Source organism: Taudactylus pleione, unplaced genomic scaffold, assembly GCF_031769625.1.
Source record: "Taudactylus pleione unplaced genomic scaffold, aTauple2 ptg000138l, whole genome shotgun sequence".
Taxonomy (NCBI): Eukaryota; Metazoa; Chordata; class Amphibia; order Anura; family Myobatrachidae; genus Taudactylus; species Taudactylus pleione.
Genome location: NW_028284540.1, coordinates 3,992,772 through 4,064,860, shown reverse-complemented (window position 1 = coordinate 4,064,860; position 72,089 = coordinate 3,992,772).

Sequence of the window (72,089 nt, the reverse complement as noted above, 5' to 3'; positions counted from 1 at the left end):
GCCTGTCACTAACTCCGCCCACTGCGCCATGGGCATTTAACGATGCTGCCACCACCAAACTCTACCAACGGCGTTTGGAACCGCTTATTAGGTACACTCAGGCTCCTGCCTCGGAACCTGGAACCGCTTCAGCTGCGTATGCGTTTGACTAACTGCGGACACACCTCCTGTTTGGTGTTGACTGTTCCCACCTGATCCCTCGCAATGGACCAGGTCTGCACGGTAGCTTGGCAGAGGGCTTGAACTTGGAGACATGGAGCTCTTACCCAGAACAGCAGGAGAACGGAATAGCGTTATGACGCAATTCTGTTGGTCGCAGGATTGAGTCAATTGAAATAACGGCAAACGGTGTTTATTTGCTCAATGTCTTAAAGAAGACCTTCCCTTCCGTCTGAAGGGGAATATCACACAGAAATCAAACAGCAATTCTCCACAAAGGATTTTCAAAGATGTACCACATACAGGAATCTTATCAGCAGGTCTCCTCCACACAGAAGTTACAGGGTTGTACCACATACAGGGCTCACAGTCCCTCTTTTTATGTCATTCTAACACACACTTCCACAGGGGGTAAGTCTGCCCTGTGGTTTCCAACCAATCACCTTAAGTGCATGACCTGTGCATGTGCTAGCCACATGCACATTTAGCATTGTCCCCTATGGACAGTGGGTAGTGGTCACTCCCCTGAGCCTGAGACTTCCTGGTGTTTTGGTCACCACCCAGGAGTCAGCTCGTCTAGGGCCGGGGGAGGTTTTGCTAAAAAACCTTACTTCCAGGAATCTGCTAAGGGACCAGCCCAGCCACCTTTGCCTGAATCTGAGCTCCAGAGGTGGGGAAGCAGGATCCCCGGGCACACTTTCCTGGCCACGGAAGGGAAGCTATTTTGAAAATCCCAGAAATGGTTAGCTGGCTGCCTTAGCCAGCTCCCTATGCACCCCCTCATACCACTTCCAGGCATGAGGCTGCATAGGGGAACATTTTATTTCCTCTGGAAGGGGCTGGGGGTTCCAGCAGCCCACGGAGGACTCTGGATCCCCTGGCTGTCCAGAGCATCACAGTTAAGTGCACTTTACTTAAATTATACATGTAAACACTTTAAATACATTCAATGTTTGTGCCTGTGCCCAGCATCAGCCCAGGACCTCCTGTTCTGGCTCAGTGCTGCACATACATTTTAAATACATTTTGTGTTATAACCACATGTACATTTGCGCTTTTTATACTGTGCCCAGCACTCAGCGCTGGGCTCCCTTATTCCTGCAGTCCTGGACTGCTGGGGGTCCACCAGGGGTTAATCCTCCTGAGCGCCGCAGCACAGAACTCTGGCTACAAGCGCTCCATACTGCCCTCTCTCAGCACTGCGCACCAAGGGTTAAACCTGCCATCGCCGCTCGGCCGGAGCTCAACTCCGGCAGCATGCAGTGCTTCAGACAGTCCCCCCACACAACCGGCGCCTAGCGCCGGTAATACATTTTAACATGGTGCCTGGCGTCCCTTTGTCCATTTAAAAATGGCTGCGCAGCACAGGGGTTAACCCCTTCAGTGTCGCGGCAGCCATTACCCCTGTGTGGCTGGCCTCCGGCCACACTTCTCCCACCCCCCTCAAGTGGGTTACCAGAAGGCCATGTCCCAACGATTTGGCTCCTGGTACCGCAGTCTCTTGGGGGGTTCAGGGAAGCTACCTGGGGGGCTTCGGCTCCGGCCTTGACAGTTCATCCATATTGCAGTGGGCCTTTCCTTGTCTGTGCACAATGTCCAAATAGTCACACTGAAGTCCAAGGCTCCACCACAACAGTCTGTCAGTTTCCCTTTTGGGGGGCCGGTCGCACACATAGTGCTGAAGGTGGTCCAATGCCTAAACAATTGCCAACCACTGTGTTCCAATTGTGGCATACCCCACCTCCCACCGTAGCAGTATATGGCTCAAGCAAGCCAAAGGGTGCTCCTGCCCATATGGCCCCTCCTGGCTCCGTACTGCTCCCAGTCTGTGCAATGATGCATTAGTTTGTACCACAATGTCCTGGTCCTGAAATTGCGCCATCTGCACTGGAGCTGGTATCAGAGCCTCCTTCAATGACTGGAATGCCAACTCACGAGCGGGTATCCAGTTCACTGACTTGGGAAGTCCCTCCCTGGTCAACTCTGTAAGGGGGGTCACTACAGTACTACAATCAGGGACAACTCGTTCGTAGGGCCTTACAGTTTCTGAGGTCAGTATCTGTCTTGGGGTTGTGGGCCAGGGACAGTTTCTGGTTGCCTCCACCCCCACTGGTCTGGGCCTACCACTGTCTCCCCCCACTCTATACCCTGGGCACTGCACCTCTGTCATCTCCACCGGGCATCTGTCTGCGCTACCTGTCAGACCTGCCCTACCATCCTCCTCCAACGACCTATGACTAGGGGGACCTACCCTGTCACCTAGGCCTTTTCTCACCACCTCATCCGCTACCTGTTCCATAGTGATGGCGGACAGATCACCAGCCTCTGAACTCCGTGTGACATCCACCACGGGTAGGCTGCGTGTCTTCCCTGATCTACTTGGCACAAGCAGGGGACCTTGCTCCCTAACTGGCCTATCCCCTTCTACCTTCCTGGCTACCCTGTACCTTAACCCTTCCCACCAGGTCACACTCCCTGCCGCTATCCCTGAAAGGCCGCTGCCAGCTTGGCATGATATGCCTTCCAGATATGGATCAGCAAGCTGGGCTTCCCTGACCTCCTGTTTGTGGCCCTCACGTCCTTCTAAGTAGGGACAGTCTACAGGGGGATATGAGTTGGGATTGCTAGGGTCAGTCTGGTTGAGGTCAGTGAAAGGGAAGTCAGTGTGGTCACTCATACTCACCGCTGGAGTTGGCAAACCACTAGGGACAGGAGCATCACTGGGCACCCTCACAGGATCCAACGAGCCGGAACCAACATGCTCTACATTGCTAGGGGACGTAGGCATACCAGAGGCAAAAGGCATGCTGGGTAGATGTGCTGATCTAGCCGTGGTAATCTTTTCCTCTGGGCTGGTTGATGCTGTGGTAAGCTGCGCTGGCAGTTGTCTAGCCACTGTAGTCTTTTCCTCTGGGCTGGGCTGTTCTGGTGCAGTTGATGTAGACTGTGATCCGGAAACTTGACTCCGGGCGATGGCGTCAGCAAATGTGGTAACGATTCCATCACCAAGGTCATTCCCCAGGACCACATCAGTTGGAAGGCCATCCATGACAGCAACATCCCTCAACTCTGGGCCAGCTCCCCAGTCCAGGTAGACTCTCGCCACAGGTACCTCTCGCTCCATTCCGCCTGCTACGGTCACTTTGGCAATGCGACCTGGCAGTACTGCAGCAGGATCAATTAGGCAGGGGCTTACAACAGTTATTGAGTCCCCAGAGTCTCTTAATCCTTGTCCCTGCAGGGGCCCCACTTGGACCGTCTGCAGGTGCTGCCACATATTTTGGGGTGGCCCCTTGGCCATGCAGGTGACTCTCTCCATAGAGTCCACCTGATTCTCCCCACACTCCATTGGACTGACTGGAGTAGGAACAGTCTCTTTGGGCTCACCTCCCTGTGTCAGACAAGCAAGCCGGGCTCCAGCACTCGAATTTGGGGCACGAGTCTCGGGTGCTTGCGTTGTGGGACAGTTCATCCTCAGATGTCTGATTTTCCCTCAATCATAACACTTCTTGTCCAGTCGGGGCCCCGGTGGTCTCTGATGATTTGCAGGGACAGGGCAGGGCGATTGCTGGCCAAGAGCACCCTGGTTGGAGGATGCCTGCTTTGGGGGGTGATGAGCAGAAGAGGGGTGTTCCCCATTGGGGTCAGCTGCTAGTTGGGCGCTTCTTCCCTTGTGGCTGAATTGACACATACTTGTCCGCTAACTGGGCCGCCATCTTCAAGCTTGGTGGCTCCCGGTCTAGCACCCACTCCTTCACCTCTGGGGCTTACCTACGGTAGAACTGCTCTTGGCATAGCAGATCAATCAGTGCGTCCCAGGTAGTGGCACCAGATCCCTTCACCCACTTCACCACGTACTGCCTCAGCTGGGTGGCGAACTGCTCATGGGTGCTGGTAGGGTTCTTGGGCAAGTTCCGGAACTTTTTCCTGTAGGACTCAGGAGTGACAAAGTATCGCTGTAGGAGGGCCCTTATGACTTCGTCATAGTCACCGCAGTCCTTGGTGGCCACTCCTCGATAGGCCTCCAGGGCCTCTCCGTGCAGTGTGGGCACCAGGTGTCTGACCCACTCCTGCTTGGGTAAATTGTGTAGTTTACAAATCCTTTCAAATACTTGCAAATGTCCATCAATGTCCCTGTTGCTGTCTGCAAATTTGGCAAACTGTATACGATCTGATCCTGGTACAGCAGTCTGCAATGGTGCTTGGGGTACCACGGCCCGTGGTGCCCGCTCGTCATGCCACATCCAAATGATTAGCATACGTTCTTGTTCCTTTGCCTTTTCTCCCAATTCCACTAGTCGCTCCACTAGGGTATCCATTCATTGGGATCCCTGCCATGCTGGGGACTGCTGAGAAACATAACTGCTGTGAGAGGGGGCGGGACTTTTTGCTCTCACCACGTTCTGAGGGACGTCCATTGTTACGCTGGCCGTACTTTCCACCTCCGTCTGATGCAACTCAATTCCGCTGTTATCAGTCATCCTGCACGTTCTCCTGAACTGCAGTTACTCCTCTCCTGAGTAACTTGGCTTCTCTCGTCGGGTGACCGAAAAGCCGCCTGGGATTATCCCACCGCTATGCCACCAGATGTAACCGGACGCCTTTCACCTAGGCAGTCCCTGGTCACGGGTTAGCGCTTTAGGACTCCCACTCACCATCAGTGACCGCCTGTCACTGACTCCGCCCACTGCGCCGTGGGTGTTTAATGATGCTGCCACCACCAAACTCTACCATTGGCGTTTGGAACCGCTTACTAGGTACACTCAGGCTCCTGCCTCGGAACATGGAACCGCTTCTGCTGCGCATGCATTTGACTAACTGCGGACACACCTCCTGTTTGGTGTTGACTGTTCCCACCTGATCCCTCGCAATGGACCAAGTCTGCATGGTAGCTTGGCAGAGGGCTTGAACTTGGAGACACGGAGCTCTTACCCAGAACAGCTGGAAAACGGAATAGCGTTTTGGCGCAATTCTGTTGGTCGCAGGATTGAGTCAATTGAAGTAACGGCAAACGGTGTTTATTTGCTCAATGTCTTAAAGAAGACCTTACCTTCCGTCTGAAGGGGAATATCACACAGAAATCAAACAGCAATTCTCCACAAAGGATTTTCAAAGATGTACCACATACAGGAATCTTATCAGCAGGTCTTCTCCACACAGAAGTTACAGGGTTGTACCACATACAGGGCTCACAGTCCCTCTTTTTATGTCATTCTAACACACACTTCCACAGGGGGTAAGTCTGCCCTGTGGTTTCCAACCAATCACCTTAAGTGCATGACCTTTGCATGTGCTAGCCACATGCACATTTAGCATTGTCCCCTATGGACAGTGGGTAGTGGTCACTCCCCTGAGCCTGAGACTACCTGGTGTTTTGGTCACCACCCAGGAGTCAGCTAGTCTAGGGCCAGGGGAGGTTTTGCTAAAAAAACCATACTTCCAGGAATCTGCTAAGGGACCAGCCCAGCCACCTTTGCCTGAATCTGAGCTCCAGAGGTGGGGAAGCAGGATCCCCGGGCACACTTTCCTGGCCACGGAAGGGAAGCTATTTTGAAACTCCCTGAAATGGTTATCTGGCTGCCTTAGCCAGCTCCCTATGCACCCCCTCATACTACTTCGAGGCATGAGGCTGCATAGGGGAACATTTTATTTCCTCTGGAAGGGGCTGGGGGTTCCAGCAGCCCAGGGAGGACTCTGGATCCCCTGGCTGTCCAGAGCATCACAGTTAAGTGCACTTTACTTAAATTATAAATGTAAACACTTTAAATACATTCACCATTTGTGCCTGTGCCCAGCATCAGCCCAGGACCTCCTGTTCTGGCTCAGTGCTGCACATACATTTTAAATACATTTTGTGTTATAACCACATGTACATCTGTGCTTTTTATACTGTGCCCAGCGCTCAGCGCTGGGCTCCCTTATTCCTGCAGTCCTGGACTGCTGGGGCTCTACCAGGGGTTAATCCTCCTGAGCGCCGCAGCACAGAACTCTGGCTGCGAGCGCTCCATACTGCCCTCTCTCAGCACTGCGCACCAGGGGTTAAACCTGCCTTCGTCGCTTGGCCAGAGCTCAACTCCGGCAGCATGCAGTGCTTCAGACAGTCCCCCGACGCAACCGGCGCCTAGCGCCGGTAATACATTTTAACATGGCGCCTGGCATCCCTTTGTCCACTTAAAAATGGCGCTGCAGCACAGGGGTTAACCCCCTTTCAGTGTCGCGGCAGCCATTACCCCTGTGTGGCTGGCCTCCGGCCACACTTACTAAAACTTTTTTTAAATAGAATAACTGTGGGTGACAGCCGTAATTCACAACAAATGTGTCAGGATTCAGCCTGGGATTGGCTATTACTCACCGCGGTGCTGGCTTCCCCTGACTAGCTGCTCAGTCAGACACCAGGTGCGGCGGTTGGTGAAACGCCGAGTATTATTTCAGGGGCCCTGTTAACTTCTACACAATCCTTCATATTGGAGTTCCTGTGGAAGTGATCATGGATGCAGCCATATTGTGTCTCACCTGATCAGAACCTCCACCAATGGTAGCCTTGTCATCTCTGAGCTGACTCTCTTGTTCAATGGATGGCTACCTAAGGGTATAAAGAAGGAATCAAGGAAACAGGAAGTTTCCTGAACAACTTTTCTTCTCCAGAGATGCCAGCTTCAGATCACTGTTCCAGGGTCCACACTTTTGTATACTCTGTGTGCTTCACCAGTCTCTGTGATATTCTCCAGTGTTATTCAGCATCAGCCACTGCCAATATTCACCATCAGTCACTACCAATATTCTCCAGCGATATTCAACATCGGTCACTACTGATACTCTTCATTGATATTCTACATACAGTAGGTCACTGCCAATATTCTCCAGTGATAGTCATCATCAGGTACTTACTGATATCCAAACACTCAGTTGTCTTCCTTACCTACTTGTCAGTTGCTAATTCCTGGGACCCTGACCAAGGGGCTGCAACCTGCTCATTGAGTGCAGCTAAGCCCATATCCCATTTGGAGGGGTCACTGGTAAAAAGCACCAATGAGTTAGACTCTCTGCCTCTGGTCAGGTCTTTTCAACACCCCGAATTAACTGATGAGGAAGCCATATTTACTTCCTCTTCTTCTACTGCTGCCTAACCCACCTAGTCATCATGACTCCCGGTCCTCTGACTGGAAACCTCAAGGGCCAGGTTGTGGCAAAATGAAGTCAGTAACATGGATGCATGTTGACTTTTGTATGCAAATTCCAACAAAGACAAACAAAGGTCTTAGAGAGAGCCTACCAGAATCAATAAGTGAATTGTGGTCCTCTGCCTGAGACAATAGTCAGAAGTCTATACATTTTTTAAAGAACATAGGGAAGATATACTTTATCTAGCACAGTCTATAAATTGACAGAAGCTGATTGGTTGCTTTGGACAACTTCTCCACTTTATCTCTAAAAAGCAGTTGGAAACTTAAGCTGGGTACACATACACACTGACAGATATATTGGCTGATCAATTGATCGGCCAATATATCTGTTGCCCATCAGCCAGTGTGTAGCAGTGATACAATGGCATTCACAGACATATTGAATCGGCTGTGCTGCACATTCTTTTATATAACGATGAATTATTTCAGCAAACTGGGGCCACCAATACTATATAGACAATGTCTAGACAATAGGTAGCTAGAACATATACTGTAGGTTGGACTGTCTTGGAGAAACCTTAATGAAGCTTCGATAATAATTTGAGAATCCAAGAAATCACTAAATTGATTTTGCTTTTGGCTCTAGACAATCTTGAATTGCCCTCATTTTTACTTTATCCATCTGTATTCCTTTATGTACTCTTTCAAATAAAGTGACAGAAATTCAATGCTATTTGTTTCAAAAGTACACTTTTCCATACAATCCATAAGTTCTCAGGGCCTGATTCAGAGCCGCAAGCGGCCAAATGTCTAGCATACGTGCATGCACACGCTTCATTCTGCGCATGTGCAAACTACACTCTGTGTTCGCAACCATCTCACTCGCTCAGCAAAGGTAGCCCAGGGTAATGACTGACAGGAGAGGCCATTTGTGGGTGGTAACAGGAGCAGGACACTAATAACGGGGGGTTGGAGATGCGAACGCAGGCGTGCCTGAGTGTTTCAACGCCGGTTTCAGAGGCGTGCATAATTAACAGGCAGCGTCATAGTACACGTCACTTGCCATTTTTTTACCCTGATTTCCTTGCAATACTTGCGGTAGGGTAAAGCTCACGCAAGCACTGCGTTAGTATACGATGGTGCTCGATGAACCTATGTTTTAATACAATTCCAGGAGATGACGTGTGCTGGTGGGCGGCTCTGCTTTTGCGAGTGGGCTTAGAGGATACATGATTCATATGGTTTTTGCTTTAAGTGTTCTAGAAGCTGCTGGTTTTTGCGTGTCTTGAGAATGACAATACAATAGCTTTAATAAAAACCCTTAACATACTAATTAACAATAGATATAACTATAATAAAATGACACAAACAACATAGATGGAATTAAAAGGTTACAGTTTTAGTTAGTCACATAATTATCTTTAGGTCATTATCTTTAGCTAATTAAGCACTGTGTTCTTAAGGGTTGGTACGGGAAGCTGGCGTTTGGGATCCCGGTGGTCAGAATCCAGTTGCCAGCATCCCGACACGGTTACAATCTTGATAGCTCGAGGGAAGCACACCTAACCTAACCCCTAACAATACCTATAACCCTCCCTCCCCGGTGCCTAAACCTAACCTCCCGCTAGTACCTAAACCTAACCCTTCCTCTCCTGTGCCTAAACCTACCCCTTTCCCCTTTATTCCTAACCCTAACCCTCCCCTAGTGTCTAAACCTAACCCCTAACCCTATCCCTACTACTTACCTTTGGGATTTCGGAATCCGGGTTACTGGCGCCAATAGATTGATAAGTGTTAGGATTCTGGCGTCGGCATTCAGACTGCTGGAATCCCTGCTGACAGGATATAAGTATAATAGTCTTGGGGAAAATAAAGGCTATTGACATTCCCTGAGCTAAGTTGGCCCCACCCCCTCATTTGGCATAGCCCTACAGCACACAGCCTTTGGGAAGAAGCCCAGGTCCCTCCATGTGGACAGAGACAACTTGACTTGTGCACCAAATTGCTACTAATTATGCCCCTAATAGCCCTTTGAGAAGCAATGCTTACCCGCCAAATGATCCACATCATGCCACCCAAGGACCTAAAACTCTGCTCTAAGTGCAACGAGCAGACTTACAAGAAAGAGTTGCATCCAAGACTCATTCAAATAAACAGCATCTTGGTGACGCCTGGAGAATCCATAAATTTGCCAACAACAACAAAAAATAATTAAATTATCTAAAATCATACATTATACATTTATTAGTTATCGATTAACTCACATCTTGAGCCAGGAGAAAAATGAAGCAAGTGACACACAAACCAGAACTCTGAGGAAAGTGCATAGAAATCTGTAATAACAAACAAGAAAACTAGCAGTCAACAATTATTGTAAGCATATCAAACCAGCAACTCCAGGCAACAGGCAAGAGATGGATGACAGGGGGGTAGGATTCAAGGAAGCTTGATGGGAAGTGTGACCTAGGTAAAGGCAAAACCCATAGGAAACAAAAACCCTACTGTTATATTTTTAAGTTTGTTTCACATGAAGTAAAAAAAATTAGGCTATATACCTTTGCTCTCCCACAATGTTCTGGAACAACCCCTATGTCAATAAGCAGCATGTTCTGAGAAGCACATCATGCACACATAGTCTGCGCACCCCGCTGCACATAAAAATCTACCCTTATGCACACACAGCATTTGCACTTCACATCACAAGTGCTTGGCATCTGACTTAGTGGCAAATACACATACTCTGCGCAGAGATCAGTGGGGAAGCACTTTATGTATGATGGAAGATCATAACCAAGTGTGTAGTGTAAATCTGACAGGGTCAGGGAGCTGCCATCTAGCACATACTGTACATAATTAGTGGCTGTGGGTGAGCCTGCCACTATAACTGACATAATTATACATTAGAAAATATACATTTATTTTCCCACCCTCTCTAATTTATGTATGTAGGGGAGGATTGTACAAAGACATTATTAGGACTTTCAGAAGGCTGATTTCCTCAAGGGGTCATCAGAGGGGCAAATGATGTGTGAGTTTTTTTTGGCTTTCTTTTAGACCATAGGGACCCCCCTCTTTTTAAGGGCCTTGGGCCCCACAAAGTTTTGATCCAGCTATGTGCACATACATTGCACTATGGAAGGAGATAGCACCCCACTTACTTCCAGCAACATGGAGGCTCAAAGTTATAAATGGGAAATTTAAACTTGGACATTATGGAACAGTGCTGTCATGTTCTGGGTCAGATAGAGTTGTCTCTTGCGTGTTTTCACGTGTTTAATTCTTTGTATTAAATCCTTAAACTGCCTAGAAAATTCCTGAAGTGCCTTGACGTGAATTACCTGCCATTTTAGAGGGATTTTTAAACATATTGATTGAGAAATTGGGATTGAATAAATAATTGCTTTTCCAACTATTGCAACTTATTCTAACATGCAACTATTTCTTCTTTGATGGTGCAATGTATTTGCAGCATTTCTCAGCCACTGGTGAAGCCACTCTAGTGGGTACACTAACGCATTTATCTCCTATAATGGGAGCTTTATCAAAGAGTGATCTAAGTGAGCTACCAGCTATGTCAAGATCTCTTCGATCTCATCTAACCTTAGATGTCAGGTGTACATTAATTTAGAGCATCAAGGTCATCTGGGGAGTGTACTGTACATAACATTTAAACATAAATATACAATATAACTATATAAATTGCATACATTGTACAAAACATCAGAAAAAGGGGCCTATGTATTAATAATCGCAGTACTGCGGCAATTACTAACAATCCAACTCACCGTGAATATTTTTATTTTTAATGAAAATATCTCGACTATGTGCTACCGGGAACTCGAAGGGACAATGGTTGCAGTAACCACTGTCCCCAAGAGTTATATCCCTGACATTTCGGAGAAGTCTTCCCCGGGGGAAGCTGACAATGTGCATGTGCACAACGTCAGCTTCCTGGACTGGCAGGGGGCTGCGGGGAGAGATCGAAAGATCTCTCTCCTGCACCGGGAGCCCCCATAAGCAAACAGTAGTATGCACCATCTGAAAATGGTGTAAACTACCGGGGATAAAAGGGAGGGGGGTTTAATCCCCTATTGTTCCTAAGCACACTGAATAGTACCTGCAACAATATATGAAAACTATATGGTCATAGAAATCAGAGATATAAGTTGCATGCATTTGCAAATACTTGGGAAGCTGCTAGGCCACGTCACGGCTTCTCTGTCACTAGCAGTCCCTAACACTAAGGGGTTCACATCCGGGGCACAGAGCACCCCGAAAAACATCCAGCCCAGGACCCCCCCAGGGCATCACACGAAAAATGGAAAAAGAGTGACAGTGCAGTGTAAAGTATAGGTGTGTAAGACTAATTAATGAGTGTTGGAAAAAGGGGTTAAAATATATGTGAATTATTACATGAAAAAAATACAAACATAATATGTGATGTAAAAAGCAACTATGTGTATTAAGTGGTGATGCCATGAGGGGGCCCAGTAAGACCAGCCCCGGAGGCCTTACGCCCGAACACTCACCCCAAATGTAAAATATACCAATTATAAGGCCTCATGATAAAGGCACATATAAATGTTTTCAAATGTAAGGCCTCCTAATAAAGGCACATACATAAATGCATCCACATTGAGAGCCAGCTTACCTGGGAGTCACCCCTGGGAACTCCAACTAGCACTACTAGAACCAGCATGCCCTACTAATGCTGGCTCCTTCATGCCACTCATACCAAACAAACAAAAAATGGCAGCTGCTCAATCAATCTAGCAGCACTAATCAGGTGCATGAAAGGGAGGGGTCATACTAAGTAGAAAAAGGAGGGGGGTTTAACCCCCTTTTGTTCCTCAAGACTCTGAATAGAACTTGCAACAATATATGAAAAATACATATTGTCATAGAAATCAGAGATATTAGTTGCATGCATTTGCAAATACATGGGATGCTGCTAGGCCACGTCACGGCTTCTCTGTCACTAGCAGTCCCTAACACTAAGGGGTTCATATCCGGTGCGCAGTGCACCCCGAAAAACGTCCAGCCCAGGACCCCCCCAGGGCATCACTCGGAAAATGGAAAAAGAGTGACAGTGCAGTGTAAAGTATAGGTGTGTAAGACTAATTAATGAGTGTTGGAAAAAGGGGTTAAAATATATGTGAATTATTACATGAAAAAAATACAAACATAATTTGTGATGGAAAAAGTAACTATGGGCCTGATTCAGACCCACTCGCGAGCGGCTGTCCGCTCGCAAGTGGGTCGATGTTATGCACTGAGCATGCGCACGACGGAGGGAGCTCCGTCGTGCGCATGCGCCAGACGCGACGAGCGAAGGAAAGTCCTTCGCTCTTTGTGTCCGATCAAAGGGGGCGTGCTGTCAATGTTGATTGACAGCACGCCCCCTTTGGTGGGCGTGCCGGGGGCGTGCCTCCCTGACGGGGGCGTTCCCATGGGAACGCCTCCCGTCAGAAGCCGGCCCACTGACATCACTAGTGATGTCAGTGGGAGTGATTTTGGCTCTGATAGAGCCAAAATCACTCAGGAGCTTGCGGTTGAAAACCTCAACCGCAGGCTCCGGCTCGCAATTTCGATGCTCGCGATGGTCTCGACCATCGCGGCCATCACAAAGCACGCTCGTATAGCCTGTGGGTGGTAACCCACAGCTATACGAGCGTCCAGGAGGACGCTCCATGAAAATGGAGCCCGGCCCTCATTCAGAGCGTGCGCTCTGCTCAGAGCGTACGGCTCTGAATGAGGGCCTATGTGTCTTAAGTGGTGATGCCATGAGGGGGCCAGCCAGATCAGCCCCGGGGGCCTTACGCCCGAACGCTCACCCCAATTGTAAAACATACCAATTATAAGGCCTCATGATAAAGGCACATATAAATGTTATCAAATGAAAGGCCTCCTGATAAAGGCACATACATAAATGCATCCACATTGAGAGCCAGCTTACCTGGAAATCAACCCTGGGATCTCCAACTAGCACTACTAGAACCAGCATGCCCTACTAATGCTGGCTCCTTCATGCCACTCATACCAAACAAACAAAAAATGGCAGCTGCTCAAACAATCTAGCAGCACTAATCAGGTGCATGAAAGGGAGGGGTCATACTAAGTAGAAAAAGGAGGGCGGTTTAACCCCCTTTTGTTCCTCAGCAGACTGAATAGAACTTGCAACAATATATGAAAACTATATGGTCATAGAAATCAGAGATATTAGTTGCATGAATTTGAAAATACATAGGAAGCTGCTAGGCCACGTCTCGGCTTCTCTGTCACTAGCAGTCCCTAACACTAAGGGGTTCACATCCGCGGCACTGTGCACCCCAAAAAACATCCAGCCCAGGACCCCACCAGAGCATCACACGAAAAATGGAAAAAGAGTAACAGTGCAGTGTAAAGTATAGGTGTGTAAGACTAATTAATGAGTGTGGGAAAAAGGGTTAAAATATATGTGAATTATTACATGAAAACAATACAAACAAAATATGTGATGTAAAAAGCAACTATGTGTATTAAGTGGTGATGCCATGAGGGGGCCCAGCTAGACCTGCCTTGGGGGCCTTACGCCCGAACGCTCACCCCACATGTAAAATACACCAATTATAAGGCCTCATGATAAAGGCACATATAAATGTTATCAAATGTAAGGCCTCCTGATAAAGGCACATGCATAAATGCATCCACATTGAGAGCCAGCTTACCTGGGAGACACCCCTGGGAACTCCAACTAGCACTACTTGAACCAGCATGCCCTACTAATGCTGGCTCCTTCATGCCACCCATACCAAACAAACAAAAAATGGCAGCTGCTCAATCAATCTAGAAGCACTAATCAGGTGCATGAAAGGGAGGGGTCATACTATGTAGAAAAAGGAGGGGGGTTTAACCCCCTATTGTTCCTCAGCACACTGAATAGTACCTGCAACAATATATGAAATCTATATGGTCATAGAAATCAGAGATATTAGCTGCATACATTTGCAAATACATGGGAAGCTGCTAGGCCACATCATGGCTTCTCTGTCACTAGCAGTCCCTAACACTAAGGGGTTCACATCAGGGGTGCAGTGCACCCCAAAAAATGTCCAGCCCAGGACCCCCCCAGGGCATCATACGATAAATGGAAAAAGAGTGACAGTGCAGTGTAAAGTATAGGTGTGTAAGACTAATTAATGAGTGTTGGAAAAAGGGGTTAAAATATATGTGAATTATTACATGAAAAAAATACAAACATAATATGTGATGTAAAAAGCAACTATGTGTATTAAGTGGTGATGCCATGAGGGGGTCCAGCGAGACCAGCCTCGGGGGCCTTACGCCCAAACGCTCATCCCAAATGTAATATATACCAATTATAAGGCCTCATGATAAAGGCACATATAAATGTTATCAAATGTAAGGTCTCCTGATAAATGCACATTCATAAATGCATCTACATTGAGAGCCAGCTTACCTGGGAGTTTCCCCTGGGAACTCCAACTAGCACTACTAGAACCAGCATGCCCTACTAATCCTGGCTCCTTCATGCCACTCATTCCAAACAAACAAAAAATGGCAGCTGCTCAATCAATCTAGCAGCACTAATCAGGTGTATGAAAGGGAGGGGTCATACTAAGTAGAAAAATGAGATGGGTTTAACCCCCAATTGTTCCTCAGCACACTGAAAAGTAACTGCAACAATATATGAAAACTATATGGTCATAGAAATCAGAGATATTAGTTGCATGCATTTGCAAATACATGGGAAGCTGCTAGGCCACGTCACGGCTTCTCTGTCACTAGCAGTCCCTAACACTAAGGGGTTCACATCTGGGGCGCAGTGCACCCCGAAAAACAACCAGCCCAGGACAACCCCAGGGCATCACATGAAAAATGGAAAAAGAGTGACAGTGCAGTGTAAAGAGTAGGTGTGTAAGACTAATTAATGAGTGTTGGAAAAAGGGGTTAAAATATATGTGAATTATTACATGAAAAAAATACAAACATAATATGTGATGTAAAAAGCAACTATGTGTATTAAGTGGTGATGCCATGAGGGGGTCCAGCCAGACCAGCCTCGGGGGCCTTACGCCCGAACGCTCATCCCAAATGTAATATATACCAATTATAAGGCCTCATGATAAAGGCACATATAAATGTTATCAAATGTAAGGCCTCCTGATAAAGGCACATGCATAAATGCATCCACATTAAGAGCCAGCTTAACTGGGAGTCACCCCTGGGAACTCCAACTTGCACTACTAGAACCAGCATGCCCTTCTAATACTGGCTCCTTCATGCCACTCATACCAAACAAAGAAAAAATGGCAGCTGCTCAAGCAATCTAGCAGCACTAATCAGGTGCATGAAAGGGAGGGGTCATACTAAGTTGAAAAAGAAGGGGGGTTTAACCCCCTATTGTTCCTCAGCACTCTGAATAGTACTTGCAACAATATATGAAAACTATATGGTCATAGAAATCAGAGATATTAGTTGCATGCATTTGCAAATACAAGGGAAGCTGCTAGGCCAAGTCACGGCTTCTCTGTCACTAGCAGTCGCTAACACTAAGGGGTTCACATCCGGGGCGCAGTGCACTCCGAAAAGCGTCCAGCCCAGGACCCCCCCAGGGCATCACACGAAAAATGGAAAAAGAGTGACAGTGCAGTGTAAAGTATAGGTGTGTAAGACTAATTAATGAGTATTGGAAAAAGGGGTTAAAATATATTTGAATTATTACATGAAAAAAATACAAACATATAATGTGATGTAGAAAGCAGCTATGTGTATTAAGTGGTGATGCCAAGAGGGGGCCCAGCCAGACCAGCCCTGGGGGCCTTACGCCCGAACGCTCACCCCAAATGTAAAATATACCAATTATAAGGCCTCACGATATAGGCACATATAAATGTTATCAAATGTAAGGCCTCCTGATAAAGGCACATACATAAATGCATCCACATTGAGAGCCCGCTTACCTGGAAATCAACCCTGGGAACTCCAACTAGCACTACTAGAACCAGCATGCCCTACTAATGCTGGCTCCTTCATACCACTCATACCAAACAAACAAAAAATGGCAGCTGCTCAAACAATCTAGCAGCACTAATCAGGTGCATGAAAGGGAGGTGTCATACTTAGTAGAAAAAGGAAGGGGGTTTAACCCCCTTTTGTTCCTCAGCACACTGAATAGAACTTGCAACAATATATGAAAACTATATGGTCATAGAAATCAGAGATATTAGTTGCATGAATTTGAAAATACATGGTAAGCTGCTAGGCCACGTCTCGGCTTCTCTGTCACTAGCAGTCCCTAACACTAAGGGGTTCACATCCGGGGTGCAGTGCACCCCTAAAAACATCCAGCCCAGGATAACCCCAGGGCATCACATGAAAAATGGAAAATGAGTGACAGTGCAGTGTAAAGTGTAGGTTTGCAAGACTAATTAATGAGTGTTGGATAAAGGGGTTAAAATATATGTGAATTATTACATGAAAAAAATACAAAAATAATATGTGATGTAAAAAGCAACTATGTGTATTAAGTGGTGATGCCATGAGGGGGTCCAGCCAGACCAGCCTCGGGGGCCTTACGCCCAAACGCTCATCCCAAATGTAATATATACCAATTATAAGGCCTCATGATAAAGGCACATATACATTTAATCAAATGTAAGGCCTCCTAATAAAGGCACATTCATAAATGCATCCACATTGAGAGCCAGCTTACCTGGGAGTCTCCCCTGGGAACTCCAACTAGCACTACTAGAACCAACATTCCCTACTAATGCTGGCTACTTCATGCCACTCATACCAAACAAACAAAAAATGGCAGCTGCTCAATCAATCTAGCAGCACAAATCACGTGCATGAAAGGGAGGGGTCATACTAAGTAGAAAAAGGAGAGGGGTTTAACCTCCTATTGTTCCTCAGCAGACAGAATAGCACCTGCAACAATATATGAAAACTATATGGTCATAGAAATCAGAGATATTAGTTGCATGAATTTGAAAATACATGGGAAGCTGCTAGGCCATGTCTCGGCTTCTCTGTCACTAGCAGTCCCTAACACTAAGGGGTTCACATCCGGGGTGCTGTGCACCCCAAAAAACATCCAGCCCAGGACCCCACCAGAGCAGCACACGAAAAATGGAAAAAGAGTGACAGTGCAGTGTAAAGTATAGGTGTGTAAGACTTAGTAATGAGTGTTGGAAAAAGGGTTAAAATGTATGTGAATTGTTACATGAAAAAAATACAAACATATAATGTGATGTAAAAAGCAGCTATGTGTATTAAGTGGTGATGCCAAGAGGGGGCCCAGCCAGACCAGCCCCGGGGGCCTTACGCCCGAACGCTCACCCCAAATGTAAAATATACCAATTATAAGGCCTCAAGATATAGGCACATATAAATTTTATCAAATGTAAGGCCTCCTGATAAAGGCACATACATAAATGCATCCACATTGAAAGCCAGCTTACCTGGGAATCAACCCTTGGAAACTCCAACTAGCACTACTAGAACCAGCATGCCCTACTAATGCTGGCTCCTTCATGACACTCATACCAAACAAACAAAAAATGGCAGCTGCTCAATCAATCTAGCAGCACTAATCAGGTGCATGAAAGGGAGAGGTCATACTAAGTAGAAAAAGGAGGGCGGTTTAACCCCCTATTTTTCCTCAGCACACAGAATAGTACTTGCAACAATATATGAAAACTATATGGTCATAGAAATCAGAGATATTAGTTGCATGCATTTGCAAATACATGGGAAGCTGCTAGGCCACGTCACGGCTTCTCTGTCACTAGCAGTCCCTAACACTAAGGGGTTCACATCCGTGGCGCAGTGCACCCTGAAAAACGTCCAGCCCAGGACCCACCCAGGGCATCACACGAAAAATGGAAAAAGAGTGACAGTGCAGTGTAAAGTATAGGTGTGTAAGACGAATTAATGAGTTTTGGAAAAAGGGGTTAAAATATATCTGAATTATTACATGAAAAAAATACAAACATAATATGTGATGTAAAAATCAACTATGTGTATTAAGTGGTGATGCCATGTGGGGGCCAAGCCCGACCAGCCCCGGGGGCCTTACGCCCGAACGCTCACCCCAAATGTAAAATATACCAATTATAAGGCCTCATGATAAAGGCACATATAAATTTTATCAAATGTAAGGCCTCCTGATAAAGGCACATTCATAAATGCATCTACATTGAGAGCCAGCTTACCTGGGAGTTTCCCCTGGGAACTCCAACTAGCACTACTAGAACCAGCATGCCCTACTAATCCTGGCTCCTTCATGCCACTCATTCCAAAGAAACAAAAAATGGCAGCTGCTCAATCAATCTAGCAGCACTAATCAGGTGCTTGAATGGGAGGGGTCATACTAAGTAGAAAAATGAGAGGGGTTTAACCCCCTATTGTTCCTCAGCACACTGAAAAGTACCTGCAACAATATATGAAAACTATATGGTCATAGAAATCAGAGATATTAGTTGCATGCATTTGCAAATACATGGGAAGCTGCTAGGCCAAGTCACGGACACTCTGTCACTAGCAGTCCCTAACACTAAGGGGTTCACATACGGGGTGCAGTGCACCCCGAAAAACATCCAGCCCAGGACAATCCCAGGGCATCACATGAAAAATGGAAAAAGAGTGACAGTGCAGTGTAAAATGTAGGTGTGTAAGACTAATTAATGAGTGCTGGAAAAAGTGGTTAAAATATATGTGAATTATTACATGAAAAAAATACAAACATAATATGTGATGTAAAAAGCAACTATGTCTATTAAGTGGTGATGCCATGAGGGGGTCCAGCCAGACCAGCCTCGGGGGCCTTATGCCCGAACGCTCATCCCAAATATAATATATACCAATTATAAGGCCTCATGATAAAGGCACATATACATTTAATCAAATGTAAGGCCTCCTAATAAAGGCACATTCATAAATGCATCCACATTGAGAGCCAGCTTACCTGGGAGTCTCCCCTGGGAACTCCAACTAGCACTACTAGAACCAACATGCCCTACTAATGCTGGCTACTTCATGCCACTCATACCAAACAAACAAAAAATGGCAGCTGCTCAATCAATCTAGCAGCACAAATCACGTGCATGAAAGGGAGGGGTCATACTAAGTAGAAAAAGGAGAGGGGTTTAACCTCCTATTGTTCCTCAGCACACTGAATAGCACCTGCAACAATATATGAAAACTATATGGTCATAGAAATCAGAGATATTAGTTGAATGCATTTGCAAATACAAGGGAAGCTGCTAGGCCATGTCACGGCTTCTCTGTCACTAGCAGTCCCTAACACTAAGGGGTTCACACCCGGGGCACAGTACACCCCGGAAAATGTCCAGCCAAGGACCCCCCCAAGGGCATCACACGAAAAATGGAAAAAAATTGAAAGTGCAGTGTAAAGTATAGGTGTGTAAGACTAATTAATGAGTGTTTGAAAAAAGGGTTAAAATATATGTGAATTATTACATGAAAAAAATACAAACATAATATGTGATGTAATAAGCAACTATGTGTATTAAGTGGTGATGCCATGAGGGGGCCCAGCCACACCAGCCCCAGGGGCCATACGCCCGAACGCTCACCCCAAATGTAAAATATACCAATTATAAGGCCTCCTGATAAAGGCACATATAAATTTTATCAAATGTAAGGCCTAATGATAAAGGCACATACATAAATGCATCCACATTGAGAGCCAGCTTACCTGGGAGTCACCACTGGGAACTCCAACTAGCACTACTAGAACCAGCATGCCCTACTAATGCTGGCTCCTTCATGCCACTTATACCAAACAAACAGAAAATGGCAGCTGCTCAATCAATCTAGCAGCACTAATCAGGTGCATGAAAGGGAGGGGTCATACTAAGATGAAAAAGGAGGGTGTTTTAACCTCCTACTGTTCCTCAGCACACTGAATAGTACCTGCAACAATATATGAAAAATATATATTGTCATAGAAATCAGAGATATTAGTTGCATGCATTTGCAAATACATGGGAAGCTGCTAGGCCACGTCACGGCTTCTCTGTCACTAGCAGTCCCTAACACTAAGGGGTTCTCATCCGGGGCGCAGTGCACCCCGAAAAACATCCAGCCCAGGACCCCCCCCAGGGAATCACACGAAAAATGGAAAAAGAGTGACAGTGCAGTGTAACGTATAGGTGTGTAAGACTAATTAATGAGTTTTGGAAAAAGGGGTTAAAATATATCTGAATTATTACATGAAAAAAATACAAACATAATATGTGATGTAAAAAGCAACTATGTGTATTAACTGGTGATGCCATGAGGGGGTCCAGCCAGACCAGCCTCGGGGGCCTTACGCCCGAACGCTCATCCTAAATGTAATATATACCAATTATAAGGCCTCATGATAAAGGCACATATAAATGTTATCAAATGAAAGGCCTCCTGATAAAGGCACATGCATAAATGCATCCACATTGAGAGCCAGCTTAACTGGGAGTCACCCCTGGGAATTCCAACTAGCACTACTAGCACCAGCATGCCCTTCTAATGCTGGCTCCTTCATGCCACTCATACCAAACAAAGAAAAAATGGCAGCTGCTCAAGCAATCTAGCAGCACTAATCAGGTGCATGAAAGGGAGGGGTCATACTAAGTTGAAAAAGAAGGGGGGTTTAACCCCCTATTGTTCCTCAGCACTCTGAATAGTACTTGCAACAATATATGAAAACAATTTGGTCTAAGAATTCAGAGATATTAGTTGCATGCATTTGCAAATACATAGGAAGCTGCTAGGCCAAGTCACTGCTTCTCTGTCACTAGCAGTCCCTAACACTAAGGGGTTCACATCCAGGGCGCAGAGCACCCCGAAAAGCGTCCATCCCAGGACCACCCCAGGGCATCACACGAAAAATGGAAAAAGAGTGACAGTGCAGTGTAAAGTATAGGTGTGTAAGACTAATTAATGAGTGTTGGAAAAAGGGGTTAAAATATATGTGAATTATTACATGAAAAAAATACAAACATATAATGTGATGTAAAAAGCAGCTACGTGTATTAAGTGGTGATGCCAAGAGGGGGCCCAGCCAGACCAGCCCCGGGGGCCTTATGCCCGAACGCTCACCCCAAATGTAAAATATACCAATTGTAAGGCCTCACGATATAGGCACATATAAATTTTATCAAATGTAAGGCCTCCTGATAAAGGCACATACATAAATGTATCCACATTGAGAGCCAGCTTACCTGGGAATCAACCCTTGGAAACTCCAACTAGCACTACTAGAACCAGCATGCCCTACTAATGCTGGCTTCTTCATGACACTCATACCAAACAAGCAAAAAAGGGCAGCTGCTCAATCAATCTAGCAGCACTAATCAGGTGCATGAAAGGGAGGGGTCATACTAAGTAGAAAAAGGAGGGCGGTTTAACCCCCTATTTTTCCTCAGCACACAGAATAGTACTTGCAACAATATATGAAATCTATATGGTCATAGAAATCAGAGATATTAGTTGCATGCATTTGCAAATACATGGGAAGCTGCTAGGCCATGTCACAGCTTCTCTGTCACTAGCAGTCCCTAACACTAAGGGGTTCACATCCGGGGCACAGTGCACCCCGAAAAACATCCAGCCCAGGACCCCCCCAGTCCATCACACGAAAAATGGAAATAGAGTGACAGTGCAGTGTAAAGTATAGGTGTGTAAGACGAATTAATGAGTGTTGGAAAAAGGGGTTAAAATATATGTGAATTATTACATGAAAAAAATACAAACATAATATGTGATGGAAAAAGTAACTATGTGTCTTAAGTGGTGATGCCATGAGGGGGCCCAGCCAGACCAGCCCCGGGGGCCTTACGCCCGAACGCTCACCCCAATTGTAAAACATACCAATTATATGGCCTCATCATAAAGGCACCTATAAATGTTATGAAATGTAAAGCCTCCTGATAAAGGCACATACATAAATGCATCCACATTGAGAGCCTGCTTACCTGGAAATCAACCCTGGGAACTCCAACTAGCACTACTAGAACCAGCATGCCCTACTAATGCTGGCTTCTTCATACCACTCATACCAAACAAACAAAAAATGGCAGCTGCTCAAACAATCTAGCAGCACTAATCAGGTGCATGAAAGAGAGGTGTCATACTAAGTAGAAAAAGGAGGGGGGTTTAACCCCCTTTTGTTCCTCAGCACACTGAATAGAACTTGCAACAATATATGAAAACTATATGGTCATAGAAATCAGAGATATCAGTTGCATGAATTTGAAAATACATGGTAAGCTGCTAGGCCACGTCACGGCTTCTCTGTCACTAGCAGTCCCTAACACTAAGGGGTTCACATCCGGGGTGCAGTGCACCCCGAAAAACGTCCAGCCCAGGACCCCCCCAGTCCATCACACGAAAAATGGAAAAAGAGTGACAGTGCAGTGTAAAGTATAGGTGTATAAGACTAATTAATGAGTGTTGTAAAAAGGGGTTAAAATATATGTGAATTATTACATGAAAAAAATACAAACATAATATGTGATGGAAAAAGTATCTATGTGTCTTAAGTGGTGATGCCATGAGGGGGCCCAGCCAGACCAGCCCCTGGGGGCCTTACGCCCGAATGCTCACCCCAATTGTAAAACATACCAATTATAAGGCCTCATCATAAAGGCACATATAAATGTTATCAAATGTAAGGCCTCCTGATAAAGGCACATACATAAATGCATCCACATTGAGAGCCCACTTACCTGGAAATCAACCCTGGGAACTCCAACTAGCACTACTAGAACCAGCATGTCCTACTAATGCTGGCTCCTTTTTTCCACTCATACCAAACAAACAAAAAATGGCAGCTGCTCAAACAATCTAGCAGCACTAATCAGGTGCATGAAAGGGAGGTGTCATACTAAGTAGAAAAAGGAGGGGGGTTTAACCCCCTTTTGTTCCTCAGCACACTGAATAGAACTTGCAACAATATATGAAAACTATATGGTCATAGAAATCAGAGATATTAGTTGCATGAATTTGAAAATACATGGTAAGCTGCTAGGCCACGTCTCGGCTTCTCTGTCACTAGCAGTCCCTAACACTAAGGGGTTCACATCCGGGGCGCTGTGCACCCCAAAAAACATCCAGCCCAGGACCCCACCAGAGCATCACACGAAAAATGGAAAAAGAGTAACAGTGCAGTGTAAAATGTAGGTGTGTAAGACTAATTAATGAGTGTTGGAAAAAGGGGTTAAAATATATGTGAATTATTACATGAAAAAAATACAAACATAATATGTGATGTAAAAAGCAACTATGTGTATTAAGTGGTGATGCCATGAGGGGGCCCAGTAAGACCAGCCCCTGGGGCCTTACGCCCGAACACTCACCCCAAATGTAAAATATACCAATTATAAGGCCTCATGATAAAGGCACATATAAATTTTATCAAATGTAAGGCCTCCTGATAAAGGCACATTCATTAATGCATCTACATTAAGAGCCAGCTTACCTTGGAGTTTCCCCTGGGAACTCCAACTAGCACTACTAGAACCAGCATGCCCTATTAATCCTGGCTCCTTCATGCCACTCATACCAATAAAGAAAAAATGGCAGCTGCTCAAGCAATCTAGCTGCGCTAATCTGGTGCATGAAAGGGAGGGGTCATACTAAGTAGAAAAATGAGGGGGGTTTAACCCTCTATTGATCCTCAGCACACTGAAAAGTACCTGCAACAATATATGAAAACTATATGGTCATAGAAATCAGAGATATTAGTTGCATGCTTTTGCAAATACATGGGAAGCTGCTAGGCCAAGTCACGGATACTCTGTCACTAGCAGTCCCTAACACTAAGGGGTTCACATCAGGGGTGCAGTGCACCCCGAAAAACATCCAGCCCAGGACAACCCCAGGGCATCACATGAAAAATGGAAAAAGAGTGACAGTGCAGTGTAAAATGTAGGTGTGTAAGACTAATTAATGAGTGTTGGAAAAAGGGGTTAAAATATATGTGAATTATTACATGAAAAAAATACAAACATAATATGTGATGTAAAAAGCAACAATGTGTAGTAAGTGGTGATGCCATGAGGGGGTCCAGCCAGACTAGCCCTGGGGCCTTATGCCCGAACGCTAATCCCAAATATAATATATACCAATTATAAGGCCTCATGATAAAGGCACATATACATTTAATCAAATGTAAGGCCTCCTAATAAAGGCACATTCATAAATGCATCCACATTGAGAGCCAGCTTACCTGGGAGTCTCCCCTGGGAACTCCAACTAGCACTACTAGAACCAACATGCCCTACTAATGCTGGCTACTTCATGCCACTCATACCAAACAAACAAAAAATGGCAGCTGCTCAATCAATCTAGCAGCACAAATCACGTGCATGAAAGGGAGGGGTCATACTAAGTAGAAAAAGGAGAGGGGTTTAACCCCCTATTGTTCCTCAGCACACTGAATAGCACCTGCAACAATATATGAAAACTATATGGTCATAGAATTCAGAGATATTAGTTGAATGCATTTGCAAATGCAAGGGAAGCTGCTAGGCCATGTCACGGCTTCTCTGTCACTAGCAGTCCCTAACACTAAGGGGTTCACACCAGGGGCACAGTGCACCCCGGAAAATGTCCAGCCAAGGACCCACCCAGGGCATCACACGAAAAATGGAAAAAGAGTGACAGTGCAGTGTAAAGTATAGGTGTGTAAGACTAATAAATGAGTGTTTGAAAAAAGGGTTAAAATATATGTGAATTATTACATGAAAAAAATACAAACATAATATGTGATGTAATAAGCAACTATGTGTATTAAGTGGTGATGCCATGAGGGGGCCCAGCCAGACCAGCCCCAGGGGCCTTACGCCCGAACGCTCACCCCAAATGTAAAATATACCAATTATAAGGCCTCATGATAAAGGCACATATAAATTTTATCAAATGTAAGGCCTAATGTTAAAGTCACATACATAAATGCATCCACATTGAGAGCCAGCTTACCTTGGAGTCACCACTGGGAACTCCTACTAGCACTACTAGAACCAGCATGCCCTACTAATGCTGGCTCCTTCATGCCACTTATACCAAACAAACAGAAAATGGCAGCTGCTCAATCAATCTAGCAGCACTAATCAGGTGCATGAAAGGGAGGGGTCATACTAAGTAGAAAAAGGAGGGTGTTTTAACCTCCTATTGTTCCTCAGCACACTGAATAGTACTTGAAACAATATATGAAAACTATATGGTCATAGAAATCAGAGATATTAGTTGCATGCATTTGCAAATACATGGGAAGCTGCTAGGCCACGCCACGGCTTCTCTGTCACTAGCAGTCCCTAACACTAAGGGGTTCACATCCGGGGCGCAGTGCACCCCGAAAAACGTCCAGCCCAGGACCCCCCCAGGGCATCACACGAAAAATGGAAAAAGAGTGACAGTGCAGTGTAAAGTATAGGTGTGTAAGACTAATTAATGAGTATTGGAAAAAGGGGTTAAAATATATGTGAATTATTACATGAAAAAAATACAAACATATAATGTGATGTAAAAAGCAGCTATGTGTATTAAGTGGTGATGCCAAGAGGGGGCCCAGCCAGACCACCCCCGGGGGGCCTTAAGCCCGAACGCTCACCGCAAATGTAAAATATACCAATTATAAGGCCTCACGATATAGGCACATATAAATTTTATCAAATGTAAGGCCTCCTGATAAAGGCACATACATAAATGCATCCACATTGAGAGCCAGCTTACCTGGGAATCAACCCTTGGAAACTCCAACTAGCACTACTAGAACCAGCATGCCCTACTAATGCTGGATCCTTCATGACACTCATACCAAACAAACAAAAAATGGCAGCTGCTCAATCAATCTAGCAGCACTAATCAGGTGCATGAAAGGGAGGGGTCATACTAAGTAGAAAAAGGAGGGTGGTTTAACCCCCTATATTTCCTCAGCACACAGAATAGTACTTGCAACAATATATGAAAACTATATGGTCATAGAAATCAGAGATATTAGTTGCATGCATTTGCAAATGCATGAGAAGCTGCTAGGCCACGTCACGGCTTCTCTGTCACTAGCAGTCCCTAACACGAAGGGGTTCACATCCGGGGCGCAGTGCACCCCGAAAAACGTCCAGCCCAGGACCCCCCCAGGGCATCACACGAAAAATGGAAAAAGAGTGACAGTGCAGTGTAAAGTATAGGTGTGTAAGACGAATTAATGAGTTATGGAAAAAGGGGTTAAAATATATCTGAATTATTACATGAAAAAAATACAAACATAATATGTGATGTAAAAAGCAACTATGTGTATTAAGTGGTGATGCCATGAGGGGTCACAGCCCGACCAGACCCGGGGGCCTTTAGCCCGAATGCTCACCCCAAATGTAAAATATACCAATTATAAGGCCTCATGATAAAGGCACATATAAATTTTATCAAATGTAAGGCCCCCTGATAAAGGCACATACATAAATGCATCCACATTGAGAGCCAGCTTACCTAGGAGTCACCCCTGGGAATTCCAACTAGCACTACTTGAACCAGCATGCCCAACTAATGCTGGCTCCTTCATGCCACTCATACCAAACAAACAAAAAATGGCAGCTGCTCAATCAATCAAGAAGCACTAATCTGGTGCATGAAAGGGAGGGGTCATACTAAGTAGAAAAAGGAGGGGGGTTTAACCCCCTATTGTTCCTCAGCACACTGAATAGTACCTGCAACAATATATGAAAACTATATGGTCATAGAAATCAGAGATATTAGTTGCATGCATTTGCAAATACATGGGAAGCTGCTAGGCCAAGTCACGGATACTCTGTCACTAGCAGTCCCTAACACTAAGGGGTTCACATATGGGGTGCAGTGCACCCCAAAAAATGTCCAGCCCAGGACCCCCCCAGGGCATCACATGAAAAATGGAAAAAGAGTGACAGTGCAGTGTAAAATGTAGGTGTGTAAGACTAATTAATGAGTGTGGGAAAAAGGGGTTAAAATATATGTGAATTATTACATGAAAAAAATACAAACATAATATGTGATGTAAAAAGCAACTATGTGTATTAAGTGGTGATGCCATGAGGGTGTCCAGCCAGACAAGCCTCGGGGGCCTTATGCCCGAACGCTCATCCCAAATATAATATATACCAATTATAAGGCCTCATGATAAAGGCACATATACATTTAATCAAATGTAAGGCCTCCTAATAAAGGCACATTCATAAATGCATCCACATTGAGAGCCAGCTTACCTGGGAGTCTCCCCTTGGAACTCCAACTAGCACTACTAGAACCAACATGCCCTACTAATGCTGGCTACTTCATGCCACTCATACCAAACAATCAAAAAATGGCAGCTGCTCAATCAATCTAGCAGCACAAATCACGTGCATGAAAGGGAGGGGTCATACTAAGTAGAAAAAGGAGAGGGGTTTAAACTCCTATTGTTCCTCAGCACACTGAATAGTACTTGCAACAATATATGAAAACTATATGGTCATAGAAATCAGAGATATTAGTTGCATGCATTTGCAAATACATGAGAAGCTGCTAGGCCACGTCACGGCTTCTCTGTCACTAGCAGTCCCTAACACGAAGGGGTTCACATCTGGGGCGCAGTGCACCCTGAAAAAGTCCAGCCCAGGACTCCCCCTGGGCATCACACGAAAAATGGAAAAAGAGTGACAGTGCAGTGTAAAGTATAGGTGTGTAAGACTAATTAATGAGTTTTGGAAAAAGGGGTTAAAATATATCTGAATTATTACATGAAAAAAATACAAACATAATATGTGATGTAAAAAGCAACTATGTGTATTAAGTGGTGATGCCATGAGGGGGCCAAGCCCGACCAGACCCGGGGGCCTTACGCCCGAATTCTCACCCCAAATGTAAAATATACCAATTATAAGGCCTCATGATAAAGGCACATATAAATTTTATCAAATGTAAGGCCTCCTGATAAAGGCACATACATAAATGCATCCACATTGAGAGCCAGCTTACCTAGGAGTCACCCCTGGGAACTCCAACTAGCACTACTTGAACCAGCATGCCCTACTTATGCTGGCTCCTTCATGCCACTCATACCAAACAAACAAAAAATGGCAGCTGCTCAATCAATCTAGAAGTACTAATCAGGTGCATGAAAGGGAGGGGTCGTACTAAGTAGAAAAAGGAGGGGGGTTTAACCCCCTATTGTTCCTCAGCACACTGAATAGTACCTGCAACAATATATGAAAATTATATGGTCATAGAAATCAGAGATATTAGTTGCATGCATTTGCAAATACATGGGAAGCTGCTAGGCCACGTCACGGCTTCTCTGTCACTAGCAGTCCCTAACACTAAGGGGTTCACATCAGGGGTGCAGTGCACCCCAAAAAATGTCCAGCCCAGGACCCCCCCAGGGCATCATATGATAAATGGAAAAAGAGAGACAGTGCAGTGTAAAGTATAAGTGTGTAAGACTAATTAATGAGTTTTGGAAAAAGGGGTTAAAATATATGTGAATTATTACATGAAAAAAATACAATTATAATATGTGATGTAAAAGCAACTTTGTGTATTAAGTGGTGATGCCATGAGGGGGCCCAGCCAGACCAGCCCTGGGGCCTTACGCCCGAACGCTCACCCCAAATGTAAAATATACCAATTATAAGGCCTCATGATAAAGGCACATATAAATTGTATCAAATGTAAGGCCTCCTGATAAAGGCACATTCATAAATGCATCTACATTGAGAGCCAGCTTACCTGGGAGTTTCCCCTGGGAACTCCAACTAGCACTACTAGAACCAGCATGCCCTACTAATCCTGGCTCCTTCATGCCACTCATTCCAAAGAAACAAAAAATGGCAGCTGCTCAATCAATCTAGCAGCACTAATCAGGTGCATGAAAGGGAGGGGTCATACTAAGTAGAAAAATGAGGGGGGTTTAACCCCCTATTGTTCCTCAGCACACTGAAAAGTACCTGCAACAATATATGAAAACTATATGGTCATAGAAATCAGAGATATTAGTTGCATGCATTTGCAAATACATGGGAAGCTGCTAGGCCAAGTCACGGATACTCTGTCACTAGCAGTCCCTAACACTAAGGGGTTCACATACGGGGTGCAGTGCACCCCGAAAAACATCCAGCCCAGGACAACCCCAGGGCATCACATGAAAAATGGAAAAAGAGTGACAGTGCAGTGTAAAATGTAGGTGTGTAAGACTAATTAATGAGTGTGGGAAAAAGGGGTTAAAATATATGTGAATTATTACATGAAAAAAATACAAACATAATATGTGATGTAAAAAAGCAACTATGTGTATTAAGTGGTGATGCCATGAGGGGGTCCAGCCAGACCAGCCTCGGGGGCCTTATGCCCGAACGCTCATCCCAAATATAATATATACCAATTATAAGGCCTCATGATAAAGGCACATATACATTTAATCAAATGTAAGGCCTCCTAATAAAGGCACATTCATAAATGCATCCACATTGAGAGCCAGCTTACCTGGGAGTCTCCCCTGGGAACTCCAACTAGCACTACTAGAACCAGCATGCCCTATTAATGCTGGCTACTTCATGCCACTCATACCAATAAAGAAAAAATGGCAGCTGCTCAAGCAATCTAGCAGCACTAATCAGGTGCATGAAAGGGAGGGGTCATACTAAGTAGAAAAAGGAGGGTGTTTTAACCTCCTATTGTTCCTCAGCACACTGAATAGTACTTGAAACAATATATGAAAACTATATGGTCATAGAAATCAGAGATATTAGTTGCATGCATTTGCAAATACATGGGAAGCTGCTAGGCCACGCCACGGCTTCTCTGTCACTAGCAGTCCCTAACACTAAGGGGTTCACATCCGGGGCGCAGTGCACCCCGAAAAACGTCCAGCCCAGGACCCCCCCAGGGCATCACACGAAAAATGGAAAAAGAGTGACAGTGCAGTGTAAAGAATAGGTGTGTAAGACTAATTAATGAGTATTGGAAAAAGGGGTTAAAATATATGTGAATTATTACATGAAAAAAATACAAACATATAATGTGATGTAAAAAGCAGCTATGTGTATTAAGTGGTGATGCCAAGAGGGGGCCCAACCAGACCACCCCCGGGGGGCCTTAAGCCCGAACGCTCACTGCAAATGTAAAATATACCAATTATAAGGCCTCACGATATAGGCACATATAAATTTTATCAAATGTAAGGCCTCCTGATAAAGGCACATACATAAATGCATCCACATTGAGAGCCAGCTTACCTGGGAATCAACCCTTGGAAACTCCAACTAGCACTACTAGAACCAGCATGCCCTACTAATGCTGGCTCCTTCATGACACTCATACCAAACAAACAAAAAATGGCAGCTGCTCAATCAATCTAGCAGCACTAATCAGGTGCATGAAAGGGAGGGGTCATACTAAGTAGAAAAAGGAGGGCGGTTTAACCCCCTATATTTCCTCAGCACACAGAATAGTACTTGCAACAATATATGAAAACTATATGGTCATAGAAATCAGAGATATTAGTTGCATGCATTTGCAAATACATGAGAAGCTGCTAGGCCACGTCACGGCTTCTCTGTCACTAGCAGTCCCTAACACGAAGGGGTTCACATCCGGGGCGCAGTGCACCCCGAAAAACGTCCAGCCCAGGACCCCCCCAGGGCATCACACGAAAAATGGAAAAAGAGTGACAGTGCAGTGTAAAGTATAGGTGTGTAAGACGAATTAATGAGTTTTGGAAAAAGGGGTTAAAATATATCTGAATTATTACATGAAAAAAATACAAACATAATATGTGATGTAAAAAGCAACTATGTGTATTAAGTGGTGATGCCATGAGGGGGCGCAGCCCGACCAGACCCGGGGGCCTTAAGCCCGAATGCTCACCCCAAATGTAAAATATACCAATTATAAGGCCTCATGATAAAGGCACATATAAATTTTATCAAATGTAAGGCCTCCTGATAAAGGCACATACATAAATGCATCCACATTGAGAGCCAGCTTACCTAGGAGTCACCCCTGGGAACTCCAACTAGCTCTACTTGAACCAGCATGCCCAACTAATGCTGGCTCCTTCATGCCACTCATACCAAACAAACAAAAAATGGCAGCTGCTCAATCAATCTAGAAGCACTAATCAGGTGCATGAAAGGGAGGGGTCATACTAAGTAGAAAAAGGAGGGGGGTTTAACCCCCTATTGTTCCTCAGCACACTGAATAGTACCTGCAACAATATATGAAAACTATATGGTCATAGAAATCAGAGATATTAGTTGCATGCATTTGCAAATACATGGGAAGCTGCTAGGCCACGTCACGGCTTCTCTGTCACTAGCAGTCCCTAACACTAAGGGGTTCACATCAGTGGTGCAGTGCACCCAAAAAAATTTCCAGCCCAGGACCCCCCCAGGGCATCATATGAGAAATGGAAAAAGAGTGACAGTGCAGTGTAAAGTATAGGTGTGTAAGACTAATTAATGAGTTTTGGAAAAAGGGGTTAAAATATATGTGAATTATTACATGAAAAAAATACAAATATAATATGTGATGTAAAAGCAACTATGTGTATTAAGTGGTGATGCCATGAGGGGGCCCAGCCAGACCAGCCCTGGGGCCTTACGCCCGAACGCTCACCCCAAATGTAAATTATACCAATTATAAGGCCTCATGATAAAGGCACATATAAATTTTATCAAATGTAAGGCCTCCTGATAAAGGCACATTCATAAATGCATCTACATTGAGAGCCAGCTTACCTGGGAGTTTCCCCTGGGAACTCCAACTAGCACTACTAGAACCAGCATGCCCTACTAATCCTGGCTCCTTCATGCCACTCATTCCAAAGAAACAAAAAATGGCAGCTGCTCAATCAATCTAGCAGCACTAATCAGGTGCATGAAAGGGAGGGGTCATACTAAGTAGAAAAATGAGGGGGGTTTAACCCCCTATTGTTCCTCAGCACACTGAAAAGTACCTGCAACAATATATGAAAACTATATGGTCATAGAAATCAGAGATATTAGTTGCATGCATTTGCAAATACATGGGAAGCTGCTAGGCCAAGTCACGGATACTCTGTCACTAGCAGTCCCTAACACTAAGGGGTTCACATACGGGGTGCAGTGCACCCCGAAAAACATCCAGCCCAGGACAACCCCAAGGCATCACATGAAAAATGGAAAAAGAGTGACAGTGCAGTGTAAAATGTAGGTGTGTAAGACTAATTAATGAGTGTGGGAAAAAGGGGTTAAAATATATGTGAATTATTACATGAAAAAAATACAAACATAATATGTTATGTAAAAAGCAACTATGTGTATTAAGTGGTGATGCCATGAGGGGGTTCAGCCAGACAAGCCTCGGGGGCCTTATGCCCGAACGCTCATCCCAAATATAATATATACCAATTATAAGGCCTCATGATAAAGGCACATATACATTTAAGCAAATGTAAGGCCTCCTAATAAAGGCACATTCATAAATGCATCCACATTGAGAGCCAGCTTACCTGGGAGTCTCCCCTTGGAACTCCAACTAGCACTACTAGAACCAACATGCCCTACTAATGCTGGCTACTTCATGCCACTCATACCAAACAATCAAAAAATGGCAGCTGCTCAATCAATCTAGCAGTACAAATCACGTGCATGAAAGGGAGGGGTCATACTAAGTAGAAAAAGGAGAGGGGTTTAACCTCCTATTGTTCCTCAGCACACTGAATAGTACTTGCAACAATATATGAAAACTATATGGTCATAGAAATCAGAGATATTAGTTGCATGCATTTGCAAATACATGAGAAGCTGCTAGGCCACGTCACGGCTTCTCTGTCACTAGCAGTCCCTAACACGAAGGGGTTCACATCCGGGGCGCAGTGCACCCTGAAAAACGTCCAGCCCAGGACTCCCCCTGGGCATCACACGAAAAATGGAAAAAGAGTGACAGTGCAGTGTAAAGTATAGGTGTGTAAGACTAATTAATGAGTTTTAGAAAAAGGGGTTAAAATATATCTGAATTATTACATGAAAAAAATACAAACATAATATGTGATGTAAAAAGCAACTATGTGTATTAAGTGGTGATGCCATGAGGGGGCCAAGCCCGACCAGACCCGGGGGCCTTACGCCCGAATTCTCACCCCAAATGTAAAATATACCAATTATAAGGCCTCATGATAAAGGCACATATAAATTTTATCAAATGTAAGGCCTCCTGATAAAGGCACATACATAAATGCATCCACATTGAGAGCCAGCTTACCTAGGAGTCACCCCTGGGAACTCCAACTAGCACTACTTGAACCAGCATGCCCAACTTATGCTGGCTCCTTCATGCCACTCATACCAAACAAACAAAAAATGGCAGCTGCTCAATCAATCTAGAAACACTAATCAGGTGCATGAAAGGGAGGGGTCGTACTAAGTAGAAAAGGAGGGGGGTTTAACCCCCTATTGTTCCTCAGCACACTGAATAGTACCTGCAACAATACATGAAAACTATATGGTCATAGAAATCAGAGATATTAGTTGCATGCATTTGCAAATACATGGGAAGCTGCAAGGCCACGTCACGGCTTCTCTGTCACTAGCAGTCCCTAACACTAAGGGGTTCACATCAGGGGTGCAGTGCACCCCAAAAAATGTCCAGCCCAGGACCCCCCCAGGGCATCATATGATAAATGGAAAAAGAGAGACAGTGCAGTGTAAAGTATAGGTGTGTAAGACTAATTAATGAGTTTTGGAAAAAGGGGTTAAAATATATGTGAATTATTACATGAAAAAAATACAAATATAATATGTGATGTAAAAGCAACTATGTGTATTAAGTGGTGATGCCATGAGGGGGCCCAGCCAGACCAGCCCTGGGGCCTTACGCCCGAACGCTCACCCCAAATATAAAATATACCAATTATAAGGCCTCATGATAAAGGCACATATAAATTTTATCAAATGTAAGGCCTCCTGATAAAGGCACATTCATAAATGCATCTACATTGAGAGCCAGCTTACCTGGGAGTTTCCCCTGGGAACTCCAACTAGCACTACTAGAATCAGCATGCCCTACTAATCCTGGCTCCTTCATGCCACTCATTCCAAAGAAACAAAAAATGGCAGCTGCTCAATCAATCTAGCAGCACTAATCAGGTGCATGAAAGGGAGGGGTCATACTAAGTAGAAAAATGAGGGGGGTTTAACCCCCTATTGTTCCTCAGCACACTGAAAAGTACCTGCAACAATATATGAAAACTATATGGTCATAGAAATCAGAGATATTAGTTGCATGCATTTGCAAATACATGGGAAGCTGCTAGGCCAAGTCACAGATACTCTGTCACTAGCAGTCCCTAACACTAAGGGGTTCACATACGGGGTGCAGTGCACCCCGAAAAACATCCAGCCCAGGACAACCCCAGGGCATCACATGAAAAATGGAAAAAGAGTGACAATGCAGTGTAAAATGTAGGTGTGTAAGACTAATTAATGAGTGTGGGAAAAAGGGGTTAAAATATATGTGAATTATTACATGAAAAAAATACAAACATAATATGTGATGTAAAAAGCAACTATGTGTATTAAGTGGTGATGCCATGAGGGGGTCCAGCCAGACCAGCCTCGGGGGCCTTATGCCCGAACGCTCATCCCAAATATAATATATACCAATTATAAGGCCTCATGATAAAGGCACATATACATTTAATCAAATGTAAGGCCTCCTAATAAAGGCACATTCATAAATGCATCCACATTGAGAGCCAGCTTACCTGGGAGTCTCCCCTGGGAACTCCAACTAGCACTACTAGAACCAACATGCCCTACTAATGCTGGCTACTTCATGCCACTCATACCAAACAAACAAAAAATGGCAGCTGCTCAATCAATCTAGCAGCACAAATCACGTGCATGAAAGGGAGGGGTCATACTAAGTAGAAAAAGGAGAGGGGTTTAACCTATTGTTCCTCAGCACACTGAATAGCACCTGCAACAATATATGAAAATTATATGGTCATAGAAATCAGAGATATTAGTTGAATGCATTTGCAAATGCAAGGGAAGCTGCTAGGCCATGTCACGGCTTCTCTGTCACTAGCAGTCCCTAACACTAAGGGGTTCACACCCGGGGCACAGTGCACCCCGGAAAATGTCCAGCCAAGGACCCCCCCAGTGCATCACACGAAAAATGGAAAAAGAGTGACAGTGCAGTGTAAAGTATAGGTGTGTAAGACTAATTATTGAGTGTTTGAAAAAAGGGTTAAAATATATGTGAATTATTACATGAAAAAAATACAAACATAATATGTGATCTAATAAGCAACTATGTGTATTAAGTGGTGATGCCATGAGGGGGCCCAGCCAGACCAGCCCCAGGGGCCTTACGCCCGAACGCTCACCCCAAATGTAAAATATACCAATTATAAGGCCTCCTGATAAAGGCACATATAAATTTTATCAAATGTAAGGCCTAATGATAAAGGCACATACATAAATGCATCCACATTGAGAGCCAGCTTACCTTGAAGTCACCACTGGGAACTCCAACTAGCACTACTAGAACCAGCATGCCCTACTAATGCTGGCTCCTTCATGCCACTTATACCAAACAAACAGAAAATGGCAGCTGCTCAATCAATCCAGCAGCACTAATCAGGTGCATGAAAGGGAGGGGTCATACTAAGTAGAAAAAGGAGGGTGTTTTAACCTCCTATTGTTCCTCAGCACACTGAATAGTACTTGAAACAATATATGAAAACTATATGGTCATAGAAATCAGAGATATTAGTTGCATGCATTTGCAAATACATGGGAAGCTGCTAGGCCAAGTCACAGATACTCTGTCACTAGCAGTCCCTAACACTAAGGGGTTCACATACGGGGTGCAGTGCACCCCGAAAAACATCCAGCCCAGGACAACCCCAGGGCATCACATGAAAAATGGAAAAAGAGTGACAGTGCAGTGTAAAATGTAGGTGTGTAAGACTAATTAATGAGTGTGGGAAAATGGGGTTAAAATATATGTGAATTATTACATGAAAAAAATACAAACATAATATGTGATGTAAAAAGCAACTATGTGTATTAAGTGGTGATGCCATTATGGGGTCCAGCCAGACCAGCCTCGGGGGCCTTATGCCCGAACGCTCATCCCAAATATAATATATACCAATTATAAGGCCTCATGATAAAGGCACATATACATTTAATCAAATGTAAGGCCTCCTAATAAAGGCACATTCATAAATGCATCCACATTGAGAGCCAGCTTACCTGGGAGTCTCCCCTGGGAACTCCAACTAGCACTACTAGAACCAACATGCCCTACTAATGCTGGCTACTTCATGCCACTCATACCAAACAAACAAAAAATGGCAGCTGCTCAATCAATCTAGCAGCACAAATCACGTGCATGAAAGGGAGGGGTCATACTAAGTAGAAAGAGGAGAGGGGTTTAACCTCCTATTGTTCCTCAGCACACTGAATAGCACCTGCAACAATATATGAAAACTATATGGTCATAGAAATCAGAGATATTAGTTGAATGCATTTGCAAATGCAAGGGAAGCTGCTAGGCCATGTCACGGCTTCTCTGTCACTAGCAGTCGCTAACACTAAGGGGTTCACACCCGGGGCACAGTGCACCCCGGAAAATGTCCAGCCAAGGACTCCCCAAGGGCATCACACGAAAAATGGAAAAAGAGTGACAGTGCAGTGTAAAGTATAGGTGTGTAAGACTAATTATTGAGTGTTTGAAAAAAGGGTTAAAATATATGTGAATTATTACATGAAAAAAATACAAACATAATATGTGATGTAATAAGCAACTATGTGTATTAAGTGGTGATGCCATGAGGGGGCCCAGCCAGACCAGCCCCAGGGGCCTTACGCCCGAACGCTCACCCCAAATGTAAAATATACCAATTATAAGGCCTCATGATAAAGGCACATATAAATTTTATCAAATGTAAGGCCTAATGATAAAGGCACATACATAAATGCATCCACATTGAGAGCCAGCTTACCTTGGAGTCACCACTGGGAACTCCAACTAGCACTACTAGAACCAGCATGCCCTACTAATGCTGGCTCCTTCATGCCACTTATACCAAACAAACAGAAAATGGCAGCTGCTCAATCAATCTAGCAGCACTAATCAGGTGCATGAAAGGGAGGGGTCATACTAAGTAGAAAAAGGAGGGTGTTTTAACCTCCTATTGTTCCTCAGCACACTGAATAGTACTTGAAACAATATATGAAAACTATATGGTCATAGAAATCAGAGATATTAGTTGCATGCTTTTGCAAATACATGGGAAGCTGCTAGGCCACGTCACGGCTTCTCTGTCACTAGCAGTCCCTAACACTAAGGGGTTCACATCCGGGGCGCAGTGCACCCCGAAAAACGTCCAGCCCAAGACCCCCCCCAGGGCATCACACGAAAAATGGTAAAAGAGTGACAGTGCAGTGTAAAGTATAGGTGTGTAAGACTAATTAATGAGTATTGGAAAAAGGGGTTAAAATATATGTGAATTATTACATAAAAAAATACAAACATATAATGTGATGTAAAAAGCAACTATGTGTATTAAGTGGTGATGCCATGAGGGGGCCCAGCCAGACCAGCCCTGGGGCCTTACGCCCGAACGCTCACCCCAAATGTAAAATATACCAATTATAAGGCCTCATGATAAAGGCACATATAAATGTTATCAAATGTAAGGCCTCCTGATAAAGGCACATTCATAAATGCATCTACATTGAGAGCCAGCTTACCTGGGAGTTTCCCCTGGGAACTCCAACTAGCACTACAAGAACCAGCATGCCCTACTAATCCTGGCTCCTTCATGCCACTCATTCCAAAGAAACAAAAAATGGCAGCTGCTCAATCAATCTAGCAGCACTAATCAGGTGCACGAAAGGGAGGGGTCATACTAAGTAGAAAAATGAGGGGGGTTTAACCCCCTATTGTTCCTCAGCACACTGAAAAGTACCTGCAACAATATATGAAAACTATATGGTCATAGAAATCAGAGATATTAGTTGCATGCATTTGCAAATACATGGGAAGCTGCTAGGCCAAGTCACGGATACTCTGTCACTAGCAGTCCCTAACACTAAGGGGTTCACATACGGGGTGCAGTGCACCCCGAAAAACATCCAGCCCAGGACAACCCCAGGGCATCACATGAAAAATGGAAAAAGAGTGACAGTGCAGTGTAAAATGTAGGTGTGTAAGACTAATTAATGAGTGTTGGAAAAAGGGGTTAAAATATATGTGAATTATTACATGAAAAAAATACAAACATAATATGTGATGTAAAAAGCAACTATGTGTATTAAGTGGTGATGCCATGAGGGGTTCCAGCCAGACCAGCCTCGGGGGCCTTATGCCCGAACGCTCATCCCAAATATAATATATACCAATTATAAGGCCTCATGATAAAGGCACATATACATTTAATCAAATGTAAGGCCTCCTAATAAAGGCACATTCATAAATGCATCCACATTGAGAGCCAGCTTACCTGGGAGTCTCCCCTGGGAACTCCAACTAGCACTACTAGAACCAACATGCCCTACTAATGCTGGCTTCTTCATGCCACTCATACCAAACAAACAAAAAATGGCAGCTGCTCAATCAATCTAGCAGCACAAATCACGTGCATGAAAGGGAGGGGTCATACTAAGTAGAAAAAGGTGAGGGGTTTAACCTCCTATTGTTCCTCAGCACACTGAATAGCACCTGCAACAATATATGAAAACTATATGGTCATAGAAATCAGAGATATTAGTTGAATGCATTTGCAAATGCAAGGGAAGCTGCTAGGCCATGTCACGGCTTCTCTGTCACTAGCAGTCCCTAACACTAAGGGGTTCACACCCGGGGCACAGTGCACCCCGGAAAATGTCCAGCCAAGGACCCCCCCAGGGCATCACACGAAAAATGGAAAAAGAGTGACAGTGCAGTGTAAAGTATAGGTGTGTAAGACTAATTAATGAGTGTTTGAAAAAAGGGGTAAAATATATGTGAAATATTACATGAAAAAAATACAAACATATAATGTGATGTAAAAAGCTGCTATGTGTATTAAGTGGTGATGCCAAGAGGGGGCCCACCCAGACCAGCCCCGGAGTCCTTACGCCCGAACGCTCACCCCAAATGTAAAATATACCAATTATAAGGCCTCACGATATAGGCACATATAAATTTTATCAAATGTAAGGCCTCCTGATAAAGGCACATACATAAATGCATCCACATTGAGAGCCAGCTTACCTGGGAATCAACCCTTGGAAACTCCAACTAGCACTACTAGAACCAGCATGCCCTACTAATGCTGGCTTCTTCTTGACACTCATACCAAACAAACAAAAAAGGGCAGCTGCTCAATCAATCTAGCAGCACTAATCAGGTGCATGAAAGGGAGGGGTCGTGCTAAGTAGAAAAAGGAGGGCGGTTTAACCTCCTATTTTTCCTCAGCACACAGAATAGTACTTGCAACAATATATGAAATCTATATGGTCATAAAAATCAGAGATATTAGTTGCATGCATTTGCAAATACATGGGAAGCTGCTAGGCCACGTCACAGCATCTCTGTCACTAGCAGTCCCTAACACTAAGGGGTTCACCTCCGGGGCGCAGTGCACCCCGAAAAACGTCCAGCCCAGGATTCCCCCAGTCCATCACACGAAAAATGGAAAAAGAGTGACAGTGCAGTGTAAAGTATAGGTGTGTAAGACTAATTAATGAGTGTTGGAAAAAGGGGTTAAAATATATGTGAATTATTACATGAAAAAAATACAAACATAATATGTGATGTGTCTTAAGTGGTGATGCCATGAGGGGGCCCAGCCAGACCAGCCCCGGGGGCCTTACGCCCGAACGCTCACCCCAATTGTAAAACATACCAATTATAAGGCCTCATCATAAAGGCACCTATAAATGTTATCAAATGTAAGGCCTCCTGATAAAGGCACATACATAAATGCATCCACATTGAGAGCCCGCTTACCTGGAAATCAACCCTGGGAACTCCAACTAGCACTACTAGAACCAGCATGCCCTACTAATGCTGGCTCCTTCATACCACTCATACCAAACAAACAAAAAATGGCAGCTGTTCAAACAATCTAGCAGCACTAATCAGGTGCATGAAAGGGAGGTGTCATACTAAGTAGAAAAAGGAGGGGGGTTTAACCCCCTTTTGTTCCTCAGCACACTGAATAGAACTTGCAACAATATATGAAAACTATATGGTCATAGAAATCAGAGATATCAGTTGCATGAATTTGAAAATACATGGTAAGCTGCTAGGCCACGTCACGGCTTCTCTGTCACTAGCAGTCCCTAACACTAAGGGGTTCACATCCGGGGCGCAGTGCACCCCGAAAAACATCCAGCCCAGGACCCCCCCAGTCCATCACACGAAAAATGGAAAAAGAGTGACAGTGCAGTGTAAAGTATAGGTGTGTAAGACTAATTAATGAGTGTTGGAAAAAGGGGTTAAAATATATGTGAATTATTACATGAAAAAAATACAAACATAATATGTGATGGAAAAAGTAACTATGTGTCTTAAGTGGTGATGCCATGAGGGGGCCCAGCCAGACCAGCCCCGGGGGCCTTACGCCCGAACGCTCACCCCAATTGTAAAACATACCAATTATAAGGCCTCATCATAAAGGCACATATAAATGTGTTCAAATGTAAGGCCTCCTGATAAAGGCACATACATAAATGCATCCACATTGAGAGCCCGCTTACCTGGAAATCAACCCTGGGAACTCCAACTAGCACTACTAGAACCAGCATGCCCTACTAATGCAGGCTCCTTTTTACCACTCATACCAAACAAACAAAAAATGGCAGCTGCTCAATCAATCTAGCAGCACTAATCAGGTGCATGAAAGGGAAGGGTCATACTAAGTAGAAAAATGAGGGTGGTTTAACCCCCTATTGTTCCTCAGCACACTGAAAAGTACCTGCAACAATATATGAAAACTGTATGGTCATAGAAATCAGAGATATTAGTTGCATGCATTTGCAAATACATGGGAAGCTGCTAGGCCACGTCACGGCTTCTCTGTCACTAGCAGTCCCTAACACTAAGGGGTTCACATCCGGGGTGCAGTGCACCCCGAAAAACATCCAGCCCAGGATAACCCCAGGGCATCACATGAAAAATGGAAAATGATTGACAGTGCAGTGTAAAGTGTAGGTGTGTAAGACTAATTAATGAGTGTTGGAAAAAGGGGTTAAAATATATGTGAATTATTACATGAAAAAAATACAAAAATAATATGTGATGTAAAAAGCAACTATGTGTATTAAGTGGTGATGCCATGAGGGGGTCCAGCCAGACCAGCCTCGGAGGCCTTACGCCCAAACGCTCATCCCAAATGTAATATATACCAATTATAAGGCCTCATGATAAAGGCACGTATACATTTAATCAAATGTAAGGCCTCCTAATAAAGGCACATTCATAAATGCATCCACATTAAGAGCCAGCTTACCTGGGAGTTTCCCCTGGGAACTCCAACTAGCACTACTAGAACCAGCATGCCCTACTAATCCTGGCTCCTTCATGCCACTCATTCCAAACAAACAAAAAATGGCAGCTGCTCAATCAATCTAGCAGCACTAATCAGGTGCATGAAAGGGAAGGGTCATACTAAGTAGAAAAATGAGGGTGGTTTAACCCCCTATTGTTCCTCAGCACACTGAAAAGTACCTGCAACAATATATGAAAACTATATGGTCATAGAAATCAGAGATATTAGTTGCATGCATTTGCAAATACATGGGAAGCTGCTAGGCCACGTCACGGCTTCTCTGTCACTAGCAGTCCCTAACACGAAGGGGTTCACATCCGGGGCGCAGTGCACCCTGAAAAACGTCCAGCCCAGGACTCCCCCTGGGCATCACACGAAAAATGGAAAAAGAGTGACAGTGCAGTGTAAAGTATAGGTGTGTAAGACTAATTAATGAGTTTTAGAAAAAGGGGTTAAAATATATCTGAATTATTACATGAAAAAAATACAAACATAATATGTGATGTAAAAAGCAACTATGTGTATTAAGTGGTGATGCCATGAGGGGGCCAAGCCCGACCAGACCCGGGGGCCTTACGCCCGAATTCTCACCCCAAATGTAAAATATACCAATTATAAGGCCTCATGATAAAGGCACATATAAATTTTATCAAATGTAAGGCCTCCTGATAAAGGCACATACATAAATGCATCCACATTGAGAGCCAGCTTACCTAGGAGTCACCCCTGGGAACTCCAACTAGCACTACTTGAACCAGCATGCCCAACTTATGCTGGCTCCTTCATGCCACTCATACCAAACAAACAAAAAATGGCAGCTGCTCAATCAATCTAGAAGCACTAATCAGGTGCATGAAAGGGAGGGGTCGTACTAAGTAGAAAAGGAGGGGGGTTTAACCCCCTATTGTTCCTCAGCACACTGAATAGTACCTGCAACAATACATGAAAACTATATGGTCATAGAAATCAGAGATATTAGTTGCATGCATTTGCAAATACATGGGAAGCTGCAAGGCCACGTCACGGCTTCTCTGTCACTAGCAGTCCCTAACACTAAGGGGTTCACATCAGGGGTGCAGTGCACCCCAAAAAATGTCCAGCCCAGGACCCCCCCAGGGCATCATATGATAAATGGAAAAAGAGAGACAGTGCAGTGTAAAGTATAGGTGTGTAAGACTAATTAATGAGTTTTGGAAAAAGGGGTTAAAATATATGTGAATTATTACATGAAAAAAATACAAATATAATATGTGATGTAAAAGCAACTATGTGTATTAAGTGGTGATGCCATGAGGGGGCCCAGCCAGACCAGCCCTGGGGCCTTACGCCCGAACGCTCACCCCAAATGTAAAATATACCAATTATAAGGCCTCATGATAAAGGCACATATAAATTTTATCAAATGTAAGGCCTCCTGATAAAGGCACATTCATAAATGCATCTACATTGAGAGCCAGCTTACCTGGGAGTTTCCCCTGGGAACTCCAACTAGCACTACTAGAATCAGCATGCCCTACTAATCCTGGCTCCTTCATGCCACTCATTCCAAAGAAACAAAAAATGGCAGCTGCTCAATCAATCTAGCAGCACTAATCAGGTGCATGAAAGGGAGGGGTCATACTAAGTAGAAAAATGAGGGGGGTTTAACCCCCTATTGTTCCTCAGCACACTGAAAAGTACCTGCAACAATATATGAAAACTATATGGTCATAGAAATCAGAGATATTAGTTGCATGCATTTGCAAATACATGGGAAGCTGCTAGGCCAAGTCACAGATACTCTGTCACTAGCAGTCCCTAACACTAAGGGGTTCACATACGGGGTGCAGTGCACCCCGAAAAACATCCAGCCCAGGACAACCCCAGGGCATCACATGAAAAATGGAAAAAGAGTGACAGTGCAGTGTAAAATGTAGGTGTGTAAGACTAATTAATGAGTGTGGGAAAAAGGGGTTAAAATATATGTGAATTATTACATGAAAAAAATACAAACATAATATGTGATGTAAAAAGCAACTATGTGTATTAAGTGGTGATGCCATGAGGGGGTCCAGCCAGACCAGCCTCGGGGGCCTTATGCCCGAACGCTCATCCCAAATATAATATATACCAATTATAAGGCCTCATGATAAAGGCACATATACATTTAATCAAATGTAAGGCCTCCTAATAAAGGCACATTCATAAATGCATCCACATTGAGAGCCAGCTTACCTGGGAGTCTCCCCTGGGAACTCCAACTAGCACTACTAGAACCAACATGCCCTACTAATGCTGGCTACTTCATGCCACTCATACCAAACAAACAAAAAATGGCAGCTGCTCAATCAATCTAGCAGCACAAATCACGTGCATGAAAGGGAGGGGTCATACTAAGTAGAAAAAGGAGAGGGGTTTAACCTATTGTTCCTCAGCACACTGAATAGCACCTGCAACAATATATGAAAATTATATGGTCATAGAAATCAGAGATATTAGTTGAATGCATTTGCAAATGCAAGGGAAGCTGCTAGGCCATGTCACGGCTTCTCTGTCACTAGCAGTCCCTAACACTAAGGGGTTCACACCCGGGGCACAGTGCACCCCGGAAAATGTCCAGCCAAGGACCCCCCCAGGGCATCACACGAAAAATGGAAAAAGAGTGACAGTGCAGTGTAAAGTATAGGTGTGTAAGACTAATTATTGAGTGTTTGAAAAAAGGGTTAAAATATATGTGAATTATTACATGAAAAAAATACAAACATAATATGTGATGTAATAAGCAACTATGTGTATTAAGTGGTGATGCCATGAGGGGGCCCAGCCAGACTAGCCCCAGGGTCCTTACGCCCGAACGCTCACCCCAAATGTAAAATATACCAATTATAAGGCCTCCTGATAAAGGCACATATAAATTTTATCAAATGTAAGGCCTAATGATAAAGGCACATACATAAATGCATCCACATTGAGAGCCAGCTTACCTTGGAGTCACCACTGGGAACTCCAACTAGCACTACTAGAACCAGCATGCCCTACTAATGCTGGCTCCTTCATGCCACTTATACCAAACAGACAGAAAATGGCAGCTGCTCAATCAATCCAGCAGCACTAATCAGGTGCATGAAAGGGAGGGGTCATACTAAGTAGAAAAAGGAGGGTGTTTTAACCTCCTATTGTTCCTCAGCACACTGAATAGTACTTGAAACAATATATGAAAACTATATGGTCATAGAAATCAGAGATATTAGTTGCATGCATTTGCAAATACATGGGAAGCTGCTAGGCCAAGTCACGGATACTCTGTCACTAGCAGTCCCTAACACTAAGGGGTTCACATACGGGGTGCAGTGCACCCCGAAAAACATCCAGCCCAGGACAACCCCAGGGCATCACATGAAAAATGGAAAAAGAGTGACAGTGCAGTGTAAAATGTAGGTGTGTAAGACTAATTAATGAGTGTGGGAAAATGGGGTTAAAATATATGTGAATTATTACATGAAAAAAATACAAACATAATATGTGATGTAAAAAGCAACTATGTGTATTAAGTGGTGATGCCATTATGGGGTCCAGCCAGACCAGCCTCGGGGGCCTTATGCCCGAACGCTCATCCCAAATATAATATATACCAATTATAAGGCCTCATGATAAAGGCACATATACATTTAATCAAATGTAAGGCCTCCTAATAAAGGCACATTCATAAATGCATCCACATTGAGAGCCAGCTTACCTGGGAGTCTCCCCTGGGAACTCCAACTAGCACTACTAGAACCAACATGCCCTACTAATGCTGGCTACTTCATGCCACTCATACCAAACAAACAAAAAATGGCAGCTGCTCAATCAATCTAGCAGCACAAATCACGTGCATGAAAGGGAGGGGTCATACTAAGTAGAAAAAGGAGAGGGGTTTAACCTCCTATTGTTCCTCAGCACACTGAATAGCATCTGCAACAATATATGAAAACTATATGGTCATAGAAATCAGAGATATTAGTTGAATGCATTTGCAAATGCAAGGGAAGCTGCTAGGCCATGTCACGGCTTCTCTGTCACTAGCAGTCGCTAACACTAAGGGGTTCACACCCGGGGCACAGTGCACCCCGGAAAATGTCCAGCCAAGGACCCCCCCAGGGCATCACACGAAAAATGGAAAAAGAGTGACAGTGCAGTGTAAAGTATAGGTGTGTAAGACTAATTATTGAGTGTTTGAAAAAAGGGTTAAAATATATGTGAATTATTACATGAAAAAAATACAAACATAATATGTGATGTAATAAGCAACTATGTGTATTAAGTGGTGATGCCATGAGGGGGCCCAGCCAGACCAGCCCCAGGGGCCTTACGCCCGAACGCTCACCCCAAATGTAAAATATACCAATTATAAGGCCTCATGATAAAGGCACATATAAATTTTATCAAATGTAAGGCCTAATGATAAAGGCACATACATAAATGCATCCACATTGAGAGCCAGCTTACCTTGGAGTCACCACTGGGAACTCCAACTAGCACTACTAGAACCAGCATGCCCTACTAATGCTGGCTCCTTCATGCCACTTATACCAAACAAACAGAAAATGGCAGCTGCTCAATCAATCTAGCAGCACTAATCAGGTGCATGAAAGGGAGGGGTCATACTAAGTAGAAAAAGGAGGGTGTTTTAACCTCCTATTGTTCCTCAGCACACTGAATAGTACTTGAAACAATATATGAAAACTATATGGTCATAGAAATCAGAGATATTAGTTGCATGCTTTTGCAAATACATGGGAAGCTGCTAGGCCACGTCACGGCTTCTCTGTAACTAGCAGTCCCTAACACTAAGGGGTTCACATCCGGGGCGCAGTGCACCCCGAAAAACGTCCAGCCCAAGACCCCCCCCAGGGCATCACACGAAAAATGGTAAAAGAGTGACAGTGCAGTGTAAAGTATAGGTGTGTAAGACTAATTAATGAGTATTGGAAAAAGGGGTTAAAATATATGTGAATTATTACATAAAAAAATACAAACATATAATGTGATGTAAAAAGCAGCTATGTGTATTAAGTGGTGATGCCAAGAGGGGGCCCAGCCAGACCAGCCCCGGGGGCCTTATGCCCGAACGCTCACCCCAAATGTAAAATATACCAATTATAAGGCCTCACGATATAGTCACATATAAATTTTATCAAATGTAAGGCCTCCTGATAAAGGCACATACATAAATGCATCCACATTGAGAGCCAGCTTACCTAGGAGTCACCCCTGGGAACTCCAACTAGCACTACTTGAACCAGCATGCCCAACTAATGCTGGCTCCTTCATGCCACTCATACCAAACAAACAAAAAATGGCAGCTGCTCAATCAATCTAGAAGCACTAATCAGGTGCATGAAAGGGAGGGGTCATACTAAGTAGAAAAAGGAGGGCGGTTTAACCCCCTATTGTTCATCAGCACACTGAATAGTACTTGCAACAATATATGAAAACTATATGGTCATAGAAATCAGAGATATTAGTTGCATGCATTTGCAAATACATGGGAAGCTGCTAGGCCACGTCACGGCTTCTCTGTCACTAGCAGTCCCTAACACTAAGGGGTTCACATCAGGGGTGCAGTGCACCCCAAAAAATGTCCAGCCCAGGACCCCCCCAGGGCATCATACGATAAATGGAAAAAGAGAGACAGTGCAGTGTAAAGTATAGGTGTGTAAGACTAATTAATGAGTATTGGAAAAAGGGGTTAAAATATATGTGAATTATTACATGAAAAATATACAAATATAATATGTGATGTAAAAGCAACTATGTGTATTAAGTGGTGATGCCATGAGGGGGCCCAGCCAGACCAGCCCTGGGGCCTTACGCCCGAACGCTCACCCCAAATGTAAAATATACCAAATGTAAGGCCTCCTGATAAAGGCACATTCATAAATGCATCTACATTGAGAGCCAGCTTACCTGGGAGTTTCCCCTGGGAACTCCAACTAGCACTACAAGAACCAGCATGCCCTACTAATCCTGGCTCCTTCATGCCACTCATTCCAAAGAAACAAAAAATGGCAGCTGCTCAATCAATCTAGCAGCACTAATCAGGTGCACGAAAGGGAGGGGTCATACTAAGTAGAAAAATGAGGGGGGTTTAACCCCCTATTGTTCCTCAGCACACTGAAAAGTACCTGCAACAATATATGAAAACTATATGGTCATAGAAATCAGAGATATTAGTTGCATGCATTTGCAAATACATGGGAAGCTGCTAGGCCAAGTCACGGATACTCTGTCACTAGCAGTCCCTAACACTAAGGGGTTCACATACGGGGTGCAGTGCACCCCGAAAAACATCCAGCCCAGGACAACCCCAGGGCATCACATGAAAAATGGAAAAAGAGTGACAGTGCAGTGTAAAATGTAGGTGTGTAAGACTAATTAATGAGTGTTGGAAAAAGGGGTTAAAATATATGTGAATTATTACATGAAAAAAATACAAACATAATATGTGATGTAAAAAGCAACTATGTGTATTAAGTGGTGATGCCATGAGGGGGTCCAGCCAGACCAGCCTCGGGGGCCTTATGCCCGAACGCTCATCCCAAATATAATATATACCAATTATAAGGCCTCATGATAAAGGCACATATACATTTAATCAAATGTAAGGCCTCCTAATAAAGGCACATTCATAAATGCATCCACATTGAGAGCCAGCTTACCTGGGAGTCTCCCCTGGGAACTCCAACTAGCACTACTAGAACCAACATGCCCTACTAATGCTGGCTTCTTCATGCCACTCATACCAAACAAACAAAAAATGGCAGCTGCTCAATCAATCTAGCAGCACAAATCACGTGCATGAAAGGGAGGGGTCATACTAAGTAGAAAAAGGTGAGGGGTTTAACCTCCTATTGTTCCTCAGCACACTGAATAGCACCTGCAACAATATATGAAAACTATATGGTCATAGAAATCAGAGATATTAGTTGAATGCATTTGCAAATGCAAGGGAAGCTGCTAGGCCATGTCACGGCTTCTCTGTCACTAGCAGTCCCTAACACTAAGGGGTTCACACCCGGGGCACAGTGCACCCCGGAAAATGTCCAGCCAAGGACCCCCCCAGGGCATCACACGAAAAATGGAAAAAGAGTGACAGTGCAGTGTAAAGTATAGGTGTGTAAGACTAATTAATGAGTGTTTGAAAAAAGGGGTAAAATATATGTGAAATATTACATGAAAAAAATACAAACATATAATGTGATGTAAAAAGCTGCTATGTGTATTAAGTGGTGATGCCAAGAGGGGGCCCACCCAGACCAGCCCCGGAGTCCTTACGCCCGAACGCTCACCCCAAATGTAAAATATACCAATTATAAGGCCTCACGATATAGGCACATATAAATTTTATCAAATGTAAGGCCTCCTGATAAAGGCACATACATAAATGCATCCACATTGAGAGCCAGCTTACCTGGGAATCAACCCTTGGAAAATCCAACTAGCACTACTAGAACCAGCATGCCCTACTAATGCTGGCTTCTTCTTGACACTCATACCAAACAAACAAAAAAGGGCAGCTGCTCAATCAATCTAGCAGCACTAATCAGGTGCATGAAAGGGAGGGGTCATACTAAGTAGAAAAAGGAGGGCGGTTTAACCTCCTATTTTTCCTCAGCACACAGAATAGTACTTGCAACAATATATGAAATCTATATGGTCATAGAAATCAGAGATATTAGTTGCATGCATTTGCAAATACATGGGAAGCTGCTAGGCCACGTCACAGCATCTCTGTCACTAGCAGTCCCTAACACTAAGGGGTTCACCTCCGGGGCGCAGTGCACCCCGAAAAACGTCCAGCCCAGGATTCCCCCAGTCCATCACACGAAAAATGGAAAAAGAGTGACAGTGCAGTGTAAAGTATAGGTGTGTAAGACTAATTAATGAGTGTTGGAAAAAGGGGTTAAAATATATGTGAATTATTACATGAAAAAAATACAAACATAATATGTGATGTGTCTTAAGTGGTGATGCCATGAGGGGGCCCAGCCAGACCAGCCCCGGGGGCCTTACGCCCGAACGCTCACCCCAATTGTAAAACATACCAATTATAAGGCCTCATCATAAAGGCACCTATAAATGTTATCAAATGTAAGGCCTCCTGATAAAGGCACATACATAAATGCATCCACATTGAGAGCCCGCTTACCTGGAAATCAACCCTGGGAACTCCAACTAGCACTACTAGAACCAGCATGCCCTACTAATGCTGGCTCCTTCATACCACTCATACCAAACAAACAAAAAATGGCAGCTGTTCAAACAATCTAGCAGCACTAATCAGGTGCATGAAAGGGAGGTGTCATACTAAGTAGAAAAAGGAGGGGGGTTTAACCCCCTTTTGTTCCTCAGCACACTGAATAGAACTTGCAACAATATATGAAAACTATATGGTCATAGAAATCAGAGATATCAGTTGCATGAATTTGAAAATACATGGTAAGCTGCTAGGCCACGTCACGGCTTCTCTGTCACTAGCAGTCCCTAACACTAAGGGGTTCACATCCGGGGCGCAGTGCACCCCGAAAAACGTCCAGCCCAGGACCCCCCCAGTCCATCACACGAAAAATGGAAAAAGAGTGACAGTGCAGTGTAAAGTATAGGTGTGTAAGACTAATTAATGAGTGTTGGAAAAAGGGGTTAAAATATATGTGAATTATTACATGAAAAAAATACAAACATAATATGTGATGGAAAAAGTAACTATGTGTCTTAAGTGGTGATGCCATGAGGGGGCCCAGCCAGACCAGCCCCGGGGGCCTTACGCCCGAACGCTCACCCCAATTGTAAAACATACCAATTATAAGGCCTCATCATAAAGGCACATATAAATGTGTTCAAATGTAAGGCCTCCTGATAAAGGCACATACATAAATGCATCCACATTGAGAGCCCGCTTACCTGGAAATCAACCCTGGGAACTCCAACTAGCACTACTAGAACCAGCATGCCCTACTAATGCAGGCTCCTTTTTACCACTCATACCAAACAAACAAAAAATGGCAGCTGCTCAATCAATCTAGCAGCACTAATCAGGTGCATGAAAGGGAAGGGTCATACTAAGTAGAAAAATGAGGGTGGTTTAACCCCCTATTGTTCCTCAGCACACTGAAAAGTACCTGCAACAATATATGAAAACTGTATGGTCATAGAAATCAGAGATATTAGTTGCATGCATTTGCAAATACATGGGAAGCTGCTAGGCCACGTCACGGCTTCTCTGTCACTAGCAGTCCCTAACACTAAGGGGTTCACATCCGGGGTGCAGTGCACCCCGAAAAACATCCAGCCCAGGATAACCCCAGGGCATCACATGAAAAATGGAAAATGATTGACAGTGCAGTGTAAAGTGTAGGTGTGTAAGACTAATTAATGAGTGTTGGAAAAAGGGGTTAAAATATATGTGAATTATTACATGAAAAAAATACAAAAATAATATGTGATGTAAAAAGCAACTATGTGTATTAAGTGGTGATGCCATGAGGGGGTCCAGCCAGACCAGCCTCGCAGGCCTTACGCCCAAACGCTCATCCCAAATGTAATATATACCAATTATAAGGCCTCATGATAAAGGCACGTATACATTTAATCAAATGTAAGGCCTCCTAATAAAGGCACATTCATAAATGCATCCATATTAAGAGCCAGCTTACCTGGGAGTTTCCCCTGGGAACTCCAACTAGCACTACTAGAACCAGCATGCCCTACTAATCCTGGCTCCTTCATGCCACTCATTCCAAACAAACAAAAAATGGCAGCTGCTCAATCAATCTAGCAGCACTAATCAGGTGCATGAAAGGGAAGGGTCATACTAAGTAGAAAAATGAGGGTGGTTTAACCCCCTATTGTTCCTCAGCACACTGAAAAGTACCTGCAACAATATATGAAAACTATATGGTCATAGAAATCAGAGATATTAGTTGCATGCATTTGCAAATACATGGGAAGCTGCTAGGCCACGTCACGGCTTCTCTGTCACTAGCAGTCCCTAACACTAAGGGGTTCACATCCGGGGTGCAGTGCACCCCGAAAAACATCCAGCCCAGGATAACCCCAGGGCATCACATGAAAAATGGAAAATGATTGACAGTGCAGTGTAAAGTGTAGGTGTGTAAGACTAATTAATGAGTGTTGGAAAAAGGGGTTAAAATATATGTGAATTATTACATGAAAAAAATACAAACAAAATATGTGATGTAAAAACAACTATGTGTATTAAGTGGTGATGCCATGAGGGGGCCCAGCTAGACCAGCCTTGGGGCCTTACGCCCGAACGCTCACCCCACATGTAAAATATACCAATTATAAGGCCTCATGATAAAGGCACATATAAATGTTATCAAATGTAAGGCCTCCTGATAAAGGCACATGCATAAATGCATCCACATTGAGAGCCAGCTTACCTCGGAGTCACCCCTGGGAACTCCAACTAGCGCTACTAGAACCAGCATGCCCTACTAATACTGGCTCCTTCATGCCACTCATACCAATAAAGAAAAAATGGCAGCTGCTCAAGCAATCTAGCTGAGCTAATCAGGTGCATGAAAGGGAGGGGTCATACTAAGTAGAAAAAGGAGGGGGGTTTAACCCCCATTTGTTCCTCAGCACTCTGAATAGTACTTGAAACAATATATGAAAACTATATGGTCATAGAAATCAGAGATATTAGTTGCATGCATTTGCAAATACATGGGAAGCTGCTAGGCTACGTCACGGCTTCTCTGTCACTAGCAGTCCCTAACACTAAGGGGTTCACATCCGGGGCGCAGTGCACCCCAAAAAACGACCAGCCCAGGACCCCCCAGGGCATCACACGAAAAATGGAAAAAGAGTGACAGTGCAGTGTAAAGTATGGGTGTGTAAGACTAATTAATGAGTATTGGAAAAAGGGGTTAAAATATATGTGTATTATTACATGAAAAAAATACAATCATATAATGTGATGTAAAAAGCAGCTATGTGTATTAAGTGGTGAAGCAAAGAGGGGGCCCAGCCAGACCAGCCCTGGAGCCTTACGCCCGAACGCTCACCCAAAATGTAAAATATACCAATTATAAGGCCTCATGATAAAGGCACATATACATTTAATCAAATGTAAGGCCTCCTAATAAAGGCACATTCATAAATGCATCCACATTGAGAGCCAGCTTACCTGGGAGTCTCCCCTGGGAACTCCAACTAGCACTACTAGAACCAACATGCCCTACTAATGCTGGCTACTTCATGCCACTCATACCAAACAAACAAAAAATGGCAGCTGCTCAATCAATCTAGCAGCACAAATCACGTGCATGAAAGGGAGGGGTCATACTAAGTAGAAAAAGGTGAGGGGTTTAACCTCCTATTGTTCCTCAGCACACTGAATAGCACCTGCAACAATATATGAAAACTATATGGTCATAGAAATCAGAGATATTAGTTGAATGCATTTGCAAATGCAAGGGAAGCTGCTAGGCCATGTCACGGCTTCTCTGTCACTAGCAGTCCCTAACACTAAGGGGTTCACACCCGGGGCACAGTGCACCCCGGAAAATGTCCAGCCAAGGACCCCCCCAGGGCATCACACGAAAAATGGAAAAAGAGTGACAGTGCAGTGTAAAGTATAGGTGTGTAAGACTAATTAATGAGTGTTTGAAAAAAGGGTTAAAATATATGTGAATTATTACATGAAAAAAATACAAACATATAATGTGATGTAAAAAGCTGCTATGTGTATTAAGTGGTGATGCCAAGAGGGGGCCCACCCAGACCAGCCCCGGAGTCCTTACGCCCGAACGCTCACCCCAAATGTAAAATATACCAATTATAAGTCCTCACGATATAGGCACATATAAATTTTATCAAATGTAAGGCCTCCTGATAAAGGCACATACATAAATGCATCCACATTGAGAGCCAGCTTACCTGGGAATCAACCCTTGGAAACTCCAACTAGCACTACTAGAACCAGCATGCCCTACTAATGCTGGCTTTTTCTTGACACTCATACCAAACAAACAAAAAAGGGGAGCTGCTCAATCAATCTAGCAGCACTAATCAGGTGCATGAAAGGGAGGGGTCTTACTAAGTAGAAAAAGGAGGGCGGTTTAACCTCCTATTTTTCCTCAGCACACAGAATAGTACTTGCAACAATATATGAAATCTATATGGTCATCGAAATCAGAGATATTAGTTGCATGCAATTGCAAATACATGGGAAGCTGCTAGGCCACGTCACAGCTTCTCTGTCACTAGCAGTCCCTAACACTAAGGGGTTCACCTCCGGGGCGCAGTGCACCCCGAAAAACGTCCAGCCCAGGATTCCCCCAGTCCATCACACGAAAAATGGAAAAAGAGTGACAGTGCAGTGTAAAGTATAGGTGTGTAAGACTAATTAATGAGTGTTGGAAAAAGGGGTTAAAATATATGTGAATTATTACATGAAAAAAATACAAACATAATATGTGATGTGTCTTAAGTGGTGATGCCATGAGGGGGCCCAGCCAGACCAGCCCCGGGGGCCTTACGCCCGAACGCTCACCCCAATTGTAAAACATACCAATTATAAGGCCTCATCATAAAGGCACCTATAAATGTTATCAAATGTAAGCCCTCCTGATAAAGTCACATACATAAATGCATCCACATTGAGAGCCCGCTTACCTGGAAATCAACCCTGGGAACTCCAACTAGCACTACTAGAACCAGCATGCCCTACTAATGCTGGCTCCTTCATACCACTCATACCAAACAAACAAAAAATGGCAGCTGCTCAAACAATCTAGCAGCACTAATCAGGTGCATGAAAGGGAGGTGTCATACTAAGTAGAAAAAGGAGGGGGGTTTAACCCCCTTTTGTTCCTCAGCACACTGAATAGAACTTGCAACAATATATGAAAACTATATGGTCATAGAAATCAGAGATATCAGTTGCATGAATTTGAAAATACATGGTGAGCTGCTAGGCCACGTCACGGCTTCTCTGTCACTAGCAGTCCCTAACACTAAGGGGTTCACATCCGGGGCGCAGTGCACCCCGAAAAACGTCCAGCCCAGGACCCCCCCAGTCCATCACACGAAAAATGGAAAAAGAGTGACAGTGCAGTGTAAAGTATAGGTGTGTAAGACTAATTAATGAGTGTTGGAAAAAGGGGTTAAAATATATGTGAATTATTACATGAAAAAAATACAAACATAATATGTGATGGAAAAAGTAACTATGTGTCTTAAGTGGTGATGCCATGAGGGGGCCCAGCCAGACCAGCCCCTGGGGCCTTACGCCCGAACGCTCCCCCCAATTGTAAAACATACCAATTATAAGGCCTCATCATAAAGGCACATATAAATGTGTTCAAATGTAAGGCCTCCTGATAAAGGCACATACATAAATGCATCCACATTGAGAGCCCGCTTACCTGGAAATCAACCCTGGGAACTCCAACTAGCACTACTAGAACCAGCATGCCCTACTAATGCAGGCTCCTTTTTACCACTCATACCAAACAAACAAAAAATGGCAGCTGCTCAATCAATCTAGCAGCACTAATCAGGTGCATGAAAGGGAAGGGTCATACTAAGTAGAAAAATGAGGGTGGTTTAACCCCCTATTGTTCCTCAGCACACTGAAAAGTACCTGCAACAATATATGAAAACTGTATGGTCATAGAAATCAGAGATATTAGTTGCATGCATTTGCAAATACATGGGAAGCTGCTAGGCCACGTCACGGCTTCTCTGTCACTAGCAGTCCCTAACACTAAGGGGTTCACATCCGGGGTGCAGTGCACCCCGAAAAACATCCAGCCCAGGATAACCCCAGGGCATCACATGAAAAATGGAAAATGATTGACAGTGCAGTGTAAAGTGTAGGTGTGTAAGACTAATTAATGAGTGTTGGAAAAAGGGGTTAAAATATATGTGAATTATTACATGAAAAAAATACAAAAATAATATGTGATGTAAAAAGCAACTATGTGTATTAAGTGGTGATGCCATGAGGGGGTCCAGCCAGACCAGCCTCGGAGGCCTTACGCCCAAACGCTCATCCCAAATGTAATATATACCAATTATAAGGCCTCATGATAAAGGCACATATACATTTAATCAAATGTAAGGCCTCCTAATAAAGGCACATTCATAAATGCATCCACATTAAGAGCCAGCTTACCTGGGAGTTTCCCCTGGGAACTCCAACTAGCACTACTAGAACCAGCATGCCCTACTAATCCTGGCTCCTTCATGCCACTCATTCCAAACAAACAAAAAATGGCAGCTGCTCAATCAATCAAGCAGCACTAATCAGGTGCATGAAAGGGAAGGGTCATACTAAGTAGAAAAATGAGGGTGGTTTAACCCCCTATTGTTCCTCAGCACACAGAAAAGTACCTGCAACAATATATGAAAACTATATGGTCATAGAAATCAGAGATATTAGTTGCATGCATTTGCAAATACATGGGAAGCTGCTAGGCCACGTCACGGCTTCTCTGTCACTAGCAGTCCCTAACACTAAGGGGTTCACATCCGGGGTGCAGTGCACCCCGAAAAACATCCAGCCCAGGATAACCCCAGGGCATCACATGAAAAATGGAAAATGATTGACAGTGCAGTGTAAAGTGTAGGTGTGTAAGACTAATTAATGAGTGTTGGAAAAAGGGGTTAAAATATATGTGAATTATTACATGAAAAAAATACAAACAAAATATGTGATGTAAAAACAACTATGTGTATTAAGTGGTGATGCCATGAGGGGGCCCAGCTAGACCAGCCTTGGGGCCTTACGCCCGAACGCTCACCCCACATGTAAAATATACCAATTATAAGGCCTCATGATAAAGGCACATATAAATGTTATCAAATGTAAGGCCTCCTGATAAAGGCACATGCATAAATGCATCCACATTGAGAGCCAGCTTACCTCGGAGTCACCCCTGGGAACTCCAACTAGCGCTACTAGAACCAGCATGCCCTACTAATGCTGGCTCCTTCATGCCACTCATACCAATAAAGAAAAAATGGCAGCTGCTCAAGCAATCTAGCTGAGCTAATCAGGTGCATGAAAGGGAGGGGTCATACTAAGTAGAAAAAGGAGGGGGGTTTAACCCCCAATTGTTCCTCAGCACTCTGAATAGTACTTGAAACAATATATGAAAACTATATGGTCATAGAAATCAGAGATATTAGTTGCATGCATTTGCAAATACATGGGAAGCTGCTAGGCTACGTCACGGCTTCTCTGTCACTAGCAGTCCCTAACACTAAGGGGTTCACATCCGGGGCGCAGTGCACCCTGAAAAACGACCAGCCCAGGACCCCCCAGGGCATCACACGAAAAATGGAAAAAGAGTGACAGTGCAGTGTAAAGTATGGGTGTGTAAGACTAAATAATGAGTATTGGAAAAAGGGGTTAAAATATATGTGAATTATTACATGAAAAAAATACAAACATAATATGTGATGTAAAAAGCAGCTATGTGTATTAAGTGGTGAAGCAAAGAGGGGGCCCAGCCAGACCAGCCCTGGAGCCTTACGCCCGAACGCTCACCCAAAATGTAAAATATACCAATTATAAGGCCTCATGATAAAGGCACATATAAATTTTATCAAATGTAAGGCCTCCTGATAAAGGCACATTCATAAATGCATCTACATTGAGAGCCAGCTTACCTGGGAGTTTCCCCTGGGAACTCCAACTAGCACTACTAGAACCAGCATGCCCTACTAATCCTGGCTCCTTCATGCCACTCATTCCAAAGAAACAAAAAATGGCAGCTGCTCAATCAATCTAGCAGCACTAATCAGGTGCATGAAAGGGAGGGGTCATACTAAGTAGAAAAAGGAGGGGGGTTTAACCCCCTATTGTTCCTCAGCACACTGAAAAGTACCTGCAACAATATATGAAAACTATATGGTCATAGAAATCAGAGATATTAGTTGCATGCATTTGCAAATACATGGGAAGCTGCTAGGCCAAGTCACGGATACTCTGTCACTAGCAGTCCCTAACACTAAGGGGTTCACATACGGGGTGCAGTGCACCCCGAAAAACATCCAGCCCAGGACAACCCCAGGGCAGCACATGAAAAATGGAAAAAGAGTGACAGTGCAGTGTAAAATGTAGGTGTGTAAGACTAATTAATGAGTGTTGGAAAAAGGGGTTAAAATATATGTGAATTATTACATGAAAAAAATACAAACATAATATGTGATGTAAAAAGCAACTATGTGTAGTAAGTGGTGATGCCATGAGGGGGTCCAGCCAGACCAGCCTCGGGGGCTTTATGCCCGAACGCTAATCCCAAATATAATATATACCAATTATAAGGCCTCATGATAAAGGCACATATACATTTAATCAAATGTAAGGCCTCCTAATAAAGGCACATTCATAAATGCATCCACATTGAGAGCCAGCTTACCTGGGAGTCTCCCCTGGGAACTCCAACTTGCACTACTAGAACCAACATGCCCTACTAATGCTGGCTACTTCATGCCACTCATACCAAACAAACAAAAAATGGCAGCTGCTCAATCAATCTAGCAGCACTAATCAGGTGCATGAAAGGGAGGGGTCATACTAAGTAGAAAAAGGAGAGGGGTTTAACCTCCTATTGTTCCTCAGCACACTGAATAGCACCTGCATCAATATATGAAAACTATATGGTCATAGAATTCAGAGATATTAGTTGAATGCATTTGCAAAAGCAAGGGAAGCTGCTAGGCCATGTCACGGCTTCTCTGTCACTAGCAGTCCCTAACACTAAGGGGTTCACACCCGGGGCACAGTGCACCCCGGAAAATGTCCAGCCAAGGACCCCCCCAGGGCATCACATGAAAAATGGAAAAAGAGTGACAGTGCAGTGTAAATTATAGGTGTGTAAGACTAATTAATGAGTGTTTGAAAAAAGGGTTAAAATATATGTGAATTATTACATGAAAAAAATACAAACATAATATGTGATGTAATAAGCAACTATGTGTATTAAGTGGTGATGCCATGAGGGGGACCAGCCAGACCAGCCCCGGGGGCCTTACGCCCGAACGCTCACCCCAAATGTAAAATATACCAATTATAAGGCCTCATGATAAAGGCACATATAAATTTTATCAAATGTAAGGCCTAATGATAAAGGCACATACATAAATGCATCCACATTGAGAGCCAGCTTACCTGGGAGTCTCCCCTGGGAACTCCAACTAGCACTACTAGAACCAACATGCCCTACTAATGCTGGCTACTTCATGCCACTCATACCAAACAAACAAAAAATGGCAGCTGCTCAATCAATCTAGCAGCACAAATCACGTGCATGAAAGGGAGGGGTCATACTAAGTAGAAAAAGGAGAGGAGTTTAACCTCCTATTGTTCCTCAGCACACTGAATAGCACCTGCATCAATATATGAAAACTATATGGTCATAGAAATCAGAGATATTAGTTGCATGCATTTGCAAATACATGGGAAGCTGCTAGGCCACGTCACGGCTTCTCTGTCACTAGCAGTCCCTAACACTAAGGGGTTCACATCCGGGGCGCAGTGCACCCCGAAAAACGTCCAGCCCAGGACCACCCCAGGGCATCACACGAAAAATGGAAAAAGAGTGAAAGTGCAGTGTAAAGTATAGGTGTGTAAGACTAATTAATGAGTATTGGAAAAAGGGGTTAAAATATATGTGAATTATTACATGAAAAAAATACAAACATAATATGTGATAGAAAAAGTAACTATGTGACCTAATTGGTGATGCCATGAGGGGGCCCAGCCAGACCAGCCCCGGGGGCCTTACGCCCGAACGCTCACCCCAAATGTAAAATATGCCAATTATAAGGCCTCATGATAAAGGCAGATATAAATTTTATCAAATGTAAGGCCTCCTGATAAGGCACATACACAAATGCATCCACATTGAGAGCCGGCTTACCTGGGAGTCACCCCTGGGAAATCCAACTAGCACTACTAGAACCAGCATGCCCTACTAATGCAGGCTCCTTCATGCCACTCATACCAACAAACCAAAAATGGCAGCTGCTCAATCAATCTAGCAGCACTAATCAAGTGCATGAATGGTAGGGGTCATACTAAGTAGAAAAAGGAGGGGGGATTAACCCCCTATTGTTCCTCAGCACACTGAATAGTACCTGCAACAATATATGAAAACTAGATGGTCATAGAAATCAGAGATATTAGTTGCATGCATTTGCAAATACATGGGAAGCTGCAAGGCCATGTCACGGCTTCTCTGTCACTAGCAGTCCCTAACACTAAGGGGTTCACATCCAGGGTGCAGTGCACCCCGGAAAATGTCCAGCCCAGGACCCCCCCAGAGCATCACACAAAAAATTTAAAAAGAGTGACAGTGCAGTGTAAAGTACAGGTGTGTAAGACTAATTAATGAGTTTTGGAAAAAGGGGTTAAAATATATGTGAATTATTACATGAAAAAAATACAAACATAATATGTGATGAAAAAAGCAACTATGTGTATTAAGTGGTGATGCCATGAGGGGACCCTGCCAGTCCTGCCCCGGTTGCCTTACTCCCAAACGGTCACCCCAAATGTAAAATATACCAATTATAAGGCCTCATGATAAAGGCACATATAAATTTTATCAAATGTAAGGCCTCCTGATAAAGGCACGTACATAAATGCATCCACATTGAGAGCCAGCTTACCTTGGAGTCACCCTGGGAACTCCAACTAGCACTACTAGAACCAGCATGCCCTACTAATGCTGGCTCCTTCATGCCACTTATACAAAACAAACAAGAAATGGCAGCTGCTCAATCAATCTAGCAGCACTAATCAGGTGCATGAAAGCGAGGGGTCATACTAAGTAGAAAAAGGAGGGGGGTTTAACCTCCTAAAGTTCCTCAGCACATTGAATAGTACCTGCAACAATATATGAAGACTATATGGTCATAGAAATCAGAGATATTAGTTGCATGCATTTGCAAATACATGGGAAGCTGCTAGGCCATGTCACGGCTTCTCTGTCACTAGCAGTCCCTAACACTAAGGGGTTCACACCCAGGGCGCAGTGCAACCCGGAAAACGTCAAGCCCTGGACCCCCCAGGGCATCACATGAAAAATGGAAAAAGAGTGACAGTGCAGTGTAAAGTATAGGTGTGTAGGACTGATTAATGAGTATTGGAAAAAGGGGTTAAAATATAAGTGAATTATTAAATGAAAAAAATACAAACATAAAATGTGATGTAAAAAGCAACTATGTGTATTAAGTGGTGATGCCATGAGGGGACCCAGCCAGACCAGCCCCGGTTGCCTTACGCCCGAACGCTCACCCCAAATGTAAAATATACCAATTATAAGGCCTCATGATAAAGGCACATATAAATTTTTTCAAATGTAAGGCCTCCTGATAAAGGCACATACATAAATGCATCCACATTGAGAGCCAGCTTACCTGGGAGTCACCCCTGGGAACTCCAACTAGCACTACTAGAACCAGCATGCGCTGCTAATGCTGGCTCCTTCATGTCACTCATACCAAACAAATAAAAAATAGCAGCTGCTCAATCAATCTAGCAGCACTAATCAAGTGCATGAATGGTAGGGGTCATACTAAGTAGAAAAAGGAGGGGGGATTAACCCCCTATTGTTCCTCAGCACACAGAATAATACTTACAACAATATTTGAAAACTATATGGTCATAGAAATCAGAGATATTAGTTGCATGCATTTGCAAATATATGGGAAGCTGCTAGGCCATGTCACGGCATCTCTGTAACTAGCTGTCCCTAACACTAAGGGGTTCACATCCGGGGCGCAGTGCACCCCAAAAATGTCAAGCCCAGGAACCCCCAAGGGCATCACACGAAAAATGGAAAAAGAGTGACAGTGCAGTGTAAAGTGTAGGTGTGTAAGACTAATTAATGAGTGTTTGAAAAAGGGGTTAAAATATATGTGAATTATTACATGAAAAAAATACAAACATAATATGTGATGGAAAAAGCAACTATGTGTATTAAGTGGTGATGCCATGAGGGGGCCCAGCCAGACCAGCCCCGGGAGCCTTACACCCGAATGCTCACCCCAAATGTAAAATATACCAATTATAAGGCCTCATGAAAAAGACACATATAAATTTTATCAAATGTAAGGCCTCCTGATAAAGGCACATACGTAAATGCATCCACATTGAGAGCCAGCTTACCTGGGAGTCTGCCCTGGGAACTACAACTAGCACTACTAGAAGCAGCATGCCCTACTAATGATGGCTCCTTCATGTCACTCATACCGAACAAACAAGAAATGGCAGCTGCTCAATCAATCTAGCAGCACTAATCAGGTGCATGAAAGGGAGGGGTCATACTAAGTTGAAAAAGGATCGGGGTTTAACCCCTTTTGTTCCTTAGTACACTGAATAGTACCTACAACAATATAAGAAAACTATATGGTCATAGAAATCAGAGATATTAGTTGCATGCATTTGCAAATACATGGGATGCTGCTAGGCCATGTCACGGCTTCTCTGTCACTAGCTGTCCCTGACACTAAGGGGTTCACATCCGGTGCGCAGTGCACCCAGAAAAACATCCAGCCCAGGACCCCCCAAGGGCATCACACGGAAAATGGAAAAAGAGTGACAGTGCAGTGTAAAGTATAGGTGTGTAAGACTAATTAATGAGTGTTGGAAAAAGGGGTTAAAATATATGTGAATTATTACATGAAAAAAATACAAACATAATATGTGATGTAAAAAGCAACTATGTGTATTAAGTGGTGATGCCATGAGGGGGCCCAGCCAGACCAGCCCCGGGGGCCTTACGCCCGAACGCTCATCCCAAAAGTAAAATATACCAATTATAAGGCCTCATGATAAAGGCACATATAAATTTTATCAAATGTAAGGCCTCCTGATAAAGGCACATTCATAAATGCATCCACATTGAGAGCCAGCTTACCTGGGAGTCACAACTGGGAACTCCAACTAGCACTACTAGAACCAGCATGCCCTACTAATGCTGGCTCCTTCATGCCACTCATACCAAACAAACAAAAAATGGCAGCTGCTCAATCAATCTAGCAGCACTAATCAGGTGTATGAAAGGGAGGGGTCATACTAAGTAGAAAAAGGAGGGGGGTTTAACTCCCTATTATTCCTCAGCACACAGAATAGTACTTACAACAATATATGAAAACTATATGGTCATAGAAATCAGGGATAATAGTTGCATGCATTTGCAAATACATGGGAAGCTGCTAGGCCACGTCACGGCTTCTCTGTCACTAGCAGTCCCTAACACTAAGGGGTTCACATCTGGGGCGCAGTGCACCCAGAAAAACATCCAGCCCAGGACCCCCCCAGGGCATCACACGAAAAATGGAAAAAGAGTGACAGTGCAGTGTAAAGTGTAGGTGTGTAAGACTAATTAATGAGTGTTGGAAAAAGGGGTTAAAATATATGTGAATTATTACATGAAAAAAATACAAACATAATATGTGATGTAAAAAGCAACTATGTGTATTAAGTGGTGATGCCATGAGGGGACCCAAACAGACCAGCCCCGGGGGCCTTACGCTCGAACGCTCACCCCAAATGTAAAATATACCAATTATAAGGCCTCATGATAAAGGCACATATAAATTTTATCAAATGTAAGGCCTCCTGATAAAGGCACATTCATAAATGCATCCACATTGAGAGCCAGCTTACCTGGGAGTCACACCTGGGAACTCCAACTAGCACTACTAGAACCAGCATGCCCTACTAATGATGGCTCCTTCATGCCACTCATACCAAACAAACAAAGAATGGCAGCTTCTCAATCAATTTAGCAGCACTAATCAGGTGCATGAAAGGGAGGGGTCATACTATGTAGAAAAAGGAGGGGAGTTTAACCCCCTATTGTTCCACAGCACAATGAATAGTACCTGCAATAATATATGAAAACTATATGGTCAAGGAAATCAAATATATATGACCATGTAGTTTTCATATATTGTTGCAGGTACTATTTATTGTGCTGAGGAACAATAGGGGGTTAAACCCCCCTCCTTTTTCTACTTAGTATGACCCCTCCCTTTTATGCACCTGATTAGTGCTGCTAGATTGATTGTGCAGCTGCCATTTTTTGTTTGTTTGGTATGAGTGGCATGAAGGAGCCAGCATTAGTAGGGCATGCTGGTTCTAGTAGTGCAAGTAGGAGTTCCCATGGGTGACTCCCAGGTAAGCTGGCTCTCAATGTGGATGCATTATGTATGTGCCTTTATCAGGAGGCCTTACATTTGATAAAATTTATATGTGCCTTTATCATGAGGCCTTATAATTGGTATATTGTACATTTGGGTTGAGCGTTCGGGTGTAAGGCCCCCGGGGCTGATCTGGCTGGGCCCCCTCATGGCATCACCACTTAATACACATAGTTGCTTTTTACATCATATAATATGTTTGGATTTTTTTCTTGTAATAATTCACATATATTTTAACCCCTTTTTGCAACAGTCAATTAGTCTTACACACCTATACTTTACACTGCACTGTCACTCTTTTTCAATTTTTCGTGTGATATCCTGGGGGTTCCTGGGCTGGACGTTTTTCGGGGTGCACTGCGCTCCCGATGTGAACCCCTTAGTGTTAGGGACTGCTAGTGACAGAGAAGCCATGACGTGGCCTAGCAGCTTCCCATGTATTTGCAAATGCATGCAACTAATATCTCTGATTTCTATAACCATATAGTTTTCATATATTGTTGCAGGTACTATTCAGTGTGCTGAGGAACAATAGGGGGTTAAACCCCCCTCCTTTTTCTACTAAGTATGACCCCTCCCTTTCATGCACCTGATTATTGCTGCTAGATTGATTGAGCATCTGACATTTTTTGTTTGTAAACTTCTGGGGCTAATCTCTGAAAAGCTTTGCATTATAGAGTTTACTACATAGGGGCAGATTGTACTCCCCATTGATAATAATGGGGACTACAATCTGAAGTGCTAATTAGCACTTTGCAGGAGATTTCTGTAAAATCTCCTGCAATGTGCCATTAGTACATAAGATTAATACATAAAATTATGCAGAAACTGGTGTTTCTGCATAATTTTATGTTAAAAATGGCTTGATACATAGGCCCCTAAGTGTGTACATACACTTATTGCACTTGCATAAAAAATAAATTATCTCTGTATATTAAATATCAGAATCTATCCATATAATAATATTGTTAATGAATACCTTTTGGGATTTTAACCTACAACCTCTTCTATACTAAAACTTTCCATTACCGCTACTCTATCCTCTTATTCACATCTACATGGCTTCAAACTGTTAGCTCTAGTGCAATATTGACTTGTTAACATTCTCATATCTTATTCATAATACATTGACATTGTAAATACATAGAATAAAAAATCATACCACAAGCGGACACCAGAAATTTTAAAAATAAGGTTGAAAGTCATACAGTTTCAAGGCATTTCATGACACATCATGCATCAAATCCAGAATCCTTAAATTTTAAAGGAATAGAACACGAACTGTACAAATGGGACCTAGAGGTGGTGATATTTTACACAGATCTTTTGTCCCAGAGAGAGATGTGAGAGATGTATTGAATCTATGAACTGAGCACCCTATCACATTGGGGACTGAATGAAAGATATGAGATTGCCTCTATTCTTTAGAAATTATTAATCTGGTCTCTCACTACTGATTTTAATATTCTTGTTTTAGTGTTCTATGTCCTTGTACTGGTTGTATCTGTGAGACAGAACATCTTTGGTCACTCAATTTCTAAATTAGCGATGGAATGTTTTTGCACTTTATGTCAGCCTTTTTATATTTTCTGTTTCTGGGGGATTTTAATTGACAGTATGATGGTATACTTAATGTATTTTATTATGTTTTTTAATACATTATATGTCTTAAGGTATACCATGTTTATTATACTAAGTTTTTTAATCATGTAATATACAGTATGTCATAATCTGCAACCATATATGAAAATCTATAAGGGTCTGCTTAATCACACATATATAAGTAATTGTTATTATTTAGCTTTATGTTTCTACTCCCTCCCCTTTTTGATTCAGCAAAGAAATACAGTACATAGGCACCATATGCTATAAATGCTAATTTAAACCTTAAATGTACAAGTGGCTTAATTATTTTTTTCACAATATATTATAAACTGTTTAAATAAATAGTGATATCCCATAGAACAAAGAAGTATGAAGTACTGTAGGTATTATTAACCAAATACATGGCTGCCATACCTATTGTGTAATAATAATCAACAAAATAGTGACCATACTTACAGAGGTGAGACACAACTATTCCAGCATTACTAACCAACAAAATGGCCACCATACTTAGGTGAGACACAACTAGTCCAGTTTTATAGATGTTCATCCAGAACTACAATCACTAGAGAGACAACTAACACTGTACTGTCAGAAACAGCCAACAGGATGTTTTCATTCTGGCACTTCTGGTGGAACAAAATATGGGCAGAAGTAACATTTAAGAGGGGTTTAAATATTAGATCTAGTAGACCCCTTTATTATTCCCCTGATGAAGTCCTAACACTGAATGAAACGCATTGGGCTGCACATTTAACCTACCTCCGACCTAGATGGTACCACTATTCAAAATGTAAATATTTAAAATTTACCTTTTATAGTCTTTCTACTTTTCTAATCTGTAGTAAAAATCTCATTGATACCAATGCACCAGAAAAGATATTCACGACTGTACAGACAGATAACTAGAGAAATGTTTTGTACATTTTTCAACCATAGGTATATGGAATAAATGACATGCTTAGGCCCGTATTTAATTAGACGCGAAAAGTCAGAAACATTTCACCTATTGTACTTTCCACCGCATTCGCCTGTTTGAGATGCAAATTTGCAACATGTACGTCCCCTTGATTCGCCCTATTCAATTGCAGAACAGGCGAAAACTCAAATAGGTGAATAGATTGGGGGAATCAGTCTGTACCCCAAAATAAGATGCACTGACACTGGAAATCATTACAGATGTGTACTATTATCCCTACTAAAAGTACTTTGTGTCCTTAATTTGTGTTAAAAGCTTTCTAGAAGCATATTTTAAAAGTGGTGAAAAATGATAGAAAACAGTACTTTTATGGAAAATAAATAGTCCAGTTAAATTTGGGGTATTTGAAAATGGGTGCTATTTTTGTCTTTCTAAAGTGCAGATTTAAAAAATGTGAAAAATCCACCTGCTGCATGCATCTGCAATCCTAAAACACCGGCCCATCCTTACAGCCCCGCAATAAACCTATTTGGCTTCTTTTTTTCCTTCTCCCCCCACTTTTTTATTTTTCGCCCCAAAAATTACATGTCTTTTTGTCTGATTTGTCCTTTGGGGGGATATCCAAAGGGTTCTGAATCAACATTTGCACCCCAAAATAGAGATTTTGCACTTTTTCCGACTGCCATTCAATGGAGAAACTTTTCCGGCTCTTTCAGTATATTGAGCTTCCGCTTAGGCGAATTGGTACTGGAATTGAATTTGGAGATAAGAAGCAAACAGGCGAAAAGCGTCAATAGGTGAACTTTTTTGCCAATTTCGGCTTTTCGCGTCTAATTGAATATGGCCCTTAATCTAAAAAGATCAATCTAACTGGTATTGGGAGTGAAGGACATATATATAACTAACATAAAAAGAACAGATAAGCTTTACATCTATCTACAAACCTTGTTACCACAAAAAAACGATTATCAGCTTCTCCTTTTCAAACTTTTCAATTCATCATCAGTATTTTCATTAGGGACACAAACTATAAATACATGTGCTTACCTTTATAACTAAGGGCCTGATTGCGTTCTGAGCATGCACGAACAAGCCACTGTGATCGGCACTACAATCGCCGTGACTACGTAGACCCATGGCAGGGTGATTAACAGGAAATGCCGTTTGTGGGTAGTAACAGGGGGGTGGTCATGCGAACGCAGGCATTCCAGTGCGTTTCAACAGTGTTGTAGGGGCGTGCATAAATTAACCACTGAGATACCATACACAGCCTGAGGCCTCATAGCGTGTGCATAAGTAAACAATTCCTGAGTGAGTTCTTCTGACCTGCTTTAACTGTGCATATGAGTCCGATGGTACTTGATTGTACCGATGTTTTTCGCAGTCTTGCTTAACATTACAGATGTGCATGTAGGTGAAGTGGGAGTCCTTATGTAGTCCTGGGCATCCTTATCTTGTACTGCAGCAGCATTGCAATCGCTATGGATTTGCACATATTAGCAGTGAAACTGCATGTGTATGCTCAGGCCTGCCAAGAGCCTCGGCGGGCCTGGGTAACAGCATGGCCTAATCGCAGGAGGTGTGGCCATGCCCCCTTCAAAAAAAAAAAGATTTTCAGTGCCACTTCGTGGCACTGCACGGTGCTGGGCACTGGCGAGGGGGTCGCTCTGAGCCCCCTCAGCCTGGCGCAAAGCCAGGGGGGGCGAGATCAGTGTGATCGCTCCCTCCCACAGGCATAGGAGAATGCTGTGGCTGCTGCTCAGCAGCCACAGCAGACTCTCACTGCAGCTCAGCACACGCTGTGTGCTGGGCTGCTGTGAGGGAGGGGGGGTGGCATTGGACCTGGGCCCCCGCCGGGCCCCTCTTGAAGCCCGGTCCCAGGTAATTTGAACCCGCTCCCCCCCCTCTCGGCACCCCTGCATATGCTATATTGCATTCCTTGCTGAATCAGGCCCTAAGACACCCATTGTCCCCTCGTGACTCCCCCCAGTGTCTCATCTCCCATCAGTGATGTCAGCAGTGTGCATCAACAATGAAGCGTCAGCACAAATCATGCATCCTAGCTAGCTGGCCGGTTACCATAGGGATCCTGGATGCTGTTAAACATCAGTGCATACCATCACCAACATATAAAATACAGAACTGCAATAAGAGACATGGAGAGCGGCAAAGTGAGAGACATGGAGGGGGCTGCAATGAGAGAAATGGAGAGAGGTAAAGTGAGAGACATGGAGGGGGCTGCAATGAGAGAAATGGAGAGAGGCAAAGGGAGATACATGGAGGGGACTGCAATGAAAGACATGGAGATGAGCAAATGGGGAGACATGGAGAGGGGCAAAGGGAGAGTCATAGAGAGGGCTGCAATTAAAGACATGGAGAGGGGAAAAGTGAGAGACATGGAGGGGGGCTACAATGAGAGACATGGAGAGGGGCAAAAGGAGAGACATGGAGGGGCTGCAATGAGAGACAAGGAAATGGACAAAGGGAAAATCATGGGGGGGCTGCAATGAGAGATGTGGAAAGGGGCAAAAGGAGAGATATGGAGGGGGAAAAAATGAGAGACATTGAGGGGGAAGAAATGAGAGACATGGAGAGGGGCAAATGGAGAGACATGGAGAGGGGCAAAGGAGAGGCATGGAGAGGGACACATGGAGAGACATCAAGGGGAAAAGGATGAGATATGGAGAGGGACAAATGGATAGACATGAAGGGGGGGAAATGGAGAGACATGGATATAAAATATAATTTTTCCTTGGATTTATGTGTATTATTTTTGCAAACAACTTAATAAGTATTTCTGTCCTAACCTAAATACTTATTACATTATTTTGACCAAACTACTTAAAAAACAGAACTGCACTGTAATTATTTTGTCCCAGGGGTGCCCTGAAAATGTTATATAGAACCTGAGGGTGCCTTGAAATGAGAAAGTTTGGGAACTACTGCACTAACCTATCAATAAAACACAGAATTGCATAATGGGGATGTAGTTATGAGAGGCCGCCGCTCTCAATACCGACATCCGAATCCCAACAAAGGACTTAAGATCAAAATACAGATGTCAGAATGCCGAAGGACACCAGCCCAAATTAGGTAAGTCTCGGACTCCCTTAACTTTAGACGCGGGGGAGAGTGTTAGGTTTTGGGAGCGTAGCGCGGCTAGGGTTAGGTTTTGGGGGGAAGAGGCTAGGCACCCCTAAGAGGGACAGCTAGGGTAAGGCACAACTGGGGAGTTAGGTTTAGGGTGCAGTAAGGGGGGTTTAGAGTTAGGCATCCCCGGGGGAGGTTAGGGTTAGGTATTCAGCCGCCGGGACTTCATACCCATTCCGCAGAATGCCTTTATGTTCTAAATGCCAATATCAATTACAATGTTCCTGGTAACAGTCATATTACTAATAAATACAAGGAAATCATTACTAACAGCCTAAATAAATAGTATAAAAACTATTATATCTAAATATAACATATAAAGACGCCCTTACTTACATAATACTGTATGTGCTTATAAATAATGATCCGTATTCAATTAGATATGAAAATTCAAAATCGGCAAAAACATTTTGCCTATTGCCACTTTTTGCCTGTTTGTGTATTATTTCCAAATTCAATTCCAGGACCAATCTGCACTCAATTCCAGGACTCAATGCACTGAAAAAGGCGGAAAAGTTTCTACAATGAATGGCCAGCGGAAAAAAGTGGAAAATCGCTATTTTGGGGTGAAAATGTGGATAATTGATTCAGAATCCTTTGGACACCCCCCCAAAAAAAAAAAAAATCAGCCTCAGAACACCCAAAAAAAGACATGTAATTTTTGGGGTGAAAAAATTTAAAAAGTGGGGGGACAAGGATAAAAAGTAGTGAAATAGGTTTCTTGGGGAACTGTATGGACGGGGCAGGAATTTTTAGGATTGCAGGTGCATGCAGCAGGTAGACTTTTCAAATTTTTTAAACGTACACTTTAGAAACACAAAAATACGCTAGCTCCCATTTTCAAGTACCCCAAATTTGACAGACCTAATTATTTTCCGCAAAAAATACTATTTTCTATAAATTTTCATAGAGATGAGCAGGTTCGGACCTCAGAGATCTGAGGGGACCCGAGGCAGATCCGTGTCAGCTTGGGTTTTCCCGTCTGACTCAGATCTGAAAACGAGGCAAAACATCATCAGCCTACTGTCGGATTCTCGCGGATTTTGGATTCTATAAAGGTCCAGTGATAACCGCCATGTTTTTATTCCGGCTGTGGAGAGTGAAGAAGTAGCGGAAAGGAAGCTGGGATCTGGGATCTGTGCTGTTGCTGTTGCATGCTGATGCTGTGCATAGGGATTGGCTACTGTTGTCCATGTCCTGTCCATAAGGGCTGGCTGTTGTCCTGTATATAAGGGCTGGCTTTTGTCTATAGAGGGGCTGGATGGCTGTTGTCCTGACCATAGGGGCTGACTGTTGTCCTATCCATAAGGGCCGGCTGTTGTCCTGTTCATAGGGGCTGGCTTCTGTCTTGGCTGGCTGTAGTGCTGTGTTGTTCAGGGGGTGCTCTGTCCTTCAGGGGTGCTCTTCACCCACCTCCAGTGTGTAAAAAGTGTTAGCCACACTTGTCATCAGCACAGTAGTGCTGTGCTGCTGTCTGTTAAGGGGCTGCTGCCTTTTTCAGGGGTTCACCCCAGTATTCAAAAAAAAAAAAGAAACAATTATTTTTGTGCATTGTTAGCCACACCAGTCATCAGTGTAGGTGTGCAGGGGTGCTGTGCTGCTGTCTGTCAAGGGGCTGCTAGCCAAAAAAAATAAAAAAATGTGTGTGCGTGTTAGCCTCGCCTGCCATCGGTGTAGGTGCACAAGGTTGCTGTGCTGCTGTCTGTCAAGGGGCTGCTGCCTCTTTCATGGGTCCACCCCAGTATTCAAATTAAAAAATAAACAATTTTTTTGTGTGCATGTTAGCCACACCTGTCATTGGCATAGGTGCACAGGGGTGCTGTGCTGCTGTCTGTCAAGGTGCTGCTGCCTCTTTCATGGGTTCACCACAGTGTTCAAATTCAAAAATAAACAATTGATTTTGTGCGTATTAGCCACACCAGTCATTGGTGTAGGTGCGTAGTGGTGCTGTGCTGCTGTCTGCCAAGGGGCTGCTGCCTCTTTCATGGGTTCACACGAGCGTTCAAATTAAAAAATAAACAAGTTTTTTTGTGTGCATGTTAGCCACACTTGTCATTGGCATAGGTGTGCAGGGGTGCTGTGCTGCTGTCTGTCAAGGGGCTGCTGTCTCTTTCAGGGGTTCACCCCAGTATTCAAATAAAAAAAAGAAACTATTTTTTTGTGTGCATGTTAGCCACACCTGTCATCATCGTAGGTGTGTAGGGGTGCTGTGCTGCTGTCTGTCAAAGGGCTGCTGCCTCTTTCATGGGTTAACCCCAGTGTTCAAATTAAAAAATAAAAATTTTTTTGTGTGCATGTTAGCCACACCTGTCATTGGCATAGGTGTGCAGGGATGCTGTGCTGCATAGTGAGTATGGAGGAAAGTCAC